Below are 72,089 nucleotides of genomic sequence, written 5' to 3' on the forward strand. Positions count from 1 at the left end.
AAAAATAAGTTAGTCGTAAGATTAGTCAGTGCACATGATTTACACTGACTTGCCAATCTACGATATGATCTAATTACACATTGTAGTGTTATGTTCTTACCAGAACATTAGCAAAGTAGATAAGATGAAATATATTTGTTACATCGGACTGGACCGATATTGACAATAGATAGGATAAGTAAACATACCGTTATTAGCTATTCTAGTCATATCATATAGTTGACCATAGGTCAATTCAATCTCAATTCCAAGTGGTTAGTATTCTAATTGATTGTATTATTTGAGTTATTTGACTTGTTCATTAGCAGCTTACCTTATGGACTCTCCCATACTTACATCTTGGTGATCTGTGAAATTTGTACGCAAGTATACATAGTCGTGTCAAGTAATAAAGTCTATAAGAACATAGATCGTCTCACAGAGACTATTAACTAATTACCAATAATCATTTTTCACTTTCTCTTTGGTGATTAAAAGAAAGATGAATAATTCTAAACTATGAACACAATTTAAATAACTGTAAACAGAATAATAAATCAACGAATTAATAATCAATAATAAAAATCTTAGGAATTAATTTCATCAACTTTTCATTCTATTAATTTTACTAATCAATTCTAAATATCTTCTTCCTATTCTAATAGCAGGTTAACATAATCGATTCCTATTATTTTTCAAGATATAAGATCTCAGTCTACATGCAGGTTTTCTACATTTCAGTGATAAACTTAAACATATAGATGACATTAAGCATGGAAACCTAATTACTACACAAGTCATATATGTACTTTCATCAAATATGCAACCTATGTCTATATAATGATAGCATATTCAATTCTCATCTTTTGAATTTTGAATCAAAACCATTAAATCAAGTAAATAGCGATCAAATATTTACTAGCATTAAGCAAACATCATATAATTAGAATAGAGAAGAAGTATCAATAGAACATCATGGTAAAATTAAATTGAAATTCAAGTGACTACATTAATCCCTAGATAAAAGATTTAGTTCATAGATGACATAATGAAAATAAAATTCAAATAATTGTTCATAGAAAATAACCTAAAGAATTCAGATGAAGAAGAAATCTAGAAAGTCATAAACCAGAAAAAGAAATCTAATTACAACTGTCTTTTCTAGATCTAGGGTTTATACAACTAAAATTGCCTGTTAAATTCAAAGAATAATGTCCCTTAAAATAGTTTTCCAATGCTCCCAAGTGAAAAGACCATTTTGTCCTTCTAAAAGTAGCTAGAAAATCTCAAAACCGCATTGATTGCGCTGTAGCGCTAGGTCTTGGGTGTTGTAGCGCCATTAACAAAGTCAAATTGCATAAAAATTTGAGGTACTAGCGCTGTAGCGCTAGTATTGTAGCGCTAGGGCACTACTCTTCAGAACCTTCAAGCGTTGTGGCGCTTGTTTTGTTGTGTTAGGGCACTATTGACAGAACAAAAGATTTAAAATCGCCTTTCTAGCGCTGTAGCGCCACTATGATAGCGTTGTAGTGCTATCCACAGAAACAATACTCGGACCTATTGCTCCCGAAAGACTCGATTTTCTTCAAAATAACTCCATTTTCTTCCACTTTCACTTCATTCCACTCTTTTCACCATCTTAGCATCAAAAACCTGAAACATGAACAAACAAGCATAATTTTGCAATAAAATAGTCCTAAACAAATGAAAACTTTCCTAAAAACTAGACAATAAACGAGCCTAAAACTCGTTTATCAAACTCCCCCAAACTAATCCTTTAATTGCCCTCGAGTAAAGAATCTAACCAGACTCAAACCTAAACAAACCAAGTTTACATAACCAACCAATTCCAACACTCAAGACTGCTATGCATATATAATTCTGAGGAAAAACAATCATGCTATTAAAAATATTAATCTAGATTTTTAGTCAAAATACTTCACCCCTTCACTGCAATATATTAACGCCAAAGCTCATTTACTCATAACTCGCAAATAAAATAATTGAACCACTTTATGCACATCAAACTCTCACCAACTAACCACATAACCAAGTTATTTCCATATGCGTGCACTACTTACTATTCTCCATTAATATAAAAAAATGCACAAATAAGAATCAATAGGGCTTTACAAAGGTTGTAATAGAAGGCTTAGGTACAGGTAGATAAAGAAACATTTTAAGCTTAATCATACCACAAGCATTCCAACTAACAAACTTTCCCATCAATTTCAAACCACTCATCCCTTGTTACCCCTTTTTCTGTGCAAGGATTGAGAAATTTTTCTTCTTTCTTTTCAACATTTGAGAAAACTATGCAAAACCAGCTCATTCTTATTTTTCTTTCTCATAATACACTCCCCCAAACTTTGATTTTTCAAGAGATAAATGTTAGGGAGTGTAATAATTTTGTACTTTTTTTTAAACTTTTCTCAATCACAAGGAATTTTCTGAATAACACATGATACATGCATCCCATTATACATTCACTCCCCTCATATAATAGTTTTCATGCTCACGGTATGGGTCAAAAAGATTAAATGGCAATCCAATTCACAACTAGGCTCAAACGAATGTGTTAACAAGAATATAGTTATAAGGCTAAAAAAGGGTTAACTAAGGATAAAATTTAATAGAGATAACTTGAAAGGCACAACCAATCCAAAAATTTCCTATATCCTTTTCCTAAATGTGCATTGTTTCAAATTTCATCTCAAATAGTAAGCAAACAAGTTCTAGAAATTTTTTCAATATTTTTCAATCCACAATCCAAATTTGACATGCATAAAAATGATCAATTATAACATTTGCAATTTATGAGCAATAGATCGCTAATATCAACAGATCATAGTGAAAAAACAAAGTAATCTAACCAAGCACACAGATTGTTTAATATGCACATCAACTTTTCTTTTGGATTATACTACATCAGAGTCAGTCATATTAAAATGGAAATTATCACCAACTTAATTCACACTCTAAAACACCACTCAATACAACTAACTAATAAAAACAAATAACAATAAAAATAAATATCTCCCCCAAACTTAAAACCTAACATTGTCCCAATGTTTAAAAGTGCATAAAGAATGAGAAAAGAGACTTACCTAAACTACGACATCAGTATGGCGGTTGTGGAGGCTGGGACGAAGGTCCCTCAAATGGTTGAGATGGCGGAGGTTGTGGTTGTTGAAATCCAGCAAATGGCGGAGGCGGAGGCAGAGAGAATAGCGGAGAATACGGTGGATATGGTGGTGGTGGTGGAGCAAAATAATTATGATCCGCACATTCAAAGACCATTAACTCGCTAAATTATTTAAGCGAGCCACATTGTTTACTTCGTACTCATACCGCTGTCCCATATACTGATTCATCATCTAATGTTGCTGAACCATGTATTGATTTTGTTGAACAAGATAATCCAACCTATCATTGACGTTCTGCATTCTAGGGTCAATACTACCCCCCATCTACACCAGTTCAACATCTTCTTCCACCTCAGTTTTGACACGGCGTTTACCTTTCTTTCCCATCTGCAGCACATAAAGAGTAGGTGCGAGATAATCCTTCATTAAAGAAATAGATAAAGGCTACTACAATGACTGATAAATATCTGTTACGAACTCGAGCACTCCAGCTTTGTAACATAACATAGTGATCATAGACCCATGACCAAATCCTCCAGTGGTATGGCATTTTTTGATGTACTCAATGTTCTCTTTAATCCACGAGCCCATGTTGCAGTCATACCCGTCATCAGAGCATACATCAAAAGTACTCAATCCTTAGTCATGTCAGACACATGACTCACTGGCATAAACCGAGCACATACAAAGAAAGCCCAGAACTTGGCCTCAATGTTCAACTAACATGAAGAAATACTCTTGGGTAAGGAACCAGATAAATTCCACGAAGCTCCCTCAAAACATAACTTCTCAGCCACAGCAGCATAGTCTATGTATCCTTCCAAAAATCTTGAATATTCCTCATCTTGCTCTTTGATATGTGGCACATTAAACACCTTATTAATTGATTCAGCGGTGAAAGGAACCCTCTTGCCTCTAACAAATACTTTATCATTGTGATTAACCTTCAAATTTGCATAAAATTCATACACCAATGATACATTCGCCTGGGCCAGTTTAGTAACAAATTTGTCCCACTTCCTAGCCGCTAGATTTGCTCTAACCAACTTACAAATTTGATGATCAAAGGGTTCAGATTGAAATTCCACCTCTCTTTTAGGAATCAAAGTCTTTCTCACAAACCTCTCATACTGTTCTTGAGCTGAAAAATCAATAAATCTTGTTTCATCAAACTCCTGCTCCGGTGTGTCCTCCCTTTGTTGAGATGCAGAAGCTTTGCCTTTACCTTTATCCTTAGACTTCCCATCATTACTCTTAGGAGCCATAGTATCTATACACTCAACACCACAAAACCCAAAAAAAAAAAAAAATTCGGCAACACCTCTCCTTAAATTATATACTTTCGTTCTTCTAAATCACCCTATAAATCCAATATCACAAAACAAAATACCCAAACACCACAGATCACAGCAGCAAAAACTAATTTCTACCCAAAGACAAGCAAAATTTGAACCCACCCCTGAATGTAGAAAGAATATTGAAATATAAAGGAGTGAAAACACTTACTAGCCTTTGAAATGGCCTTCCACGTACTTGAATGACCAAAGCCCCTTGAAAATTTGAAATTTCTTCAAGAAATTTGGAATTTTGATTTTTAGGGTTCAAAAATTTGATTTTTAAAATTGGTTTTGATGAAGAGGAATATATTAATGGGTAATAGGGCTGAGAAATGAGAAAGGATGAAGAAGGAAGATGGTAAAGTATGGTGGAATTTCTTGAAGGATGCTTTAATAAATATCCTATAAAATCCAGCGTGGCCAAGAAAACTCCGAACACCCTTAACTGAAATTGGAGGAGGAAAGTTCTCAATAGTTGAAACCTTCGCACGATCTACTTCTATGCCTTTGCTCGAAATCATATGGCCCAAAACAATTCCTTCATTCACTATAAAGTGACATTTTTACCAATTCAGGACCAAATTAGAGTCTTCGCATCTCTTTAACACCTTTTTCCAAATTCTGCAGACACATATCAAATGAAGGGCCAAAGACCGAGAAATCATCCATAAATATTTCAATGCTCTTCTCCACCATATCAGAAAATAATGACATCATGCATCTCTGAAAAGTAGCAGGAGCATTGCATAATCCAAATGACATTCTACGAAAAGCAAATGTACCATAAGGACAAGTAAAAGTCATTTTCTCTTGGTCTTCGGGAGCAATAGGTATTTGGTGATAACTAGAATACCCATCTAAGAAACAATAGAAGTGATGGTCTGACAGTCTATCAAGCATTTGATCAATAAAAGGCAATGGGAAGTGATCTTTTCTTGTTTCCTTGTTTCATTTCCTGTAGTCAATACAAATTCTCCACCCCGTCACTGTACGAGTTAGAACTAACTCATTATTCTCATTTTTTTACTACACTCAATCCCCCTTTTTTCGGAACCACTTGTACTGGGCTTACCCACGAACTATCCGAGATTAGATAAATAACACCAGCATCTAACCACTTCAAAATTTCTTTTCGAACAAACTCTTTCATTGCAGGATTTAGCCTACTTTGAGCATCAATGCTAGCCTTATTGTCCTCCTCCATGAGAATACGGTACATAACAGTAGAGGGGCTAATTCCCTTTATATCAGCTAAAGTCCAACCAATGGCAAATTTATGAGCTCGAAGTACTCTTAATAATTTTTCCTCTTCAACAGTAGATAATGAAGCAGAAATTATAATATGGTGTGTATCATTCTTACCCAAATAGGCATATTTAAGATGATCTGGTAAAGTTTTCAATTCAAGTACTGGTTGTTTCTTTATAGATGGTAGTGGTCTCTCGAGCCCTTGTCCAAGTTCCTCATATTTCTTCTTATAAATAGGTCCAGCAGAGTTTAGCCAATTCACATATTCAATAACCTCAATGCCATCACAGTCTTCCACTCCTTGTGAAATAAGGCTCATCTCAAGCGGATCTTCAACAAGTTTTCTCTTTGACAATTGTTCCTAAATTACATTCACACTAAAGCAACTATCACTTGCTCTAGGATACTTCAAAGCATTGAACACATTAAATACAACCTCATCACCCTGCACTCTTAGCCTCAATTCTCCTTTTTGAACATCTATTAAGGCTTGATCAGTGGCTAAAAATGGTCTTCCCAAAATAATTGGAACATCTTCATCTTCCTCCATATCAAGAACAATAAAAATCAGTGAGAAAGATGAATTTGTCCACTTTGACAAGAACATCTTCGATAATACCTCGAGGGTGTGTCAAGGAACAGTCGGCCAGTTGTAGAGTAACCGTAGTGGATCTAGCTTCCCCCAAACCGAGTCTTCTAAATATGGACAGTGGAATTAGATTAATGCTTGCACCTAGATCATATAAAGCCCTCTCACAATGAAAATTCCCAATGGTGCAAGGTATAGTGAAGCTGCCGAATCTCTCAAAATTTGAGGAAGTTTCTTTTGAATTATTGCACTACACTCTTCTGTCAAAGCCACAATTTCATAATCCTCTATTTTTCTCATATTAGACAATATCTCCTTCATAAACTTCACATAGCTAGGCATTTGTTCAAGGGTTTCCGCAAAGAGAATGTTAATGTGAAGTTTTTTAAATACTTCAAGAAATTAGGAGAATTGCTTGTCAAGATTTGCCTTTCGGAGCCGCTGAGGATAAGGAATCTTTGGTGTAGACTCAGTGTATTTTGGATTTTTTGTCTTTGGAAGGTCTTCAATAACCTCTTCTTGTGCTGGACTAATTACAGTAGTCTTTTCTAGATCTAGGGTTTGTACAGCTAAAACTGCCTCCTAAATTTGCATACTAATGTCCCTTAAATAGTTTTCCAATGCTCTCAAGTGAAAAGACCGTTTTGTCCTTCTAAAAGTGGCTAAAAAATCTCAAAACCGCATCGATAGCGTTGTAGCGCCATTAACAGAGTCAAATTGCATAAAAAATTGAGGTACTAGAGTTGTAGTGCTAGTATTGTAGCGCTAGGGCGCTACTCTTCAAAACCTTTAGGCATTGTGGTGGTTGTTTTGTAGCGCTGGGGCGCTATTGACAGAAACAAAAGATTTAAAATTACCTTTCTGGCATTGTAGCGCCACTATGATAGCGCTGTAGCTCTATCCACAGAAATCTATTGCTCCCGAAAGACTCGATTTTCTTCGAAATAACTCCATTTTCTTCCACTTTCACTTCATTCGACTATTTTTACAATCTTAGCATCAAAAACCTGAAACATGAACATACAAGCATAATTCTGCAATAAAATAGCCCTAAAATAATGAAAACTTTCCTAAAAACTAGACCATAAACGAGCCTAAAACTCGTTTATCACTTGGGAACTCAGTAGTATAATTGAGTGAGAGTGTTAATCATAGATATGAACATCTATAGTTTCTGATGACGAAGTGAAATGATAGTTTCCTTTTAGTTTGGTTCAAGGTGCTAAATGACAGAGATCTCATTTCAGTGATTAATATTAGTTTACTGAAATATCATTTACAAGGAACTAAGTGTTTTAAGTATAAAATACAATGAAGGGTAAAACAATATTTTAGTCTCATCTCATTGTAGACCGTCTATAGATGATTGAGTGACAAATTATGGTTGTAATAATGAATATTTAATAACGTATCTATATTTATTATAGAGTGTTCTATGAACTCAAGAATGCAATTCAAAGTCTTTAGTGAAGTCACGAGAAATTAATACGTTAGTAAATTTATTTGTTAAATTTTTGATAACTTATTGGAGCTTGATTTCATAGGCCCATGGTCCCCACTGTACCTTGGATAAAATCATATAGATAGTCTCAATTAATTGATTTAATTATCAATGAGAATTATCAAAGTTGAACAGGTCAATTTTGGATAGTTTCATAGAGTTATGTAATTTAGAGAAGAAAAGAGAAATTAGGACAGATTTATTAATTAAGATAAATTGGTATCAAAATTAATAAATAAGTTTAAATCAAGGTTCAAATTATAAATAATTAATTTGATGAAGGATCTAACTAATTATTTAATTAATTAAATCAATAAAAAATAATACAGGCATTGATTTTAAGTCCAACGGGCTTATAATTAAATGAGAAATTTCACGGGCTTAAAGCCCATGATAATTTTGACATAGGGTTGATAATTGGCTATTATTTTATTGATTTTTTTAATTATATAAATGACCTAATTGAGTCTATAAAAGGAATGCTAATTGAGAGTTGAAAATAGATTACAGAAAGACTATCTGATAGAAAATCAGAAGATCTATTCTTGATGCTCTAGGTTTTAGATTCTCTCTATAGCATAAGTCATTTTCTAAGCCTTAATATTGTTTTCTCTTCTTCTCTCTGTATCTATCTCATGTGTTGAGAATTGCCCACTCTAGTCTAGGTGATTCTAAGGATACTTTGGAAGGCTACGAAGAAAATTGAAGATTGGTTCAGTTTCTTGGTGATACCCCGCGACAGAAAGGATACAAGGGTTAGAGAAACTAAAGGAAGGACTCAATTATTCCGCTACGTATAATGTAAGTGTTCTTATCATTATTTCTATTTGGAATCAATTTTTGAAACATATTCTAGGTTGTCTCATATTAATTTGTTTAATATAAGATTTACATGAAAATAAACAAGATCCTAAATAAGTTTTCCCAATAAGTTAAGCTATGCCTTTTGGGATATACTGATTTATTAAAGTCTAAAAGGATAGAGAGTTTTCACATAGTGACATTGTTGTTTTTGTTGGGGGTTTAATGCCCTAATTAAAACTCAATTTCTTTATAATCTCATTTTATTATCAATAAAAGAATAGAAATAAATTTTTGACTTGGTCAATCACTTTGCTCACATGTTTTATTTTCATGATTATTTGTTTAATATAAACTTCTATTAATTCCCGAGCATATAGCTAATCATATTTATAGTGACGTAATCACAATGGAATGTAAATATGATTATATGTTCAAAACAAGTTAGTCCTAAGATTAGTTAGTGCACAAGATTTACACTGACTTGCCAATCTACGATATGATCTACTACACATCACAGTGTTATGTTCTTTCTAGAACATTAGAAAAGTAGATAAAATCGGATGTATTTGTTACATCGGACTGGACCGATATTCACAGTAGATAGGATAAGTAAACAAATCGTTATTATCTATTCTAGTCATATCATATAATTGATCATAGGTCAATTCAATCTCAATTCTTAGTGGTTAGTATTCTAACTGGTTGTATTATTTGAGTTCTTTGACTTTTTCGTTACTAGCTTACCCTATGGAGTAGCCCATACTTACATCTTGGGAACTCACTAGTATAATTGAGTGGGAATGTTAATCATAGATATGAACATCTATAGCTTTTAATGAAGAAGTGAAACGATGTTTTCCTTTTAGTTTGGTTCAAGGTGCTAAATGATAGAGATCTCATTTCAGTAATTAATATTAGTTTACTAAAATATCATTTACAAGGAACCAAGTGTTTTAAGGATACAGTATTTTAGTGCCATCTCATTGTGGATCGTCTATAGAGGATTGAGTGACAAAATAGTTGTAACAATGAATATTTAATAACGTGTCTATATTTGTTATAGAGTGTTCTATGAACTCAAGAGTGTAATTCGAAGTCTTTAGTGAAGTCACGAAAAATTAATAAGCTAATAGATTTATGATAACTTATTGGAGCTTGATTTCATAGGCCCATGGTCCCCACTGTACCTTGGACAAAATCATCTAGATAGTCTCAATTAATTGATTTAATTATCAACGAGAATTATCAAAGTTGACCAGTTCAATTTTGGGTAGTTTAACAGAGTTATGTAATTTAGAGAAGAAAAGAGAAATTAAGGTAGATTTATTAATAAAGATAAATTGGTATCTAAATTAATAAATAAGTTTAAATCAAGATTCAAATTATAAATAATTAATTTGATAAAGAATTTAAATAATTATTCAGTTAATTAAATCAATAGAAAAAAATACAAGGCTTGACTTTAAGTATAATGAGCTTATAATTAAATGAGAAATTTCACGTGTCTAAAGCTCATGAGAATTTCGACCATTAGGCTGATATTATCTATTATTTTATTGATTTTTTAATTAAAAATAAATGACCTAATTGAGCCTATAAAAGGAATGCTAAGTGAGAGTTGAAAATATGTCTTTTTTAGATTTTTGAATCACTAGTTTTTTTAGAAGATCTGAAGATCTAGTCTTAATGCTCTAGGTTTTAGATTCTCTCTACAGCATAAGTCCTTTTCTAAGCCTCAATTTTTCTCTTCTATTCTTCTTCTCTTTGTATCTATCTCATGTGTTGAGAATTGTCCACTCTAGTCTACGTGATTCTAATGATACTTTGGAAGGCTGTGAAGAAAATTGAAAGAATGATTCAGTTTCTTAATGATACCCTGCGACAGAAAGGATACAATGATTAGAGAAACTGAAGGAATGACTCAATCATTCCGCCGCACAATAATGTAAGTGTTCTTATCATTATCTTTGTATGAATTCAATTTTAGAAACATGTTCTAGGTTTTCTTATATTAATATGTTTGATATAAGATTTGCATGAAAATAAACAAGATCCTGATAAGTGATCATGAAAATATGATACGCAAGTACACGTAATCGATTCAAGCAATATAGATAGTAAATAAAGTATCGTTCCCACAAGGACTATCAACCAGTTGCCAATAAATACTTTTAAATTTTTATTTGGCTGTTGAAAATAGAGTGATTTTAAAACTAAGACTTAAAATTAAAATAAACTTTGCAAGAATAAAGATTAATTCAATAATTAAAAACCCCAGGTGTTAACTTCATCAACTTTTCATTCTATTAATTTTATTAATCAGTTCTAAATTTCTTTCTTCCTATTCTAATAGCAGGTTAGCCTAAATCGATTCCTATTCTTTTTCAAGATATAAGATCTCACCCTATATGCAGGTTTTCTACATCTTTGTGATAAACTTAAACATATAGCAGGCATTAAGCATAGAAACCTAATTACTACATAAGTCATACAGGTACTTTCGTCCAATATGTAACCTAGGTGTATATAAAGATAGCATATTCAATTCTCATCTTTCGAATTTTGAATCAAAATCATAACTCAAGCAAATATTGATCAGGTATTTACTAGCATTAATCAAACATTATATGTATTAGAATAAAGAAGAAGAATCAATAGAACATCATAATAAGATTATATGAAAATCTAAGTGACTACATTAAACCCTAGATAGAAGTGTTTAGTTCATATCAGACATGACTAAAACAACAAAATAATTATTCATAAACATAAAATTCAAAAACTTGAAGAAGAAATAAAAAATATGAAAGTGCAAAAAAACTAATCTCAGAATCAAATTTGATCTCTAAATTCGTAATTAAAATCTGACCTAAACCTAATTAAAACATAAGGTCTGAATTTATACTAAAGAAAACACGAATTCCTCTTTTTTTTATAGGCGGGTCACGACTTGACCTTTCCTAGGTCATGGCCCTTGTCATTTTTAAGGCCCTTCAAATTCTGATTCAGGTCTTCAAGCGTCTTGACTCTCTAAACCCCAGTCGCAGCCCGTTTGTTGATGCCCACCTGGGTTCGCCTTTAACTTCCACTAGCGCTGCGACTTATAATTGCAAGTCGCGGCTCTAATTCCCTCAGCAACCTTGAGCTTCTGACTTGACTAGAGTTGCAGCCCTTAAGCCCATGTCGCAACTCTAATTCCATTATTTTCAAATTTAAGCCTTTCAACATCCTTCCTTCATAAAAAATGTATTATAACTCATCCCTAGCACCATTTTGATTAAAGCAACCACTGAAAGCTCCTGTTTTCACCATTTCCTCTTCTTTTCACATTTATCTCATGATTCAACGCACCAACCTACAACAAAGACAAAAGCAAGCATAATCTTGCACAAAACAAACATAAATACTCAAGATTACCACAAAAACACATCCTAAAACAACACTAAAATTGAGTTATCAATAAGTTTTCCCAACAGTTTTAATCACAACTTTGGAGGAAAGGTGGAAAAGATTAGAGAGCATTAGACTTTGACTTATTCAAGGTTAGTACACATGTTGATTACAAAATGACCACCAATGGCTGTCAAAGTTAGTGATAATGGATTTGTTACTCGTTTATCCATAAAGATTGATCTATAATACCATATATGAGTTTTGAAAGAGATGCAAAATATGATTTTTTTTTTTATGAGATATCTCTAGCATGGCTATCTTTGGCATAATCTTCTCAAAGTTTTGACTCGTTAAGGTTTTTTTTTTAAAAAATAAAATAAAATGCTTTTGTGTCTTGGAAACTTTAAAGTGGAAAACACCTAAAGCGATTAATACAAACATGCATAATGTTATGCAGTCACTTCTTATATGTATTGTTTGACGAAGTGACAACTACAAAACGAGATGTATATATAGTCTCAATTGTTGTACTACATGCATGTTGTTTTAATGGTTGTTATTATATTTGAATATCTCCTAGGCCAAATCATATGTAATATATGTATTCTATCTGTATGATGTTATACATGATTTATATGATTGCCTATTGGATAATGGTGATTAGTATGGTGTTTGTTGATTATATTGGTCCAAGAAGGATATATATTGGAATTTTGTATGGACTAATATAATCACAAACATAATTCCATATTCACAACCAAGTTAGGTGCGTTGAAGAGACACTATGGGTCAAGCTCTCAAAAAGATTTAGATTAAGTCATTCATTCCTAATAGCCTTATGTAGGTTGCGATTGAATATGATTTCATTTTTTATGACTTTTTCGGGAGTTTTAGAGTTACGAGGCAACATAGGACCTTGTGTTTGGAAATCTCGAAGTTTAATCGTGTAAGAGAAAATGATTATTTCAAATGTTACTTTTGAGAGTGCTATTTTTTATACATTTGTCTATTCTAGCCACCATCGATAACAAGTAAATAAAATTGTCCAAGTTGGAGTTTTATGCTGGTGTTAGCGAGGGTTCAAAAGATTATGTTATTGTTCTTTATTTAGTTTCCGTTGTTACTATTGTTGACCCTTAGCTAGAATATGATAAGAAACTCCATATAAAGTATCAAAACAGTTTTACAAAGTTGCAATTCTAAGCAGGAAATAAGGTTGATGACATATACCTCTAAATTGTTAATCGAGAGCCATTAGTAGTTTTTAATCCTTATTGGGCAGATGATATAATAATATCACAACTTTCCAAGCTATGTTCAATCTTGAAAGCTTAGGCTTAATTACATGATAATTGGGAGTTTTTTTATTCTGATAAAAGTTCATGTTAAGATCAGACTATTTGAGGATCAAATTAAGGTGAATTAAAGCCTATAGTTAGCCACTATTCTGATAGAAGGGACTTGTTCATTTTGCACTATTATTTAAGGATGACTTGGAAAACAATGTTCAAGGATGTGAGAACCAAATTCTTATTTAAAAATATCATATGGCTCAATTAAGCCTTGAGATGGTGACCAACAAAGACACCCAAGTTCAAGGGATTGAATCCATTGCATGGAAAGACATCAAGACAATGACTATTAAATCTTAAGAGGGTCAATTCGAAACATTACCGTCAGTCAATATTATGTGATAGATCACTGGGAGTAATGATATTGATCTATTCAAGGGACAAATAAATCATTTTAGATAATCTCTACCAAATAAAGAATCCTTGGGAGACCTCACATAATCTAAGTATTTAGATTCTTCATGATGAGATCAACGGTAGGATGAATTGTCTCATAGTTTGCGTTGACTAACTTTTGTTGAGATTAATGCTTCAATTTCATTGTGAATTTTTGAATAGTCTAATGTCCTGAAGTCCATGTGTATTGATAATGATGAGAGATTAGATTTGAGATTGTCCCATATATGATTATTGAAGGCAGCCTCATGTTTACTCAAGTACACGCACCCTTGATATTTTGTTGTGGGCGTACTGGATTAGTACTTGAGTTACCATCCTTATGGTACCAAGTATGTGTTAGTAATCGACAAACCAACATCATGACATACAATAATTTTTATGTGACATCGATTAGACAGGATGCATGGATGATAAAGTCCATTAATAAGCATTCATGATCGTAGGAGAAACTATTTTGTGATTAAGTATCAAATCAAATGAACACCTACAACTTCCTCTCTCATACATAGAGGTATATTGGTAAGAGAAGTTATTTTGTGATCAGGTGTTTTATGGAAACTTACAACATCCTCATTCATAGAGGTAGAGTGAGTGGCGTGTTACGAGGACATTAATTATATAGTGTAACTGCCATATTTCGTTTCAGGATTAAGAGTTGCTAACTCTATTATGAATTTACTGAACGTATGTGATAAATATCGCATAATATCTTTCTCTCGAAACTTGAGAAGTCTTGTTACTCAGATAGTATTGATGATGTTCAACTTGTGATGAGAAAGTAGTGGAGTCCTCTATTAGCACTATGACACGCACTTATAGATCACATGTCAATGACTACACTAACAAGGCTTACCTAATTGTGTGTATTGAAAACACATTTTTTATGTGGATTGTTATGTGCCTAAAGTGTATTTAGTTAGCGGGAGTCATCGTTATCATGTATAATATAAATGAAAGGATTGCCATTTGTTGTTAAATACATGCATACTTTGGATCACTCTTTGATATTGTGTATGCACATTTGTTGATGCGAGCCTATGGCTTAGTCTCGATATTATGTTTCAAGTGGATCCATACTGGTAGTCATCTCCATGCTTTGTGAATCTTTGATATCTCGTTGTGTATTACATTTGTATCTTATCGATACAATATGATGCATAATTAGTTTTAAGACATTTATGATTCTTGAGATTCTTGTGTATAGATACTATTGTTCAATGAGCACTTATCAATGTAATTATGTATTCCAAGTGGGAGAATGTAAGAATATTTTATATGGACTAACATAATTAAGTGTTGCTCATGTAGTGTCATTATTAGTATATAAGGATGACTGCATAATTGGTATTGCATAATATTACTATCGGGCCATAATGAGATGGACATAACATACTAACACGCTAGGGGCCCATCTACACGCTCTAAAATGCCTTTGGTCAGCCATTGGGCCAAGACAAATAATTCTCTCTCATTGTGTATCTAGACCCAATAGGCCCATTTTGACTCATAAAAGGGCACATACCCTTTTCATTGTGGTGTGATGATAATACATAGGTGTTTAGAGAGAAGGAGAAGAGTAGTGTCCATAGACACTCCTTGCACCATTTTCTTGTTTTCTTTCTTCTCTTGGAAAATTTTCTTGAGGAGCAAGAGTCAATCATCATCTACAAGGTTAAAAGGTTGTATCTCTCCTATGTACTAGATTGGTATGTTTCAAGTTCTAATGAGGCTAAAGTTAAGATGATGGATGAGTTATTAATGGTTATTATGCTCATAATTATGTTGCAAATCTAACATGATCTTTCCAATAGATATGTTAAAATGAGCAGGTTCTAGTGATATGTTTGTTGTTGTGTTTATACAATGGGAGCATAAATATTCACAAGTACAATAAATAATAGCAATAATAAATAGCTGTCCAAAATATGACTCAATTTTTTTTTTGCATTATAAAATTTAGAAAAATGTCATTCTCTTGCCTTGTTGTCCAAAAATAAATAACATTGTGACATGAAATTATTTTAAGAGAATAATACATAAATACACTTTGTGTTAGCGAGATGATATTTGGACTAATCCAACCTTATCTTCTTCTCACGAATAGAATAAATAAGTAAAGAAAAAAAATCCAAAAATTAGGATGATAGTTTTTCTGATGTACTCAATTCAATTAATCAGCTTAGTCTTAGCCTTTAAATTGTATTTTAACTTTAGTGGCTGCTTTAGTTGCTTCTAGTTCTTACAATTGTATTTTAACTTTAGTGGCTGCTTAGTCATTAGTTAAGTCTTTGGTAAAAATGTATAAATAGATCTTTACGTGTAGTCAGAGGATGATTGAATAAATTTTGATTCTTTTTCTCAAACTTTCCTCTTGTTACGTTCCTTTTCCTTCGTACTTCCCTGTGAGTTCATCAAGTGGTATTAGAAGCCTACTCTCCTGGCACCGTTCCGATGACTAACTCCTGCAAGAAGGTTCCCGACGACGGCGCAAAGTCCTCCGTCGGTGATGATATGCCTCTTGCCATTGTGCACACAATCGAACAGCGACTCATTCTTGTCGAGACTCGTTTATCAGCCATGGAAGGATCCATTTCCAACCTTGAGCATACTCTTACGAGTTTCATCTAGAACTTTGGTGGATTGGGGATCGGCATACCCCAGTCCAATTCTCCATTGATGAAAGCTCATGCATCAATGGCTCCAAAAAATGTCAACACACTCACTTTCTCTGTCCGTTTCCAAGAAACCCAAGATCCCATTGTCCACCTACCTAGCATTACCCCCTCCCATAACTCCTCTGTATGCTTCCAAGATACCCAAGATTCTACCTCCCATCTCCCTACCTCTACCCCTACCACTCTTCCTACCAGACCTTCGTTAAAAATCCATGCCATTTTTGCGACATCCCGCTTTACTGCCTCCGCAACCATCACATCCGCACTTTGAGGATTCTGATGGTTCGGATGAGGAAAAAACTTTAGTCCAATAATGGAGACATCACCTAAGATATCAGACCTCACAACCAATTTTGAAGCTCAAAGTCGATCTCCCTCAATTTGATGGTCAGCTAGAGATGGAAGATTTTCTTGATTGGATCAGAAAAGTAGAAAATTATTTTGAATACGCAGAAGTGCTGGAAGAACAACGAGTTCAATTGGTTGCTTAAAAACTTTATGGAGGTGCTTCTGCTTGGTGGGATCAAATTCAGACCCAACGATTACGATGTGGCAAGAGAGTTGTTCAAACATGGCCTCGTATGCGAACGATGCTAAAAGATCGGTACCTTCCTTTCAATCATGAACAATTATTGTATGAACAATTCCATCAATGCACTCAAGGAAATTGAACAATATCGCAATGTACTAACGACTTTTATAGGCTCCAAGCAAGAACCAACCTTGTGGAATCTACCCATTACCAAATAGCTCGATATTTAACAGGTCTCAAGAAAAGTTTGAAAGAGGCAATTGAAATGTTTCCCATGAACACCCTCAATGATGCTGTTACTATGGCCTCTAAAGCTGAGGAGCACCAAGGTCTTCCCCATCAGTTTATATCCCAAAGAAATAGCTCTATGACTCCATCTACTTCCCAGCAAAGGTCTTCTACCCCTTTCCATACTTATAATTCTGATTCTAAACCATCTACTTCTTCCTCCCCATACATTAAAACTAACCATTTTTCCCCACCTGTTCCAACAACTAAACACGACACTTAACCATCCAGACACCCTCTTCGTCGACAACCACCATACAACAGTCAAACAACAAACCCTTATGCTAAGCCGATGCCTTTGAAATGTTACAGATGTGGAGGACCAGGCCATAGGTCGAATGAATGTCAAGAACGAATCAAACCACTCAGATATATTGGAGAACATGAAGAGAGTTGTTACCCAAACGACTATGCTCATTTGAATGTGTTTTCAAGTGAGGATAACGAAGAAGTTGGCCATGGTGTTGGTGACAATGTGGCCTTAATACTACAACACCTATTGCTCACCCCAAAGCAGGAACTACACCCCATGCAACATGCCATCTTTAAGACTAGATGCACTATAAAGGGCAAAGTATGTGAATTGATAATTGACACAAGTAGTAGTGACAATATTGTATCTTGGCATTTGGTTAAAGCTTTGAAATTACCTGTTGAAAATCATCCTACTCCCTACAAGATTACTTGGGTCATGGATGACACACTCAAGGAAGTTACTAAGACCAACACCTTTACCTTTAGCATTGGTAAGACTTATATTGACCAAGTGACTTGTGATGTCCTTGACATGAATGTGTGTCACATAATTTTAGGAAGACCTTGGCAGTATGATAATAAGGCCACCTATGATGGATTTCGCAATATTACTTGGGTCATGGATGACACACTCAAGGAAGTTACTAAGACCAGCACCTTTACCTTTAGCATTGGTAAGACTTATATTGACCAAGTGACTTGTGATGTCCTTGACATGAATGTGTGTCACATAATTTTAGGAAGACCTTGGCAGTATGATAATAAGGCCACCTATGATGGATTTTGCAATACTTATGAAGTGCAATGGGGTGATAAGAAGATCACTTTTCTGCCCGTCCAAACAACCTTTCATCATTTGAATCATACAAAGTTCAACGGGGTCATTGATACACCTTGCTTATTCTATACTAACATGCAATTGAACGCATGTAACTCGGTGCTTTTGAGCAAAGGTGTTGTGGAGAATCAATAATCGGTCAACAACCCATTATTGAGTGCTCTTTTGGAAGACTTCTCTGATATAACGCCGGATGAACTACCTAGTACTCTACCACCATTGTGGACATTCAACAAATAGACCTTATCCCGGGGGCTTCTCTTCCTAATCTTCCTCATTACCGCATGAGTCCTAAAGAATACATTGCTTTGCATGAACAAATAAGTGATTTATTACTTAAAGGAAGGATTAGGCCGAGCCTCTTCCCGTGCGCTGTACCATCCCTACTCACTCCGAAGAAAGACGGTAGCTGGCGCATGTGTGTCAACAGCCGCACTATCAAAAAAATCACAATCAAGTATAGGTTTCCCATTCCTAGAATGAGTGATTTAATCGATCCACTAGTTGGAGCATGTGCTTTTTCCAAGCTGGACTTGAGGAGTGGATTTCATCAAATCAGAATTAGACCCGGTGACGAATGGAAAACAACCTTTAAAACAAATGAAGGCTTATTCTTATGGCTAGTTATGCCATTTTGGTTGTCAAATGCCCCTGCCACATTTATGCGCATGATGACTCAAATGTTACAACCCTACATTGGTCACTTTGTTGTAGTTTATTTTGATGATATATTAGTATTTAGTGAAGACACCAATACACATCTCACTCATCTCACAACTATTTTTCAAGTTTTGAGGGATAACAATTTATTTCTCAATTTGAAGAAATGTATTTTCATGGTGACTAAGCTGCTCTTTCTTGGTTTTATTGTAGGCGTTGATGGACTACAAGTAGACTCTTCAAAGGTCCAAGCCATTGTTAATTGGCCATCTCCAACAACACTTAAGGAATTGCAAAGCTTTTATGGGTTAGCAACATTTTATAGAAGGTTTATAAGGGATTTTAGCATTATTACAGCCCCTCTAACAATTAGCATGAAAAAAGACTACTTTAAATGGGGTCTGGAACAACAAACCAGTTTTGATGCCATCAAATAGAAACTTTGCAGCGCTCCAGTCCTTGCTCTACCTGATTTTGACAAGCTCTTTGAGGTAGAAGTTGACACCTTAGGAGTAGGAGTTGGCGCAGTTTTGAGTCAAGCGGGACGACCAATCGAATATTTTTAGAAAATCTTTGTCCAAGCCGGCAAACATGGTCCACTTATCAACAAGAATCTTATGCTTTGGTTCGTGCTTTGAAGCAATGGGAACACTATCTACTCAGCTGAGACTTTGTCCTATACATTGGCCACCAAGCCCTCAAGTATTTGGATTCATAAAAGACTATCAATCGTATGCTAGCTCGCTGGTACTCCTTCATTCAGCAATTCAACTTCACCATTAAACATAAATCAGGTAGTACCAACAGAGTAGTCGATGCCCTCAGTCGTAAAGCCACCTTATTAACCACACTATCAACACAAATTATTGATTTTGATACGATCCAAGACTCTTATGCCAAAGATGAAGATTTTGCATCCATTTGGGCCAAATGCAACACACCATTAGGCTCTCCACCTTTCCTTATTGTAGATGGTTTTCTCTTCAAGGATAATAGATTGACTCTGCCACGCACATCCTTAAGAGAAAGTGTGTTACGTGAGACTCACAGTGGTGGGCTTAGTGGCCATTTGGGACAAGATAAGATGAAACAACAAATTGAAAGCAGGTTCTATTGGCCTCAACTAGTACGAGATGTCACTAACTTTGTCAAGCGTTGCCCTGTCTGCCAGGTAGCAAGAGGAAAATCTCAAAACACTGGCCTATACACACCTCTTCCAATACCGACTACCATATGGGAAGACCTCTCAATGGATTTTGTGCTCGGGTTCCCCAAAACACAGTGTGGTTTCGACTTCGTTTGTGTTGTAGTTGACAAATTTAGCAAAATGAGTCACTTTTTGGCTTGTAAAAAGACTTCAGACGCCATCGATATCGCAAACTTGTTCTTTCGGGAGATTGTACGACTTCATGGTATACCAAAGACTATAACATCTGATCGTGATGTTAAATTTCTGAGCCAATTTTGGCGTACTTTATGGAAGAAATTTACAATAGACCTTCGGCTAAGCACCACTAGTCATCCCCAAACGGATAGCCGAACTGAAGTAACCAATCGTACTCTTGGTAATTTGATCAGATGCATCAATGAATCTCATCCAAAACAATGGGATGTAGCTTTGGCTCAAGCTGAGTTTGCATTCAATAATAAGCAAAATAGGTCCACGGGCAAGGCACCCTTTGATGTTGTGTATCTTAGTCCTCCAAAAATGACATTGGACCTCGTTAAATTACCACCAACACCTGGTCTTCATGTAGAAGTTGAATTAGCTACCGAAAAAATCACTCGTATACATGAAGAAGTTATCAGGCACCTACAAGACTCCAACGACAAATACAAAGCCGTAGCTGATTCTAAGAGGCGATTTAAAGAGTTCAGAGAAGGAGACTTAGTCATGGTTTACTTGCAGAAAGGCTGCTTCCCTCCTGGTAGTTGCAGCAAGCTCCATAATAAGAAATTCGGTCCCTGTCAATTTCTCAAAAAAATTAATGACAATGCTTATTTACTCAACCTTCAACATCGCTGATCTTTCTGACTACCATCCACCCGATGAATTTAAACTCTCAAATACAACTCGAGGACGAGTTCCTTCTGTCGTGGAGGATAATTGATGTACTCAATTCAATTAATCAACTTAGTCTTAGCCTTTAAATTGTATTTTAACTTTAGTGGCTGCTTATTCATTAGTTAAGCCTTTGGTCAAAATGTATAAATAGACCTTTACGTGTAGTCAAAGGATGATTGAATAAAATTTGATTCTTTTTCTCAAACTTTCCTCTCGTTACGTTCCTTTTCCTTCTTCCTTCCCTGTGAGTTCATCATTTTCTCTCTAAAATAGCTTGATTTGAAGTTTGATAATTACACTATAACAGCGGTCAGAATGATATAAAAAAAGGAAAATTTGCGGCGAAAATTTATAAATAGTTTAAAAAACTGTACATAAATTAATAAATAGTTTTTCTAGTGGCGAAAAGTAGTAAGTAGTCTAATAGGTTACACTTAAATCACTAAGTAATTTTTTTTACGACATAAGTCATTAAATAATTTGAAATGTTGCACTTAAGTCACTAAGTAGTTTTTTGTTACAAAAGTTATATTTTATACCAATTTTGTCTTAATTAATAAATTTTTTTTAAAAAAATACATGTCTAACTTTGAAAAATTATTTGAAATCTATGTTAAAAATAAAAAATAAATTAAAACTTTTAACATGAAAAAATTATTTAATTTTACTTAAAGTAAGTTTTAAAAAAATTATACAACTTAAATTGAATTAAAACTTAGTTTAATTAAAATTAAATAATTTTTCAATGTAAAATTTTTTAAATTATTTTTGGAAATTTACTCATTTGATACCTTATTAAGTATAGTTTTATAAATTATACTAATAAGATAATCTGAATTTGCAAAATCAGAATAAAGATGGTACCAGCTCAAATTAGTTATAAATATTAAGGTAACAAATGAGTATATTCTGATGAATATCATTATTCAGATTTTCAGATTAGAAAGTACCCAACGACCCCAATCTTCCACAGAGAAGAACTCCTTGCATGATCACAAATGCCTGGGCCACTTGCGGTTCCATTGTGGAATTAAAATGTAGTGCAGACGAACCCAAGCATGTACCGTAGCTATCATGGAGCACAATCCCGTCCCCCATCTTCTTTTTGCTGCTACCCAAACTACATCAACATTCAATTGGATCACAGTATCCGCTGGGGTACAATTTTGGGCACCTGTTTGATGACTGTTTTGAGCACCCGTTTTGAAACCAGGCATATAACTTGACATCCGAGCTTGGGCATGTTGATACCGATCAAGAAAATCCAAAGCCCAGTTGCAACAAACGCCTCACTCACTTTCACCTTATCATGCATAATACAGTTGCATCGGAACCAAACTCTCCACATCAGAATTGCAAGCTTCTCCATTTTGTCCTTGGATAAAGTGACCATAGCTTCAAAGAAAAAATCATAGAAATCGTTGGAGTGATGAAACTTACCAAGATTCTTGATGGGGTATGTTTTAACAAGATACTTCAACACATCTCCAAAGTGCATGGTAGGTTGACTCAAAAGTTGCATGTCACACATGACACTCCCTACTCATAAGAACATTGTGCAATGCAAGGTTCACACCTGTAGGAAGCCAGTTTAGAAATGCTTTCCACATAAAGATTTTCACTTTCAGCGGTATATTCATGGACCACAAAAATTTCCACCACGTAGATGGACTTAGCTATGTAATAGTCTGACCCATTCCCTTAATTCTAATAGCTAGCCAATACCCATTATTGACTGTACACATTCTAGATTCCTCTTAGTGCCATATCAGACACTTAGTGGTAGGCTGAATAAGGCATGGAAAAGACAAAATTGCATTCGCCTTGTCAGTTCCAAAGGAATTACACGCCGAAAGGGCGTTCCACTCCCCCTGATACTTAAGGGTACAAACCTTATCATCCAAAGGAAGTACACGAGCCGAAAGAGCCACCCCAACCTAAATTTTTGGGATCCAACTATCATGATATATTGACACAAGCTTTCCATCACCAATACATCAATGGGACCCCACCTCAAAAAACTCACGACCTCAAAGAATACTTCGCCAAAGATACGAAGCCTTTAAAGCGAGTTTAGCCTACATAAAGACGAGTTAGGAAAATACAATTCTTTCATCACCTTTCGAGCTAGTGTCGTCAGACAGCAATGCATACGCCAGATTTGTTTTGTAAGAAGGACTTGGTTGAACAATTATTTTATTTTATTTTTTCTGAAAGTCGATACCCCTACTTAGCTTATGTTAGCATAACTTGTCCCAAATACTCCAATGCATTTTCCTTGTGTCCACGTCACCCACCACCAAAAAGAAGCACATAGACGATGTATCTCTCAAATCAATGCCGAAGGTAGTTTGAAAAAATTCATCGCATAAGTGGGAAGTGCTTGTACCACAGTTTTCAAGTGTGTCAATCTACCTTTCGCTGAATAAAGCTTAGACGTCCACCCAAAAAGTTTCTACCACACTCGGTCCTTTATCGATTCAAACAGATTATTTTTCTTGCGCCCCATACCTTTTATCAACTCAAACAAATAACTTTTCTTGCGCCCCACAAAATAAGGCAGGCCTAGATATTTCTCCTGGCACAGCACCATGGCCATGCCTAAGAGCTGAGTAAGACTAGTACACTCTACCCTTCCAATCTGAGGTGAGAAGCACATCGCAGACTTGGTTAAGTTCACCCGTTGGCCCGATGGAGGAAGAAAAAGCCATTGTCCGCAAAGAACAAGTGAGAAATAGAAGGCCTACCTCTACCATATTGTAATCCATGAAGCTGTCCCACCTTTCGCACAATTGAGAATGAGAAAGGGTGAAAGTGGGTCTCTCTGATACTTGGATCCTATGATTGCTATAGTTTGAGACAAGTACGTACTAAATTGCTACGAATTGTCTTGTAAGTATACGAGTTTTTCTAAAGAAAATGACGCTAAAATAAACCCATTAATAATCAATTACAGACAAAACAACTATAATATATTTATTTACAAAAGAACCCATAACCACCTTTTCAAAAACAAAACAAAAACCCATAACCACACAAATTGAGCAAAATGAACATTAACTTTCCTGAGGTGGAACAGGGCTAGATAATCGACATGGGATAGTCTCACTATCTTTATTATTAGCTCTGCATGGAAGATTTCTGGGTTCAAGGTTACAAATTTCCTTAACCACTCGAGCTTTGTCTGCTAGAAACTGCTCATCATACACTGTCAAACAAACAACTAAATAAGCATATAATTTCATGGTTTTTTTTTAATATTATCACAGTAATTGTAATAAAATATAATTAATTACATAAATAAATCTAATACCTTTATTATTCACATTGAAGTCTTCAAAAAAACGAAGCGCTTACTCTTATTTAAAAGAAGCACGAGTAATATGTCTTCAGGCTTATTTTGATTCGCTACAAAGAGCTTTTCATAATTTAAAAACCAAAATAAAAATATGAACTTAATTAGTCACTGAAAAAAGAAAGGAAATGTGGATATATTTAACTTTACAATACCTTGAACACATGAAAAGTTTTTAATTGAATTTTTCTTTTTGAATCCTGCAAATTAGTATTCAAAAAATTAATAAAGCTTAATTTAATAGGTTATTACTCTCATTTACATATTTGGTTATGTATTTATGTACCCTGAGAAGGTTCGTTAGGACTCTCATGTTATCGAATGAGCTCACATAACGAACCATCACAGCAGAGTTTGATCGCTCTAGTAACATTTCTGCTAAAAGCTTGAAATAGCATTGAGCAAAAAAAATAAAAGAAATGAAAAAGTTAGAGACAATACTTTACATCATAAAAACCTTCACGAATGATGAAAAATGAAATACCTTGGTAGCATGCCTTTTTGGTGATGTAATTACTTGAAGACAAGCAATTTAGAATTGTACTCTTGGAAAAACTGTAAACAATTCAAAACTTATATTTGAAGAAACTTATTAGGTAATTTTAATGTGTCATTAATTATATATGCAGAAGTTGAATTAAAAAAGAAAAAGAAAAAAAATAGTTAAATTGAACTCACCCACTCATAATGTTTAGCAAGAAAATCTGCTGAAGTAGATTTATGCCTGGTCAAAAGCTCCTTCATGCTTAAAGTAAAACTGCATCACACACACTGTAACTGAACAATTTGTATTATTGGTTGGCCACTCTTAAACTTGAGATATAATTGAGGAAAGCAAAAGCATGATCATAATTAATTAAGCATATATATTCACCTTAAACGTTAATGCAGCATCTGCTGCTATTTCGAAAATTGGAATTTGTGTGTAATCAAGAAACTTTTTCATGTGCTCTGATTCTAGAACATGCCTGTCATTTAAACAAGGCAAAAATCAAAATAAAGAGCGAAAACAATCACTATTAATGACTGGTTTATTCACATACTTATTTCAAGTTCATGGCATTATACAGCATATTTTTGTTTGTAACTTTTCTTTGAATTGCACTCTTCTTCCAACTATATATATACAAATATATATTTATATATATATATAAATTATACTCACTTGGCAACAACCTGGTATCGAATTCGCTCCCTTGCAATGGAGCCATAAGATAAAGCAACATCACTGGCGTCTTCATAACTGAAGAAATTAAAAATAGAAAATTAAGCAACAATCAATAACACTATAATATTAATGCTAGCTATGTTTATAGTGTTTATATATGTAAATTATCAATTAATTTGCAATTAAGACCAATGGAAAACACAAGAACGTACCCAGATATAAGAATATCCACAATATCTAAATTATTTTCCAGGTACTCGAAAGCAACCAACCGCGAATTCACTCGTTGCCTTTGTAAGTTAGCGATCACATGAGTAGCATCTTGACGTGACTGTAAAAAATTCACATAAAAATTGATAGAAAAGATGACAGATAATAACCATAATTACATAATAAATTTGGATGTATTTTAAAGCTTGAGTAGTTGAATTATAGTCACAAATTATTTGAAGATAAAGACAAGATAAAACAATTGAGTTGAAAATAATTAAATGAAGAGTTTTAAAGAAAATTAATGAAGTACGTATAGGATCATATTTAAAAGTAAATTTTTAATTAATTGTCAATATATACCCCTAAGTTAAGCATTGGAATGAAAAGTAAAAGAGTACGAAAAGTGTCTTCTGTGAAAAACTCTTGAGTGAGTTGTGAACATGCTTCTCGACCAGGCTCCGATCCTTCATTCCCATACAAAATTGTTCTAATCTCTGATATTCGTTTACAAAGTTCTTCCAACTGCCAAAAATTTAATGAAATAGAAAACCCACATGACTAAAACGTTGTACCATTACTGATGATGAGAGAAGAATTACATATATACATAAATATTGAAATTCCGTTTTTGATGATTCCCAACTTTATTATTCAAATTAAATAATTAATTGCTGAACTGTTACAGAAATGTTTAAACGAACACAGAGACTGTTTGAACAGAAACCAGATATGTTTAAACAGTTTATCACCAGAAGATAAAAACGAACATAAGGTAAAGAACACACGAAATTATACGTAGTATCAGCAATCTTTGCAGATTGCTACTAGTCCACGGGGCCACGTCAATATAATGAAATTTATTAGAAGAATATCTAAACGATTACAAAACCAAATTGACTTATACAAATAAAGACTCCCTCTTTAATTTGTCGCAACTGTTGTAATCTAAACTCCTAATCAAATTTCTGAAGTGCTAAGGTCTTGAACTCCCTTCAAATCATAACACTTGCACTTTTCCTCCCGAAAAGTGACTCACGAACAAGACTTCTCCCGAAGCTTGATGAACAATGTCCAAGTGTGTTCAACCTGCACAATTAACACAAAGAAAACAATACAAAAGTATACTGTAATAAACCACTAAGAACTTGCTGGACTCAAGTTCTTCACATAATAAAAACTCTCTCTAAAACTTGAAAAATATTTGGAAAATAATACAACAAGAGAGATGATCAAAAACCAACAACCTAAGAATGATTATATACCCTTTAGAATCCATTTAGGTCGTGGAAAACAAATCAGAAACCAATCAACCAATAAATGGAAAATCTTCCCAAAAAGAAAAGTCTGAATCTGTTCAAACAGACTGGCAATCCATTCAAACAGATTCATTGAACCTGGACAGTTTTTAAACCCAGTTTCCTTAAATAAATAAGGAAACAAAATATACATTATCTCTGCAACCTATACACGATTTCTAGACAAATAAATCAGATCAAAAAATAAAAATAAATACCAATAATTTCCATTTCAAGAAAAGATATTCTTTTATAAGAAATTATATATTTATTTTATTAACATATATATAATAATCTGATTATAGAAAACATATCACAAACAAAAACAGGAAACTACCCATTTCAAAATGTATTCTTTAATTAATTTTGTCAATATTGTCAAATATGCCAATAAAAGATTTTACAATCTCCCATTTTGGCAATTTGATAGACAAAATTAATTCAAAAAACCTGCAACACAAATGTTAGTTACAAGTAAAGAGAAACAACTCCCCCTGCAAACATGCATTAACTTACGTTATTAAAAAAATTAGCATTGATGACGTGGCAAGTGATCCTTGGACACGTGGCTGACACCTGAAAAAGTTCTGCTAGAGTATCGACCAGAAGACACATTAGAAGCAGTAAGCGGCCCAGTCTTACCTGCGACCAGTCTGGTCGATAGTTCCGCATACAAAGCAACATTTATGAGAAGATCTTTGTAAATCCCGAATTTATCTCACACAATCTCCTGAGTATCCGATGATTCAGGAAAGAATATCTGTAACAATCTTTTGTAATCCCCCTTGAGCCTATAAATTGCAAAAGATAGCTCAAGGAAGGGACTTTTGGCTTTTGAATCATTAGAGATATAGTAATTCTCCGAGTAATATTGTATTGTCCTTGAGAGGTTAGTGAAACTCATTGAACTCTTATTCTTTGATCACTCATTTGGTTCTCATATCAATAACAATCTAAGTGGACGTAGGTTATTACCAGATCCTGGGGCCGAACCACTATAAAAATATCGTGTTGTCATTGCTTTTTGTCATTACGTTCTTCTCTACACATTCATTTGTATCAAGCATATTTTGACTCCGTGTCAGTTGGCCAAATCTTGGGTCAACAACTTATAACAAACATATAAAGAAACTGGACCCTCAAAATAAGAAGGTCCAGAGTTAAACAAAAAAACAAACAAACAGGTTTTTGGAAGTATCTACTCTCCCCCTTTGTGTCTTTCAAATAAGCCAAAGAACCATAAAACAAAAAACAAAAGAGAGTATCAATGTTCTTAGGACAATAGAAATAAAAATAAGAAAAACTAAACGACTAGATCCTTGGACAGAGTTTGAACAACATCCAACACAGAACGTTGCAGTCCTTCAATCGACATCACTCGAGCAGCCAAAGAATCAACAGAGGCTCGAACAGCAGCTATTTCTGTAGCAACAAGTCCCGAATCTGTGGGAACAGAGGAGGATGCATGAGGAATGTGATCTGAGGCAAACTTCAGAGATTGGGGCTTGACTTTCTTGGTTGATGGAGCGTCAGTGACTTCAGTAGGAGGAGCTGCGGCCTTGTAGGAAGCAGCAATAGTGGGAGCCACCAAGTCTTCTTGATCACGTTGGAGATCCCTTTTCTGCATACTTAACACTTTATAAATAACTTGAGGAAAACGAAGATTCAAGTTTTTCCTATTACCTTTTCGAAACCCAATTATTTGATCATGGATGACCATAGCCAAATTTATACCAACACCGGTCCCCACCTTGTACAAAAACGAAGCCATGTCAAATGAGATAGTTGCGGTGTGAAAATTTGGCTTCCAATTCGTTGTGGCAAACTTATGGAGGACAGCATAAGTGTAGGTGAGATTAGAGACCGAGATGACTGTATTAGATGGCCATACCATTTTTTGCCCTACTAATTCAGTGATAACCATATCCTTGTCAAGAGAGGCTAGATCATCATCTTCCTCGACATCAAGAAGAAGATGCAAAGCATGGGCAATGTCTTGAGGAGAAAAAGAGAACCAATGGCCCCTAACAAACACTTTACAATACATAGGAGATTTAGGTTCAATAATTTCATTAGTAAGATTGGCATAGAATTCCTTGACTATTCTATCCACAAAACCAGTAAATTTAACCAAAGAACCTGTCCATTTTCGATCTTGAAGCATTGTTAGCACACCATAAGGTCGATGATCACACAAGACATAATTTCTCTCAATGATAAATTTCCTTTGAGCATAGAGAACCATATCACGAGCATTATCATTATAACAAAAATTTGAAGAATAGGGTTTGAAATTTACACCTGAACATTTTGGAGAAGGTGTAGAATCAGAAATAGGTCTCTTCCCTTTAGCCTTGGATGACAAAGGAGATCCAACTAGCTCTGAGTCAGATTCGACTTCTTGTTTAGAGGGGACAATGTCTTCTTGTTCTGGCTCATCAGACTCAACCTCTGATTCTGCATTGTCAGGAACAGTTTCATCAGATAAGGAGGTATCACGGGTTGCTTTAGATTCAGACTTTTCTTCCTCAGGGTCAGATTCGGAGGAAGACAGAGAAGGGGGATGAGTCTTCAATCTTTTCTTGGCAGCAGTCAAGGGTGAAGAAGACGTGTCCAACCCTAATTTCCTTTTGGGAGCCACATAATTTTTCTTGGACTAGCTCGGCTTCAAGGGCAGTTTGAGTAACCCAGTAGCAACAGCTTTGGAAGAAGATGAAACCGATTTTGATTTTGCTCTAGCCGTCAAAGACGAATCAATCGGAAGAGGAGATGGGTTCTTGGCTCGAGAGGGCACCACCACTTCAGATGGTGGTGCAACATCAACAATATCAGCTGTGATATCAGGAAACACCATGGGGTGTTCATTAGAGAGGGAGAACACCTTCTTGCGCGCCTTGGATTTGCAAGTCTTCCCAACAGAAGAGGTAGGTGCTGGAACAGATGGAGGCACCGTTGACACAGATGGAGGAGGCGATGGAGAGGGCACCTTTCTAGATTGAGAATCAGGGGTCTTCTTAGAGGAAGCTCCACGAGTTCTCACCATTGTTCCTTCTCTGAAAAACAACAAACACTTACAAAAATAATGAGAGAAAAAAAAAATAGAAGAAGAAGAGGTGACTTAGAGAGATCGTGGGTGAGAAGAAAAAGGGTAATGGCAAGCTTTTTAAGGACAAAACTTACCCAATTTGGACACCCACGACAATAAGAGGTTTCCCCCTTTTTTAAAAAAAAAATTATTTTAATTAAAAAATAAAAGGAAACAACCTTTAAGACACACGATCTACATAAAAATTTACCTTTTTTTATTTTATTTTATTTTATAAAAGGAAATAGAATAGATATAAAATGTCAATACAAAAAAGGTAACCAGAAAAATAACCCCACACGATCTTCCTATTGACCTTTTCCCCCTTTTTTTTAAAAAAAAATTATAAACAAGGTACAAGACAATAAAGATACAAATCATGGTATTCCAAATTGAGAAAGAAGACAAAATAAAATCCTTGGAAATAAAGAATATATTAAATCACACAAAATAAATGCATAATGTCACATAATTACCACAAAGATTCAGTCCACCATGAATTTCATTGTCAAACAATTTTTATTTTATATATATATATATAAATGCACAAAAATAAAACTCAACCAAAAATTTCTGCTTTGATCAATGTGAGTCATCCTGATAAGAATAAAATCAAGCAACTGAAAATAAGTGTTAGTGTATACCATGGATAAGAACACTTGTGAAAATAAAAAATTAGAAAGAATATTCGAGAGAAATAAACCACAATTCAGTCACAAGCACATATTATTAAGTGAATCAATCAACATGTATGTGTCTTACACACATTTATATATATATATTTTTTATATATAAACTGTGTACAATTTTTCTTGCATAGTTTCAAGCATAAGTGTGTGACAGTGTATGCAAGGGAACATTGCCCAATGACAAATAAGTCTTTTTCGAAATTATAAATAATTGTAACCCATGAAGACGCTGTCACACTACACCAGTGGTAGCCCTTTTCTATGGTAGCGTATCCTCTTCATAACTCTGAATTACAAAGTTCCAACTTACTCAAAAGACGGCTTTCACACACTAATGTAGGTAGCTCTATTCTTTCACAGGAGCTTGAAACAATGCTACACAAAAGGAAGCTCAAACATTAAACATTGATTGATTTACTCGAATATGCTTAGGAGGAATTGATTAAATTTCTCTCAAGAATATACAACCAAAGGCTCATAAACTCAAGCCAGATTATCCAGCTTGACACACAACAAAATTTTCAAATTAATTGACAATTTTCTTAGACTTAAATAACACACATTTGATCAAGAGGACAACACAATAACAAGGAAATTTAAAGAGAACAAACCCCCAAAGATCTTCGGAGGAAATCAAAGCGAACCGAATCAAGAGCTTTAGTGAAAATATCAGCAATCTGTTTATGTGTTTCAATATATTCCAAGACAAGAACTTTATTTTCAACTAATTCTCTTATGAAATGATGACGAATATCAATATGTTTAGTACGAGAATGTTGCACAAGATTTTTTTAAATATTAATTTCACTTGTATTATCACAAAAAATAGTTAAAATGTCAAGATTAAACCCATAATCCATCATCATTTGCTTCATCCACAATAGTTGAGCACAACAACTTCCTGCTGCAATGTATTCGGCCTCAACTATTGAAAGAGAGATAGAATTCTATTTCTTGTTGTGCCAAGAGACTAGATTATTTCCCAAGTAGAAACATCCTCCACTAGTGCTTTTTCTATCATCAGTGTTACCTGCCCAATCAGTATCACTAAAACACACTAGATTAGGGTTAGTTTCTTTTGAATACCAAATACCATAATCAACAGTCCCATGAACATATCGAATGATTCTTTTGACAGCTGCAACATGAGACTCCATGGGATTTCCTTGGTACCTAGCACACACACCAACACTATAACTCAAATCAGGTCTACTAGCAGTGAGATACAGGAGACTACCAATCATACTCCTATACAGTATAGGATCAACATTGACACCATTTTCATCTTTGGATAACTTCACAGTCGTTCCCATTGGTGTTTTGGTAATCTTTGAACTTTCAAGTCCAAACTTTCTGACCAAGTTCTTAGCATATTTGCTTTGAGAAACAAATGTGCCTTCATCTAACTGCTTGACTTGCAAACCTAAGAAATAAGTCAATTCTCCCACCATGCTCATTTCAAATTCCTCTTTCATTTGTTTCACAAATACCTGCACCTCATTGTCAGAAGTAGAACCAAACACAATATCATCAACATAATTTTGAGCAATAATTATGTTAGATTTAATATTTTTGATAAATAAAGTTTTATCTACTCCACCCCTTTTGTATCCATGAGAAACAAGAAATTGAGTGAGTCTCTCATACCAAGCTCGAGGGGCTTGCTTCAAACCATAAAGAGCTTTCTCCAATTTGTAAACATGATCAGGTGCATGGGGATCTTCAAACCCTTTGGGTTGTTCAACATATACCTCTTCATTCAAGATCCCATTGAGAAATGCGGATTTGACATCCATTTGGAACAACCTGAAACCAATCAAGCAAGCAATAGATAATAATAATCTAATTGATTCAAGTCTTGCAACAGGTGCAAATGTTTCATCAAAGTCTATTCCTTCCACTTGTGTGTACCCTTGTGCCACTAATCTTGCTTTATTTTGCACAATTGTACCAAATTCATTAGATTTATTCTTGAAAATCCATTTTGTGCCAATAATATTGGTATGCAACGGTCTTGGCACAAGGATCCACACTTTGTTTCTAAAAAATTGTTCTAATTCCTCCTGCATAGCTTTAATCCAATTTTCATCAGTTAAAGCTTCTTTCACATTTTTAGGCTCAATTAAAGATAAGAAACAAACAAATTGAACAACATTACTAAACCTTCTTCTTGTTACCATACTGTCTTTTGGATTTCCAAATATTAAATCTGCTAGATGATTTAATTTAACTCTGGTTGATGGCTCCTTTTGGACTTCATCTGAAATAATATCTGGAAATTTCTTTTCTGTCTGTCCAGAATCAATTTCATCGGATTCGTGATCTGTTGGAACAGATGAACCATACGTTGCAACAGTAGTATCACTGACAGAAGCTTCTTCGTGTTTTTTAGTAGTATCACTGACAGAAGCTTCTTTGTGTTTTTCAGTAGGTTCATCAACAAACCTATCAATTTCTTACCCAGTAGAAAACTCAGAAAAATCCCTGGCATCATCAATAACAACGTTAGCCGACTCCATTACAATTTGGGTTCTCATGTTATACACACGATAAGCCCTACTATTAGTGGAGTATCCAATAAAAATACCTTCATCACTCTTAGCATCAAACTTACCAAGATTTTCTCTATCTCTCAAAATGTAACAAACACATCCAAAAACATGAAAATAAGCCACACTTGGTTTCTTACCTTTCCAAATTTCATAAGATGTTTTAGATGTACCTGGACGGAGAAAAACACAGTTTATGATATAGCAAGCAGTGTTAATTGCTTCTGTCCATAACCGTTTGGTCAATTTTTTGCTATTTAGCATCACTCTAGCCATTTCTTGAAGAGTGCGGTTTTTCCTTTCTACAACTCCATTCTGTTGAGGAGTTTTGGGAGCTGAAAACTCATGAGAAATACCTGCAGACTTACAAAAATCATTATAGACAGAATTCTCAAACTCTTTACCATGATCACTTCTTATACAAACAATTTTTCCAATGTTGCAATCTTTTTCAACTTTTAATTTCAAGCAAAGAGTTTTAAATGCATCAAAAGTATCATATTTTTCTTTCAAGATATCCACCCAAGTATATCTAGAAAAATCATCCACACAAACAAAAATATACATTTTCCCATTTAAACTCTCTATTTGAATTGGACCCATAAGATCCATGTGAAGCAATTCTAAGACTTTCGAAGTGTATATGTCAGAAACACTTTTATGTGTAATTTTTAATTGCTTGCCAAGTTGACAACTCTTGCACTTACCATCAGATTCTTTACCTAGCTTAGGTAAACCACGAACAATCCCTGCATGTGACAATTTTTTCAAGGCTTTGAAATTTATGTGACCAAGTTTAGCATGCCACACATCAGTGTTATTTCTCACAATAGATTGACACATAATAGAGGGAAAAAGAGTATAGCAATTGTCATTAGATCTAAAACCTTCAAGAACATTCTTACCATTCTTGTTTAAAACAAAACAATTCTCTTTATCAAAGTTAACAGTATAACCTTGATCACAAATTTGACTTATGCTAAGCAAGTTAGCTTTAAGTTCTTCCACAAGTAACACTCTTTTGATTTTAGGTAACCCTTCAAAGTTAAGAGTACCCATTCCAAGAACATTACCTTCAATTCCATTCCCAAAAGTAACAGATCCACAATGCATAGGTTTTATGTTTGTAAGAATAGACCTGTCACCTGTCATATGTCTTGAACATCCATTGTCAAAATACCAAAAGTATGAATAAGCAGATCTATCATATTTACTAGTAAAACCAGCAAAACAATTATTCTTTTTTATCCATATTTTTCTTGATTGAATATTTTTCTTTTTTACTCTTTTGAAATTATCAAAATATTCATTTTTGGCAAAATTCATAAGAGTAAAACACTTAGGTCAAAGATGACCCTTCCTACCACAAAAATGACAGATTGGAATGAATTTTTTGAACTTACCATTGGATATACCTGCTGACTATGTCCTTTCTGTTGGAACAATCCGAGTATTGGATACAACAGATTTCAGTGAGGATGACACAGGAACATCAGACGATGGCATCCCAGCCGAGATAAAGACAGTTTTCTTTGATTTTTGAGAACTTGAAGCAGCAAGTCCCACATGACTTCTTTGACCTGCATTCTGTATATTCTCAAAAATAGTTGAACCGGTGTTAAGCATTCTAACATTTTTTGAAATTATTTCTTTTTCAAAATTTTCATTTAAGTCAGTAAGTTGTTTAATTTTAAAGGATAATTCTTTATTTTTGCTTACCAATGACCGATTTTCAGAACACACTTTCACCCATGAACCATACATCTTTTTGTAAGATTCACTCAAGGACTCATCATTCAATTCAACTTCATCACTATCAGAATTTTCTTCATCTTTTGAAACATTATTCAAGCAAACAATTTTTTCATTTTCAGGTAAAATAGAAGTGAAAGCGACATTACCTTCCTCATCTTCACTACTTTCTGAGTCATTATCACTCCAAGTAGTAATCATACATTTTTTGTTCTTTTTCAAGGTGTTTGCACATTCAGACTGAATGTGGCCAAATCCCTCACATTCCCTGCACTGAATACCCTTTTTATTAGTTTGAAAATGATTAAGAGAAGAATGATTACCTTCTGACGGCTTGCCATTGAACTTCTTATTTCCTATCTTTTTCATATATTTTTGAAAATTCTTTGCAAGCATTGCCATTTCATTATCACCATCTTCATCATCTGATGCTTCTTTTTCAGTACTTTTGAAAGCTATGGTCTTCTCTTTCTCTTTGGAAGTACTTGGCTTGTCTTTTTGACGAATATTTTGATTTAACTCAAAGGTACGAAGTGACCCCATCAATTCTTCTACTTTCATAGTACTGAAGTTTTTTGCCTCTTCCATAGCAGTGAGCTTAACATTGAACCTATCAGGAAGAACTCGAACGATTTTTCTAACAAGAACAGAATCATCAAGTTTCTCACCAAGTGCAAAATACTCATTAGAAATATCAGATAATCTCTCATAAAATTCATAAAGTGTTTCAGAATCAGACAACCTAAGGTCATCAAACATAGTTTGTAACATAATAAATCTAGATCTTTTGACATCTACAGTTCCTTCAAACTGAGTTTGAAGAATTGTCCAAGAATCTTTAGCCGAGACACATGTGGAAACAAGTTTAATAAAACTTTCTCCAACACCATTGAAAATGGCGTGAAGAGCTTTATTATTATAACTGGATAATTTTTCTTCTTCTGTATCCCAAACAAGTTCAGATTTTACCTTTGTGCCTCCATCTTCACCTTTTTCGGTAGGAGGTGACCATCCAGACAAAATTGCTCTCCATGCTTTCTCATCTTGAGCTTTTATGAAAGCTCTCATCCTAACTTTCCAATATGGATAGTTTGAGTCATTAAGCAATGGAGGTCGAGACATTTCACACAAAACAAATCAAACGGAAAATAACCACAAGATCTCACTAAGAGTTTAGTGAACTGCTCTGATACCAATTGAAATCCGTTTTTTATGATTACCAACTTTATTATTCAAATTAAATAATTAATTGCTGAACTGTTATAGAAATGTTTAAACGAACACAAAGATTGTTTGAACAGAAACCAGATATGTTTAAACAGTTTATCACTAGAAGATAAAAACGAACATAAGGTAAAGAACACACGAAATTATACGTGGTATCAGCAATCTTTGCAGATTGCTACTAGTCCACAGGGCCACGCCCAGATAATGAAATTTATTAGAAGAATATCTAAACGATTATAAAACCAAATTGACTTATACAAATAAAGATTCCCTCTTTAATTTGTCGCAACTATTGTAATCTAAACTCCTAATCAAATTTCTGAAGTGCTAAGATCTTGAACTCCCTTCAAATCATAACACTTGCACTTTTCCTCCCGAAAAGTGACTCACAAACAAGACTTCTCCCGAAGCTTGATGAACAATTTCCAAGTGTGTTCGACCTGCACAATTAACACAAAGAAAACAATACAGAAGTACACTGTAATAAACCATTAAGAACTTGCTGGACTCATGTTCTTCACATAATAAAAAGTCTCTCTAAAACTTGAAAAATATTTGGAAAATAATACACCAAGAGAGATTATAAAAAATCAACGACCTAAGGATGATTATATACCCTTTAGAATCCCTTTAGGTCGTGGAAAATAAATCAGAAACCAATAAGCCAATAAATGGAAAATCTTCCCAAAAAGGAAAGTCAGAATCTATTCAAACAGACTGGCAATCCGTTCAAACAGATTCATTGAACCTGGACAGTTTTTAAACCCAGTTTCCTTAAATAAATAAGGAAACAAAATATACATTATCTCTGCAACCTATACACGATTTCTAGACAAATAAATCAGATCAAAAAATAAAAATAAATACCAATAATTTCCATTTCAATAAAAGATATTCTTTTATAGGAAATTATATATTTATTTTATTAACATATATATAATAATCTGATTATAGAAAACATATCATAAACAAAAACAGCCCCTTTCGAAAAATATTCTTTAATTAATTTTGTCAATATTGTCAAATATGCCAATAAAGTATTTTACAAATATTCACAAATAAACAAAATTAAGAATGATCCAAATGATTTAACTAAATGTACAAAGGAATTATTAATTATAAATAAATATATAAACCTTCTCTCGACGTATGTGCTCTCGGGCCTCTGGCTTCCGGTGAAGAAGCTGAAGAAGGTCTCTAAAATGGCGAACCAGCTCTGGCGGGGTACGTGGCTTGGACTTGAAGAAGGTCAAACTCATTCTTATTAATCGTTTCTATAATATAATTGATTGTAGAATAATTAATAATGATGCATGAGGTGTTTTGTTGGAATTAATAATGAGTCTTAGCTAGGGTTAGAGCTTTTTTTGTTGGCTTCTATAAAGGCCATGAGAATATGACAGAGAAGTTGGACGAAGAAGACGAATGAAAATTAAAAATCGTAGAGAATGCGAGAAACGGTTTAATTGGAACGATGGGATATATCATTTTATTTATAGCATATTCAACCAGTCATCACAATCCGCTCTAAGTTATTATTATTTTTTTTTTGGAAATTTGATTTTATATGCATAATCGCGTACTAAGTTTAAAATATACCATTATTCCCATGACAAATTCATCCTAATGTTTTTTTTTTTGTTAATATACTCATTTCGTACCTTCTTATTTATTGAAATATAATTTTGATATGAAAAATTCATATCAGGCACTCTATATTTATAAAATCAGTCAAACATGTTACCTCATAGATTTTCGTCAATAAATTTTTTATAATACACAAAATACTCTTGTTATAATAAAAATATAGTTAAAAAATAAATTTAATACAAATGAAATATATTTAAGATTTTTTTTTTCTTTCTCTCAAATAAGTAATTAATTAAAATATATTATAATAAGAAATAAAAGTAAAACACACACTTTTCTTTTTCTTTTTCTTTTTCTTTTTCCCCTCTATCTCTACCTTTCTTTCTCCTTCTCTTTTCACGGAGACTCAAGAGCTTAGCCATGGAAGGTAGACTTCCAGATCTTGGTCAACGTCAGACTTTCATGTTGTGGCTCTGCGAAGGGCCATAGCCTTAACGGGAGGTGGTTTGGGTGGCCGATGAAGCTTGACTCTCCTGAAGTTGACGAGCGCTCACTCATCTCTCCCAGCGGTGGGGTTTGATAACCCAGGTTTTTTTTTGGGGGGGGGGGGGGGGGGTATGCCCTAATTAACACTCAAATTCTTTGTAATCTCATTTTATTATTAATCAAATAATAGAAATCATTTTTTGACTTGGTCAATCACTTTGCTCACATGTTTTATTTTCATGATTGTTATTTTAATATAAACTTCTATTAAATCCCGAGCATATAGCTAATCATATTTATAGTGACGTAATCACAGTGTAATATAAATATGATTATATGTTTAAAATAAGTTAGTCGTAAGATTAGTCAGTACACAGGATTTACACTGACTTGCCAATCTGCGATATGATCTACTTATACATTGTGGTGCTATGTTCTTTCCAGAACATTAGCAAAGTAGATAAGATCGGATGTATTTGTTACATCGGACATGACAGATATTGACAGTTGATTAGATAAGCAAACAAATTGTTATTATCTATTCTAGTCATATCATATAGTTGACCATAGGTCAATTCAATCTCAATTATGAGTGGTTAGTGTTCTAACTGATTGCATTATTTGAGTTCTTTGACTTGTTTGTTACCAGCTTACCCTACGGACTAGCTCATACTTACATCTTGGGAACTCGGTAGTATAATTGAGTGGGAGTGTTAATCATAGATATGAACATCTATAGCTTCTGATGAAGAAGTGAAATAATGGTTTCCTTTTAGTTTGGTTCAAAGTGTTAAATGATAGAGATCTCATTTCAGTAATTAAATTAGTTTACTGAAATATCATTTACAAGGAACTAAGTGTTTTAAGGATAAAATACAATGAGGGGTAAAACGGTATTTTAGTCCTATCTCATTGTAGACCATCTATAGAGGATTGAGTGACAATTGTGGTTGTAACAATGGATAATTAATAGCGTATCTATATTTGTTATAGATTGTTCTATGAATTCAAGAGTGCAATTCCGAGTCTATAGTGGAGTCACGAGGATTTAATAAGTTAGTAAATTTATTTGTTAAATTTATGATAACTTATGAGAGCTTGATTTCATAAGCCCATGGTCCCCATTGTACCTTGGATAAAATTATCTAGATAGTCTCAATTAATCGATTTAACTATCAATTATAATTATCAAAGTTGACCAGGTCAATTTTTGATAGTTTCACAAAGTTATGTAACTTTGAAAAGAAAATAAAATTTAGGGCAGATTTATTAATTAAGATAAATTGATATCGAAATTAATAAATAAGTTTAAATCAATGTTCAAATTATAAATATTTAATTTGATAAAGGATTTAAATGATTATTTAATTAATTAAATCAATAGAAAATAATATAGGTCTTGATTTTAAGTCTAATGGGCTTATAATCTAATGGGAAATTTCACAGGCCTAAAGCCCATGATAATTTTGACCTAGGGCTTCAAATTGGCTATTATTTTATTGATTTTTTAATTAAATTAAATGGTCTAATTGAGTCTATAAAAGGAGTGCTTAGAGAGAGTTGAAAAGATAAGTCTAGACAAATAAGTTTAATCACTAGTTTTCTTATAGTTTTAGATTCTCTCTAAACACAAGTCATTTTCTAAGCTTCTTTGTTATTTTCTCTTCTTCTCTCTGTATCTATCTTATGTGTTGAGAATTTCGCACACTAGTCTAGGTGATTCTAAGGATACATTGGAAGACTATGAAGAAATTAGAAGAACAGTTTAGTTTCTTGATAATACTCTGCGACAGAAATGATACAAGAGTTAGAGAAACTGAAGGAATGACTCTTTTATTCCGCTGCGTATACTGTAAGTATTCTTATCTTTGTTTCTCTTTGAATTCAATTCTAGAAACATGTTCTAGGTTATCTCATATTAATTTTTTTAATATTAGATCTACATGAAAATAAATAAAGATCATGTATAAGTTTTCCTAATAACTGGCATGAGAGCCTTTGGTAATCTTTATTTTCATGCATGAACATGTTATAAATTGGATTATTTTATGTGTTTGAATAATTGGATGGATTTTCATATTTTTATGAAGCATGTTGATTTTATGTGATTATTAGTAATTTTTAGGTTATTTTGTAGTATTTTCTATGTTATTAATTTTTATATATGCTTTATTTTGTGTAAAACATGTTAAAAATTAATTAGAAAATTGTTTTGGTTTGAAAAATTGCTCAAAAAAAATTTTAGAAATTTTTTGGCCTCGCTGCCCATGCGCGCTCGTGCACCAGCCACACAATGAACAGTGTTTGTGGTACTATTTATCCAAATTTAAAAAAAATTAAAGAAAAATAAAAAATTGTAAAAATAAATTATTTATAATCAAAACCAAAAATATCTTTTTTGTTTTACCATTTAAATTTTTTTTTAAATAAAATATTTTTGTTAGTTGAGATTTAAATAATTAGATATTTTCTGACAAGATTCAAATTCAAATTTAAAAATAGACTAACAATTTAATTTTAAATCTTTTAATATATAAAAATATTAGAATTAAGATATGAGATATTTAAGATATTTTCTTTTAAATTCTTGATATTTTTATTAAATCTTTATTTGAAAATATAAATATATTTTTATTCTATAGTTTTTAATATTTAAATTATTTGAAATTTGAATATTGTTAGTTAGATATTTTTATGGATATTTGAATTTGTTTAACTGTTTTAAGATATTTTAGGGTTGTTATAACTATTAATATTTTACTTTTTAAAAAAATGGTTAGAATATTTGCTTATAGTTGTAACAACACAAGATATTTTTGAAAAACTGTTTAGATACTGATTTTAAATTTTAAAATTGATTAAATTTTGAAAAATATCATTTTTTTCAGCCAATTAATAAAAAAAAAATTTAATAAATGAGATTTAAATTAACTTTAGTTAATTGTTGATAAATCCTATTTAAATTAAATTAATATTTTTTTTCAAATTAACCTAAAACCAAGTTGATTGTTGATAAATGAAATTTAAATTAACTATTGTTAATTGTTGATAATTTCATTTAAATTGACTTATTTTTTGTAAAAATTTAATTAATTTGAATATTTTTTTTATAAATTCTAGATAATTAATTATGTGTTTTTGCAAATGAAATAAATTGTGGTATTTTTGCATAAATTCATAGAATTGCTCATATAGTAATATGATTAGACCCATCCAATTATAACATGTTTGTTTGCACTATATGTGGTATTTTTGCAATTGGGCTTAGATGCATATAGTGGCTCATATGTTTGTTAGATATATAGTTTTTGCCAAATAATATATTCATAAAATGATAGGTTTTATTTGGGCCCATTATAAAATGTAAAGTTTAAATTCCTCTCTTGTGGGTGATTCCACTTGTGAATGCCCATTTTATTTGCATGACTATAATGGGCTAATCAATTAATAACAATTAATAAAACAAACGTTTAAATTCTTGTCTTTTGGACCTTGTATGGAAAATAAGAGGCATTTGTAGTGGGAACGACATAATAGACCCAGCCCTCCTCCATACAAGTTCAATTGTTAAGGCCCATTTACTTGAGTTGGACTTAATTGTATAGGTTCATTATATTAGTTAAACCTAAATATTGATTAGCAACAAATTAATTCTAAATTAATTGAATTTGTTTCAATGTGACACTTTAGAATTAATAGGAAATTATAGGACTTTGGTTTTAAAAAATTTAATCTGTTTATTTTTTTTTGGGAAAACCATAGTCATTAATTTTCTTAAAATAAATAATAAAAATACTATTTTTTTTAATTTAATAATGAGCTTATTTTAATAATTTTATTCGATCTCCACCGTTTGTTTAACATAAGTCAATAGCTTATTGGGGCCTCGATGCGCTTTGATTCGTCTCCCTATGGAAGGTGTCCATTAGCTATTTTGACAAGGTTAGATCTCGAAAGATAGATAATTATAGGTCAAATTCTACTAGACTCACCCCTACGGTGACTACTAGGACTAAATCTATGATTATCGAAACCATGGGTCTAGCTCGTAAAATAAGAGATTTTGTTTTCTTATTTTGATCGAATAGTAGGTTGTTAATAGTGGTGTCCATTATTAAATGAGTTTACAACTCTATTTAACTAGTGGTATTTTTTTGACTCTCGCCAACCGGGACAAGGATATCATAGATTAGTTAAAAACCTAAAGAAATAGAGATATGATTGTTTTTGGTATTTTTTCTCATATCTTACATATTTTGGTATATGTTGTGCTATTTCTTGAAATTTTTGTGAATAGAAGTTTTATTGAGCAAATGTGATTGATTTCTATTTTATTGATAATTTGTAGTTTTAAGTTAAGTAGTGTCTGTGTCTACTCCCATTCTTTCTCAACTTCCAATGGAGAGACTCACTGGAGAAAACTTCCTTAATTGGAAGCAGAATATCAACATAGAGTTGATTGGTGACAAGTCCGAGTTCATCATGATTGAGGAATGCCCAGAACGAGCACTGTGTCCGCACATTCGTGATGGCACCGTAAATTCTTGGATAGCACCGTCTCCGCACATTCGTGATGGCACCGTAAATTCTTGGATGGCACCGTGTCTGCACGTTCGTGATCAACTCAACTATGGTTTGACGCAACTCATGAACGAGCTTCAAATTTTTGAGCTTATCATGGGTGGACCTAGTAAAGGAGGAGAAAATAAGACTACTGTTGTTGCTACTGATCCAGCTAAGGCTAAAGCTAACCAAGCTTCGTCTTCAAAAGCTGGAAACAAGATGAAAGGTGGACAAAACAACAACCCCAAGCCTGCAAAGGCTGCAAAGACGAGTGCACAACCTAGTGACAAACGCCTAAGGGGAAGAACAAGAAAAATAAGAAAGGTAAAGATAAGTGCTTTCACTGCACAGAGAAGGGGCATTGGAAACGAGATTGCCTCAAGTTTCTATCAGCGAAAAACAAAGGTAATGATTATAGTTCATTTATCTTAGAAACATGTGTTTTAGAGAACGATAAATCCGTTTGGATTATTGATTCCGGATCTACCAATCATGTTTGCAACTCTTTACAGCTTCTTGAGTCGTGGGAGGAAGTGAACGAAGGCGGCTTAAAGCTTAGAGTTGGGAACGGAGCGTTCGTTAAGGTCCAAGCTAGAGGAATAACTTGTCTGAAGTTCGGAAATAAATACTTAATTTTAAATAATGTATTTTTTATTCTGAATTTTAGTAGAAATTTAATTTCAGTTTCCATTTGCAATTAGAACGATTTGTTATGACTTACACAAAGTATAATATATCTATTTCTTTCAATGGATCACAATTGTGTATTGCATGTTTGTAAAACGGGCTTTATATTCTGCGACCTAACGAACCCCTTGCTCTTAACAATGATTTATTCAAAGTAGTTAAACCTAGGACAAATAAACGTCAAAAGACCGATAACAATAATATGACGTATTTATGGCACTTGAGACTAGGTCACATTGGCTATGACAGGATTCAAAGACTTACAAAGGACGGACCATTGAGGGAACTCACCTTAGGTGAACTACCTGTTTGTGAACCTTGTCTAAAAGGCAAACTGACCAAGCGTCCATTCTCTGCAAAGGGAGATAGGGCCAAAGAACCACTTGGTCTTGTGCATTTAGATGTTTATGGACCTTTGAATGTACAAGCCAGGGATGGTTTGGAGTATTTCGTCACTTTCATTGACGATTACTCTAGATACTCATGTCTTTACCTAATGCATCAGAAATCAGAAACATTTTCAAAGTTTCATGAATTCCTAGCAATGGCTTAGAACAAATTAGGTAAAACATTAAAGATCTTGCGATCTGATAGGGGTGGAGAATATTTGGATATGTAGTTCCAAGATCATTTAACTGAACTTGAGATTTTATCACAACTTACTGCCCCAGGTACTCCACAACAAAATGGTGTAGTGGAACGCCATAACAGAACTTTATTGGAAATTGTTAGATGCATGCTTAGTTACTCAACTCTACCAACTTCCTTCTGGGACAGGCAATTGAAACCGCGAACGACATTCTCAATGTCGTATCATCTAAATCAATCCCCAAAACACCTTTAGAAAGCCGGAATGGTCGTGAACCTAGTTTACGCCATTATAGAATTTGGGGGTGTCCCGCCCACGTCCTAAGGAAAAAGGATGGAAAGCTAGAACTGCAAACTGAAGTTTGCATGTTTGTTGGCTATCCTAAAGGTACTCGGGGTGGACTTTTCTATAGTCATTCAGAAAAGAAAGTGTTTACTTCTACAAATGCTAAACACTTTCTTTTCTGGAAAGTGACTATGTCCAAAACTTCAAACCTCATAGCAAAGTAGTTTTAGAGGAGATTGTTAAAGAATTGACTCCAGCCAATGTTCCATCATCATCAATGCGAGTTGAAGATGAAATTTCCACTCTTCATGTCCAACCGAGGCAAGTCAATTCAAATGAAGAAAGTACCACTGTTCCTGAGCAAACTGTCACAGAGCCTCGTCGTAGTGGGAGGGTTTCTAGGAACCCAGTTCGCTATGGTTTGGATGGTGAAACCAATATGGTTATTGGTGACACTAGTGATGATGATCCGTTGTCTTTCAAACAGGCAATGGCTAGCCCTAAAAAGGAACTATGGTTTGCATGCATGAAACCAGAAATGGAGTCCATGTACTCAAATTCCTTCTGGGGTCTTAGGGCCATTGGGTGCAAGTGGATCTACAAGAAGAAACGAGGTGTTGATGGAAATATCGAGACTTATAAAGCTCGATTAGTGGCATAAGGTTATACCCAAAGAGAAGGCGTGGACTATGAGGAAACTTTTAGTCCGGTAGCCATGCTCAAGTCCATTCGCATCCTCCTATCAAAGCAACCGCTCTCGACTATGAGATTTGACAAATGGACGTCAAGACAACTTTTCTTAATGGAAAGCTTGATGAAGTCATGTATATGGATTAGCCAGAAGGATTAAAAGTAGCCGGACAAGAAAGAAAAGTTTGCAAGTTGAATAGGTCCACCCATGGACTTAAGAAAGCTTCTCGTTTCTGGAATCTTAGGTTTAATGGAATAATCAAAACCTATGCCTTTGAACAAAATATTGATGAGCCCTGTGTTTACCAACTGAAGGAAAATCAAATAGTGGTATTCCTGGTACTTTATGTAGATGATATCTTACTCATTGGAAACCATGTTAAGAAATTATCAGATATGAAGAATTGGCTGAGCACTCAATTCCAGATGAAGGATTTGGGTGAAGTAAGTAATGTTCTAGGCATCCAGATCATTATGGATTGAAAGAACAGACTCTTAGCTCTATCTTAAGCAGCTTACATAGATAAAGTGCTTCAATATTTTCAATGACAAATTTCAAGAAAGGGCGTCCACCGTCTTGCCATGGAATTCATCTTTCAAAGAAGCAGTCTCCCCAGACTCCTGAAGAGGGTGATGCAATGAGAAAAGTTCCTTACGCATCTACATTTGGAAGTCTGGTGTATGCTATGTTGTGTACTAGACCAGATATTTGCTATGCAGTGGGAGTAGTGTGCATGTATCAGTCAAACCTAGGACCGGAACATTGGATAGCAGTTAAGCATATCCTGAAGTATTTGAGATGGACTAGGGATTATATGTTAGTCTACAAGGGTGGTGTTCTGATCCCTGTAGGCTACACCGATTCATATATTCAAACTGATGTCGATGACACGAAGTCTACTTCTGGAATGGTTTTTACTCTTGGGGGTGGAGCTGTGATTTGGAGAAGCGTAAAGCAATCTGCAATCTCAAATTCCACCATGGAGGCTGAGCATATAGCCGCGTTAGAAGCAACTAAGGAAATAGTCTGGCTAAAGAAGTTTTATTCGGATCTTGGTGTTATTCCAGAAATGGATAAACCACTTGTGTTGTTTTGTGACAAAACAGGAGCGATAGCCAACTCGAAAGAACCTCGAAGTCAAAAGAGGAGTAAGCATATAGAAAGGAAGTATCACATTATTCGAGAATATGTGGCCAGGGGAGATGTGAATGTTATGAAGATTGCAACTGAAGACAATCTTGCAGATCTGTTTACAAAGACACTACTAGAAGCTACATTTGATAAGCATATCAAGGAAATGGGATTAGTATAATTAAGGCATTAGTTTCAATTAGTGCAAGTGGGAGTTTGTTGGGGTTGTATGCCCTAATTAAAACCCAAATTCTTTGTAATCTCATTTTATTATCAATCAAATAATAGAAATCATTTTTTGACTTGGGCAATCACTTTGCTCACATGTTTTATTTTCATGATTATTTGTTTAATAAAAACTTCTATTAAATCTCGAGCATATAGCTAATCGTATTTATAATGACGTAATCACAATGGAATATAAATATGATTATATGTTCAAAATAAGTTAGTCCTAAGATTAGTCACTGCATAGGATTTACACTGACTTGCAAATCTACGATATGATCTACTTACACATTGTGGTGTTACGTTCTTTACAGAACATTAGCAAAGTAGATAAGATCGGATGTATTTTTTACATTGGACAGGACCGATATTGATAGTTGATAAGATAAGTAAACATACTATTATTATCTATTCTAGTCATATCATATAGTTAACCATAGGTCAATTCAATCTCAATTCTGAGTGGTTAGTGTTCTAACTGATTGCGTTATTTGACTTCTTTGACTTGTTTGTTACCAGATTACCCTACGGACTAGCCCATACTTACATCTTGGGAACTCGGTAGTATAATTGAGTGGGAGTGTTAATCATAGATATGAACATCTATAGCTTCTGATGAAGAAGTGAAATGATGGTTTCCTTTTAGTTTGGTTCAAGGTGTTAAATGATAGAGATCTCATTTCAGTAATTAAATTAGTTTACTGAAATATCATTTACAAGGAACTAAGTGTTTTAAGGATAAAATACAATGAGGGGCAAAACAATATTTTAGTCCTATCTCATTGTAGACCATCTATAGAGGATTGAGTGACAATTGTGGTTGTAACAATGGATAATTAATAGCGTATCTATATTTTTTTATAGAGCGTTCTATGAATTCAAGAGTGCAATTCCGAGTCTATAGTGGAGTCACGAGGAATTAATAAGTTAGTAAATTTATTTGTTAGATTTATGATAACTTATTGGAGTTTGATTTCATAGGCCCATGGTCCCCATTGTACCTTGGATAAAATCATCTAGATAGTCTCAATTAATTGATTTAATTATCAATTAGAATTATCAAAGTTGACCAGGTCAATTTTGGATAGTTTCATAGAGTTATGTAATTTTAAGAAGAAAAGAAAAATTAGGGCAGATTTATTAATTAAGATAAATTAGTATCTAAATTAATAAATAAGTTTAAATCAAGGTTCAAATTATAAATAATTAATTTGATAAATGATTATTTAATTAATTAAATCAATAGAAAATAAAAGAGGCATTTATTTTAAGCCCAATGGGCTTATAATCAAATGGGAAATTTCACGGGCCTGAAGCCCATGATAATTTCGACCTAGGGCTTCAAATTGGATATTATTTTATTTATTTTTCATTAAATTAAATGGTCTAGTTGAGTCTATAAAATGAGTGCTTAGAGAGAGTTGAAAAGATAAGTCTAGACAGATAAGTTTAATCACTAGTTTTGTGATAGTTTTAGATTCTCTCTAAACACAGGTCATTTTCTAAGCCTCTTTGTTATTTTCTCTTCTTCTCTCTGTATCTATCTCATGTGTTGAGAATTGCCCACACTAGTCTAGGTGATTCTAAGGATACATTGGAAGAGTGTGAAGAAATTAGAAGAACGGTTCAGTTTCTTGATAATACTCTACGACAGAACGGATACAAGAGTTGCAGAAACTGAAGGAATGACTCTTTTATTCCGTTGTGTATACTGTAAGTATTCTTATCTTTGTTTCTCTTTGAATTCAATTTTAGAAACATGTTCTTGGTTATCTCATATTAATTTGTTTATTATTAGATCTATGTGAAAATAAATAAAGATCCTGTATAAGTTTTCCTAACATAGGTATGGGCGACGACCTACGACTTGCGACTGGGGGATCCGAGAGGAGGTACCATATTTGATTTGTACCGTGACTGTTGAATATTTCTCTTTTGTGTTTTGGAATTTTTTGTGGACTGGGATGGGCTTTTTATTTTATTTTTTATGTTTGATATATGGTTTTAATTTCTGATTTTGGGTGCAGCAATTTGGGGGTGACTATGATTTTGAGTTGTAAATGTATGGTTTTGAGATAAGTTATAATTTTTAAGATTGATCTTTCAGTATATTGGAGGTTGAATACGATGATATCTACTTTTCTTTGCAAAGAATACAAACAAAAATTGTCCATGTTTTAGTATCATAGTCAAACACCTATAACAATTACCCATGATTTGGAATGTAGTGTTGGTTAATGGTGGAAGGAAAAGATCATGTGTTGGAGTTAGAAAGAGTAGAGAGAAGCATAAGGGAACTTTTGAGGATGGTTACTTTGTGGTTCAATTGGCTCACTTACTAATTGCTTAATCTGATGGAATTTGCTTGATTATGTTATAAATTGTTGGAGCTCTGATTGTTCAAACGCCAGTGAGAGAGATGAAAGGAAGAGAGAGAAAGATAAATAATATCTATTTTAAATATATTTTATTTTTATTAAATATATTTGTAATTTATTTCTTACTATATTTTTATTACAAGAAGGATATTCTGAGTATTATAAAATTTTTACCAAAATATAGTAAAAGGTAACATTTTTATTGATTTTATAAATTGAGGGTACCTCATTGTAATTTTTTATTTTAGAGAGTACCAAAATTATATTTTAATAAAACACAGGATACTAACTGAGTATATTGCTTTCTTTTTTCTAAAATAGCTCCTAGCATATGTTGTACTCCCCTTAGTTTTCCTACTCATTTCCCTCTCCCTCTCCCTAGCCATTCTCCCTCACGATTCTCTCTCACCCTCAGCCACCAACATTGGAGGAGACGAAGCCAATCTTTAAAAGATTGTTCCAAAGTTCTTGTTTGCATTAGTAATCACTTGCCTCGATGAAAATTGATAAATTTTGATAGAACTATCTCGATAGTTTTTGATACACCTCAACTTGATAGAACTTGATATTGATTTCATATTACACTAGTGTACGTATTTTTACCTTGTGTTTGAATTGAGGGACCTCGTTAGGAAGTAGATAACAACATTTAAAGGGCTGAGGCCTATCGTCAAGTTGCAATTGTAGCATCTCATGGTCATCGAATAGCCAAGATTGATATAGCAAACTAAGGAAGAGCTTGCACGAACTCTTCATGATTTCCCCCAAAGCAGCGTCACTCAAGACCGAAATATTGGAATCATATACGGTCAAGGTCAATTTAATAATTGAGACCTCAATGGTGACTCAATGCTGTGCATGTGGGATGTGCAAGACAAAATATAAATAAAAAAACATCTTTCCATGATTCCAGAAACTGATCAAGGATGCATGTTGTGAAGCGCAATATGTCGTCATCCCACATAAACTTCTGGGTTTCCTTAAAATTCGCCCAACAACCAATGCACGCCTAGGGGAAGGTTGTATTTAGTATATTAGCGTCTTGGGGAAATGTTCCCCGCAAGAAGTGGCATCTGTAGGATATTGCATATAAGATGATCTTTATTTATTTTCATGAAATTTACATATTATCAAACAAACATGTATATTCCTAGAACATGCTCTTATGAAATTGATACAAAACAGAGTAAAGTAAAGAAACTTACATTACGTAGTGGAACTGGAACAACTCCTTCCTTCAATCTCTATAACCCTTTATTCATTTCTGTAGCGGAGTATTATCAAGATATTGAACTAGATTAGGAACACAATCTTCCTCACCAAGCCTCTGATCAACCTAGAACTAGAAGAGAAGAAGAAGAGAGTGAGTGGCCAAGAAAGGATTAGACTGTCTAGGTTTTCACTTACCCAATGAATCAACTGAGACTCACATCTGAAAACCCTAGATATTGTAACGTCCAAAATTTGCTAATAAGGCTTAGTGCCTGTATTAGCGTGCCAGAATGGCAATGAATGATTTAATCGCAAGATTAGGTGAATTAATTATGATATATGTGTATCATTATTTCATTGCTTGAGTTATGTTATAATATGACTAGAAATGCATGTTTAGGTGTATTAAATATACATATGGGCCCATTCTGGTTAATAAGGGCATGTTTGTAATTTTGGCCCATGGATGGAATAAATGTAATTATGTGTGCATTATGATTGAGACCACAATATTGTGGATATATGTTTGACATGTGTGGTCCGAAGTGATCCTAGTGAGCAGATCAACAGAATAGTCACAACGGGGTCAAATACCCGACTCGGGGTGAGCCTAGGGGTATTTCGGGAACGTAGTACGTATTCGGGGTTATCGGATAACATGTAATTATTTAGCAATTATTTGGGTATGCTGGGATTAAATAGGGATTTATAGGACTACTCAAGGAATTAGCGGGAATGTAGCAAGCCTCTGATCAACCTAGAACTAGAAGAGAAGAAGAAGAGAGTGAGTGGCCAAGAAAGGATTAGACTGTCTAGGTTTTCACTTACGTAATGAATCAACTGAGACTCACATCTGAAAACCCTAGATATTGTAACGTCCAAAATTTGCTAATAAGGCTTAGTGCCTTTATTAGCGTGCTAGAATGGCAATGAATGATTTAATCGCAGGATTAGGTGAATTAATTATGATATATGTGTATCATTATTTGATTGCTTGAGTTATGTTATAATATGACTAGAAATGCATGTTTAGGTGTATTAAATATACATATGGGCCCGTTCTGGTTAATAAGGGCATGTTTGTAATTTTGGCCCATGGATGGAATAAATGTAATTATGTGTGCATTATGATTGAGACCACAATATTGTGGATATATGTTTGACATGTGTGGTTCGAGGTAATCCTAGTGAGCAGATCAACGGAATAGTCACAACGGGGTCAAATACCCGACTCGGGGTGAGCCTAGGGGTATTTTGGGAACGTAGTACGTATTCGGGGTTATCAGATAACATGTAATTATTTAGCAATTATTTGGGTATGCTAGGATTAAATAGGGATTTATAGGACTACTCAAGGAATTAGCGGGAATGTAGCAAATGACGGATTTTCCCTTTATGGTATTAAAGGGCTAGGAATTGACCTAGGGGTATTCTAGTCATTTGAGTGCCAAATGATAGACTTGGTTAGGCTAGACTTCAGCATAACACTTAGGAAAAAAAAGAATCACTCCCAACTGCTGCTCTCCTTCCCTCTCTCATGCGCCTCTCTCTCCAAGGTCTTGGAATTTTGAAGGAGAAGCTCTAGAATTTGAAGCTTGAAGTGTTTGGGGATTTAGCTCAAGGTCGAAATCATCTCTAAGGTAAGGCTTTACTATGATATTTGGTGGATTCTGCTGTATTTTAAGGGTTGTTGACGCCGTTTTTCGTCAACAGATAAAATAATAGAGCACGTAAACAATTTAAGACAATGGCCAAAAATAAACAAACGAATCAAACACGGTTTTTTACGTGGTTCAGCAGTTAAATCTGCCTAGTCCACGAGTCTCTGTTATTAATCTCAAGATTATCTCTAAACAATTCTTTAGCAAGAATTCTCCAGAGTTTTCTCTCAAGGATTAGGATTTCCGTCCTTTACAATGGTGCATGTCTTCTCTATTTATAGAGAAGGATGCAGAATACTATCCCACATATTTTGGGTAGTTACTCTTTTGTGAATACAAATAAATGGCTTTAAATGCCAATAATCAGATATTAAAGGAAACGTCCCCCAAAGATCAGGGGGCGTATAACTGTATTAAATAATATCCCACAATTCTTGGGGATTTACATCAACTAATGAGGACTACCTCTCATAGTTATTACACTTGTAGATACTCAAGGTGGTTATGGCGTATCTTCTAGTCTCCAGCATTTCTGGTCTCATGTCATTGTGCGAGCCACTGACATCTCCCGAGCTAATGTTTCTTTCGAGATGGGATATCGAGCTCAAGAACCATGCTCTGAAGTTCCTGAAGATGAAAGTGTTCTCGGAGCTACCTTTCGAGATCGAGGTCATTTCGAGATCACCGCTTTCGAAATCATACATCATACTTTGCAGGCTCGACTTACAATCCTAGATCACTAATCCTCACGAGACCATTTGTTGCGGACTCAGCTTTCGAGGTCATATTTACTATGGCTCGAAATCTGGGTATAACATTTTGCCCCCTCAAAAGTATTTGTTCGAATCCTAAGAGAAGGAAACTTTTGAACTACTCTTTTCGGGAACCATACCGTCACACTCTTGAAAATGGACACGTGCCAGATGGGTATTGCTCACTTTAGGTACTTGAGTACCTTGGGAACACGCCCACGATCGTTCGTCTGACAACTTTTCGGCGCCATCATGTCACCGATTCCCATCCATTCGATCTGTTGAGGAAATTTAATCAACGCTCCTGATTAATTTAGTTTTCCCACCTATATATACAAGACTCCCTCTTCGTCTTCTTCACATTTGTTCATCACAAGCTAGAAAAAAGAAAAACACCCCCTAAACTTCTTTCCACAGTTTATTCTCATTGCATGTTTTCTAGGCCGAAAAAACAAAAGAATCCTGGTTTGTACGAGTCAGTGAGTTCTTTCTTGCAACCTCTTCTCCACTTGACGATTTCGCTGCAATCACCATCACTGTGTAAGTACGCCATTTTTGTTGTTCTTTTTATACTGTGTTTGCTGTGTATGTTAGTATATGTTCTTAGCATGATGCGATAGGAGGTTTTGAACCGATAGGTTTTTAGGCTTTCTGGACTTTCACTCTGGATGTTCGTCTCTGGTTTATACCCAGTTTCGACGTTTGAATGTGGTTCCCATTTTCTGGGTTTTGAAATTCTTAGGCAGCGTTTCTTGTACATTAAGCTTTCGGATAAAAACATGGGCTTTGACAAATACACGAAACCCAAAAACGCTTTTCTTGGCTAACCGCCATTCTCATTTCCCTTGAATTTCGGGACTTTCAAAAAAAATCATCCACGCCTCTTTTCCTTTCCTGTGGAACACGCGCTCTGATCCCTTAGTGAGGGTCTAAATACTTAGTTTCTTGTCCTTAGATCTCCGAGCTCATCCATCGAGCTCGTGATTCTTGCATGCATGGCCCTCACCATTTTTTCTTTCTCGTTAGATGTCACAGAATCCGGAAAGACGGTGGGGGTCATTACGAGCAATTCCTTACGAGCCCAAATCTCCGAGCCCGGAATCGATCTTTGCCCGGAACCAGCGTCGGATTAAAGAATACGAGATCGCACGCGAGCAAGAAGACATTCGAGCCCACTATCGTCGCCAGATAGACGAGGTCATCGAAAAGAAGAGAAAGGTTCTTCGGGAAGCCATCTATCCGGAGCCTAACCCAGGACCTAGGCCAGTTCCCCTCGACCCTGCGTTAAAAGTCACGGTAGCATACCACCCGGGGGAACTTCAGTTTTCCTTAATGGCGGAGCCTTCGTCTTCGTAGCCTAGGAGGGAGATGTTTGAAGCTGAATTCTACCAGAGCTCGGTTACCACCTCCGACCAGATAACTGACATCCTGGCCATCCATGGCCTTAGCTCGTTGGACACACTGAAGTGTCGAGCTCCGACAAGGCATGAACGGAGCTGTTTCACTCCTGGGGGCCGCGATTCCAGTGTGAAATACGCGGCCTGGAGCCAGGAACATATAAGGGCAGGAGCTTTGCTGCCCCTGAAGTCCTTTTTCAGAGACTTCATCGATTTCGTTGGGTTGGCTCCATTCCAACTCAACACCAACTCATACAGGGTGCTGTCTGCCCTGAGGTCCTTATTCCACGAGCTTGGGTGGATAGGACCTTCACCCCAAGAGATTTTATATCTCTTTTGTTTGAAGAGTAATCCCTCCCGAGCTCGGGGAGGAGATGGTTTCTACTATCTTTCGAGCTACCCCAAAGAGACAAAGATCTTTGAAGACCTTCCGAACCACCCCCCTGACTTCAAGAAGGCTTTTTTCTGGACAGACGGTCTGTTCCCGTCTCGAAATCGTTCGTTTAGGTGGATTCGTAAGTATTCTCGTTACTTTATATTTTTGAGCTCGAATTTTTAGCCCTTGAATCCATGTTTAGTTGAAGTGTATCTCGCCTTTCAGCTAACTTTCAGCGTCCCACCCCTGACGAGACAATGAAGGAGCACAGAGAGAGCCTGCTCTGACTCCCTTACGGCAGGAGATCTCTCTCATTTCTGCTACATGAGGACAAGCTGCGAGCTTGTGGGTTGTTGGGACAGGGCCAGTCAACCTCTGACTGGTCCAGTAAAAATATGAACGCTGGGAGGAAGTGCCTCTGCCCACAGGCATCCTTCCTCCGAGGAGAGAAAGGAAAGCATCTTTCCCAATTCGCTCGAGAAGTCCACGGTCGGGAAATGAGGCCAATGACGAAGCCTCGAGCTCGGACTCCGGAGGAGGTAAAACCCTTCCTACTTCGCGAATGTGGTCCCCCACTCTGTTAAAACACAGGCCCAATAGACTAGTCTCGTGCCCACAGGATAGATACCACTTCTACATATGGAGTTGGGTAGATGACTGTGTCCATAGGTTTGATAGTGGGCTCGGGAAATATGATACCATGTACACCACGGACGAGGTGTGGAATGGGATAGCGGTGCAGTATGGGACCAATGTCTATAGGGACCTCTCGAGGTTGTCACCAACTTATAGGGAAGGCACTCCCCCCGCCTCTTCTGAAGACGGGGGAATTTCATGGTCCCCAAGCTCGAGCTCGGGGAAGAGTCCCAGTTAGGTTTTTTCTTCAACTGGTTTACATCTTTTCCCAAAGTTATTATCATTGTTTAACTCACTGTCATTATGCAGGTGCCATGAATCCCGACCTCGACGCCGTGCTCTTTAGCGATGGGGGAGCTGGCGCCCAGAAGAGCAAGCGCCCGAGGATACCAAAGAGGTCCGACCGACAGTCCAAGGTACCTAAACGTCACGAGACGACCCCCACGGCCTAGATCACTGCGGACACCTCCAAGGAGCCGACTGCCCAGGTCGATCGGTCAGGCTCTACTGCATCCATCTCGCAGCTTCCCACCGAGACCCGGTTAATAGTTGCTCGGCCTCCGAAGAAACCTTCTACCTCAACGGTTCAGCTGCCAACGGCCCGAACTCATATTGAGGAATATGTACTTGATAGCGCCGCTGGGGTAGAAGGGGCGCTTCTCAGCTCGGACGTCCTTTCTCGGGTGGGTCAGAGCTTTTCTGGCTTTGGTGCCGACCACTGGGACCTCGTGCGCAAGGCCTCGGACTGCAACACTCTTTATGAGAAGAGTATCGAACTCTCCGCCGCGGTAGCCTTCTTAATTCTGTTTAGGGTATTTATGTCTTAGAGTATTTATGTCTCTGATTATAATTCTGATTCATTCTTTGTGTTTCAGGCCCTTGTTGTTTCAGCGCAACTCAACTACAAGCTGACCAACGAGGTGCAAACGAGCTTATCTCTGGCTCAAAAGTCGAAGGATCTCGAGCTGAAGATGGTTGACGAGCTCAAAGACTCGAAGTCTAAAATTGAAAGATTGAAGACCCGTCTCGAGGAGCTTGAAAAGTCAAACGCTGAGCTCGAGAAGGCCAAAGCCAAGCTCGAAGAGGAGAAGTCTGCCACCTTTGATTTCATGGAGAGCGAGAAGACCCGCCTCCTGAATGAGTCTAAGGAGCAGAGGGAGAAAGCGGTCGACCAGGCCATGTACAAACTTTGGGCCGACAATGACGATCTTGACACCAGCTTCCTGGGTCCTCTCGAAGCCACATATGTTGAGCGGTGGAATGCCCGTCTTTTGGCAAGTACAGCTGCTCGAGAGGTGGCCCAGCAGGATAGTCATGTTATTCGTCCTGGAGGGTCTGGTGATATTGATGCTGAGAAGGCCAAGGATACTCCTCTTCCTTAAATCTGATCTCGGAGAGATCAGTTATCGGGGCTGCGTCCCCTCATTCTTGTAACTATTTAAATTTGCGCCCACGGGGCTGACACAATTTCTTTAACTTTTTCTATTATATGCTTTACATTGATGAGTTATGTTTATTTAATTCATACAAACATAGTTTAGATTTAGGCTCGAAATTCGATGCATTCATGCATAGTTTATTCGAATTATCCGCTTCCAACCTCGTTATTTATCAAGGTCGGACGTTACTTTAACCATGAACTGAAAAGTACTTATATGGCATGTAATATGAATGATTTGGTTATATCTCTTTGTCACTTTTTCTCATCCTCAGTATCTTGGCTCTGAGGTTATGAGTTCGAAACTATTTTTCTAAGATATTCCAGCCTCGATTTCGACATATTTCGCAATAGGTTTAGGCTCCCATTTATCATTGATCGATAATTTGGCTGGTTTGTTCCAAATCTGTTGTTTGCACATCTGGTTAACTCCAAATATTTAGGTTTTTTGATGGTTCGGTTATGTCCGAACTATCTAAGCTCGCGTATTTGGTCATGTCCAAATACTTTATGTTTTGATGGTTCGGTTATGTCCGAACTATCTAAGATCGCGTACTTGGTTATGTCCAAATACTTTATATTTTTGATAATTCGGTTACGTCCGAACTATCTAAGATCGCGTACTTGGTTATGTCCAAATACTTTATATTTTTGATAATTCGGTTACGTCCGAACTATCTAAGATCGCGTACTTGGTTATGTCCAAATACTTTATATTTTTGATAATTCAGTTACGTCCGAACTATCTAAGATCGCGTACTTGGTTATGTCCAAATACTTTATATTTTTGATAACTCGGTTATGTCCGAACTATCTAAGATCGCGTACTTGGTTATGTCCAAACACTTTGTACGTTTTTGATAACTCGGTTATGTCCGAACTATCTAAGATCGCGTACTTGGTTATGTCCAAATACTTTGTACGTTTTATTTATTACTTTTTATTTTTTAAGCTGGTGGTATGTATGCCAATGATGCCCCCTTAATATCCTATGAGTGTGACCATAGGTTATTAACTTAAGAGAGATTGCAAAAATAAAAAATAAATTACATGCGGAACAAAGTAGACATGTCATTCAAAAATAAAGAAACATAGATAGAAAATCATGGTTACAGGCAACACTTTTCCTATACTATTGATAATAAGGTCTAAGGTGTTCGCCATTCCATGCTCGTGGTATCAGGCTCCCATCTAATCTTGCCAGTTTGTATACGCCAGGTCGGATGACTAATTCTATCTGGTACGGTCCTTCCCAGTTCGGCCCGAGTACTCCAGTCGATTGATCTCAGGTTGCTAAGAATACGCGTCTCAATATCAGATCTCCCACTCCGAACTTTCGATCTCGAACCCTTTTATTGAAATATCTTGTGGTTCGTTGCTGGTAAGCAACATTTCTTAGCTGAGCCTCTTCCCTTTTTTCTTCGATCAAGTCTAGGGTTTCTTCGAGCTGAGCGTGGTTTGAATCCTGATTGTAAATCTGAGTTCGAATCGTTGGAATTTCGACCTCAATGGGAAACATTGCCTCGCAGCCGTATGCTAGAGAAAATGGGGTATGTCCAGTTGATGTCCGAGCTGTAGTTCTATATCCCCAAAGGACTTGAGGTAACTCCTCAGGCCATCGTCCCTTTGCTTCTTCCAACTTTTTCTTCAAAGAACTTTTGAGAGTTTTATTAACGGCTTCGACCTGACCATTCGCCTGAGGGTGAGCCACTGACGAAAAGCTCTTTATTATACCGTTCTTGTTACAAAAGTTGGTAAATAAGTCGCAATCAAACTGGGTTCCGTTGTCAGACACAATATTTCTTGGCACTCCATATCGGCATACGATGTTCTTTATCACGAAATCTAGGATCTTCTTCGAAGTTATGGTCGCCAATGGTTCAGCCTCCGTCCATTTTGTGAAGTAATCAACCGCGACCACAGCATACTTTACTCCTCCTTTGCCAGTTGGGAGTGAGCCTATGAGGTCGATCCCCCACACTGCAAAAGGCCATGGGGATGTCAACATGGTCAGTTCGGAAGGTGGAGCTCGGGGTATCGTGGTGAATCTCCGGCATTTGTCGCACTTTTTCACGTACTCGAAAGAGTCCGTTTTAATGGTTGGCCAGAAATATCCTTGGCGTATAATCTTCCTGGATAGGCTATGCCCCCTGGTATGATCATGAATTTCTTCAATAATCTTCTTTGCTTCGGGGGGAGTCACACATCTGAGCAATGGCATGGAATACCCTCTTCTGTATAGCCTTCCATCCAGGATGGTGTAACGAGGAAGTTGATACATTAGTTTCCGAGCCTGATTTCGATCTTTTGGAAGAATTCCATTTTCGAGGTACTCAACGATCGGGCTCATCCAGGTCGGTTCTGTCTCGATCATACACACATCTTCCTTGTCTGGCTCAGTAATGCTGGGTGCTGACAGGTGTTCTACGGGTACAACATTCAGCTCCTCATTTTCGGCGGAAGTGGCGAGCTGAGCTAATGCATCTACATTTGAGTTTTGTTCTCGGGGAACCTGTTCGATCGCATAAAACTCGAAAAATTCCAATGCGGATTTTGCCTTCTCCAGATAAGCTGCCATTTTTGTGCCACAAGCCTGGTATTCTCCCAAGATTTGATTTACCACGAGCTGGGAGTCGCTGTAACAATGTATAGCTTTGGCCTTGAGCTCCTTTGCTATTCGCAGTCCCGCAAGTAAAGCCTCATACTCAGCTTCATTATTAGATGCTTTAAAGCCGAACCTTAAAGCAGAGTGAAATTTGCTCCCTGCAGGAGTGATCAGAATAACTCCTGCCCCTGCTCCATTTTCATTTGACGACCCGTCGACGTAAAGTTTCCACAGCTCGTGGGTCGTGGTTGTTACCTCGTCGTCGGCTGTACCGGTGCACTCCACTATAAAATCCGCCAACGCTTGTGCCTTAATGGTTGTTCTCGGATGGTAGGTGATCTCGAACTGTCCGAGCTCAACAGCCCATTTAAGGAGTCGACCAGACGCCTCTGGTTTGGACAAGACTTGCCTTAGTGGTTGATCTGTTAGTACATGGATAGGATGCGCTTGAAAGTAAGGGCGGAGCTTGCGAGATGAGTGGATTAGGCTGAGGGCGAGCTTCTCCATCAGTGGATATCTTGACTCTGCCCCCAGTAATCTTTTACTGATGTAGTAGACGGGTTTCTGTATTCTCTCTTCTTCTCGAACTAGCACCGCGCTTATCGCGTGTTCAGTTGTTGAGAGGTATAGGAACAGTACTTCTCCCGTCTCAGGCTTCGATAGGATGGGTGGTTCGGCTAAGTGCCTTTTGAGCTCCTGGAAGGCTAGTTCGCACTCATCTGTCCATTCGAACTTCTTACTTCCTTTCAATAAGTTGAAGAATGGGAGACCGCGGTCCGTTGACTTTGAAATGAACCTGCCCAGAGCTGCCATCCTGCCAGTCAAGCTTTGAACATCTTTACGCTTCCGAGGTGAAGGAATATCGATCAGGGCCTTTATTTTATCGGGATTAGCCTCGATTCCACGAGAGTTGACAATGAAACCCAGAAATTTCCCTGAAGACACCCCAAAAGTGCACTTCTGAGGATTCAACTTCATGTTGTACTTTCTGAGCACGCCAAAGCACTCTTCGAGGTCATCAACATGGTTTTTGTTAAGTTGAGACTTTACAAGCATGTCATCAACATAAACTTCCATGTTGTTCCCTATTTGCTCTGAGAACATCATGTTTACGAGCCGCTGGTACGTGGCTCCGGCATTCTTGAGTCCGAATGGCATGACATTGTAGCAGTAGAGCCCTTTATCTGTGATGAAGCTCGTATGCTCTTGGTCGAGGGCATGCATGGGAATCTGGTTATATCCAGAATAAGCATCCATGAACGACATCAGACCATGCCCCGCCGTGGCGTCTACGAGCTGGTCAATTCTCGGCAGGGGAAAACAGTCTTTCGGGCAGGCCTTGTTGAGGTCTGAGTAGTCAATGCACGTTCTCCACGTCTCATTGGGTTTCGGGACTAACACTGGATTGGCCACCCAGTCCGGGTAAAAAGCGTCCCTTATGAAATTATTTGCTTTCAGCCTGTCCACCTCCTCCTTTAGTGCTTTCTTTCTGTCTTCATCCAGCTGCCTTCGCTTTTGCTGCTTCGGGGGAAAGCTTTTGTCTATATTCAATGCGTGGCTCGCTACATTAGGGCTTATTCCCACCATGTCAGAGTGTGACCACGCGAAGACATCCTGGTTTTTCTTCAGAAAGCAAATTAATTGCTATTTTGATTCGTCTTGGAGGTGTTTCCCGACCTTCACTTTCTTTGAGGGATCAGCTTCCTCGAGCTGAACCTCTTCGAGCTCTTCTAAAGGTTGGAGGTCAACCTTCTCCTCAATCCTCGGATCGATCTCCTCATCAATTTCTAAAACTGTCCCATCTTTATTATGTATGACGACGAGTGCTTGCGCGCTCGTTTGTTTCTTTCCCCTTAAGGAAATGCTGTAGCACTCCCTTCCTGCCAATTGATCTCCTTTCAATGTTCCGACTCCGCCTGGAGTTGGGAACTTAAGGGATAGATGCCTTACAGATGAAACTGCCCCCAGCCCGACCAGGGCGGGTCTCCCGAGCAATACATTGTAGGCAGATGGTAACTCTACTACCACGAACTCCATCACCTTGGTCACCGAGACTGGATAGTCTCCCAAGGTCACAGGGAGTTCGATGGACCCCATACAGGCGGTTCCTTCTCCAGAAAAGCCGTACAACGTGGTTGCACAAGCCTTCAGGTCGCGAAAGGAGAGTCCCATTTTTTCTAGTGTTGCTTTATAAAGAATGTTAACTGAGCTCCCATTGTCTATGAGAACTCGGCACACTCTTTTGTTTGCAAGCTGTAGGGTGATGACAAGTGGATCATGATGAGGGAACTGGACATGGGAGGCATCCTCCTCGGTGAAGGTTATAGGCTGAGTTTCAACCCTTTGGCTTTTTGGTGCCCTTGGTTCGGGTTCATAAGGAGACCCGTCCCCTGTCTTCAGCTCATTCACATATCGCTTTTGAGCATTTCTGCCCCCTCCTGCGAGATGAGGACCTCCCGAGATGGTTATTACGTCCTCTCCATCTATCGGCGGAGGCCTGTCTTCATCCCGAGATCGGGAGTTATTATTCTGTGCTGCCGGAAGCGCGGCTACTCTCTGGCTGGCAGTAGCCTGTCCAGTATTCTGGTTTTTGACATACTGCCGGAAATAACCTCTCGAGATCAACCCTTCGATCTCGTCCTTCAGCTGTCGGCACTCATCAGTTGTGTGTCCGGTGTCCCTATGAAATCGACAATACTTGCTGGAATCCCTCTTGGACTTTTGATTCCTCATAGGGTCCGGACGCCTGAAGGGGACCTGGTTTTCATTAGCCAGGTATATGTTTTCCCGAGACTCGTTGAGCTCGGTGTGCACTTTATATACGGAGAAATACCTTTCTCCTTTTTTCTTCTTTCCTCCATCAGCCTCGGGGTTATTTCCCTCGCTCTTTTTCCTCTTGGAGGGATTCTCCGAGGTAGGCTGTGGGGCTGCTGGGTCAGCCGAGGTTGAGGCGGAGTTAATGTTTATCGTTGTAGTTTCGGTCTGCGAGGTCGCCTTGAGCGTTGACCTCGCCTCCTCTACATTGACAAATCTCTGCGCCCTTCTGTTAAACTCGGTTATCGACCTCACCGGTTTCCCTTGCATGTCATCCCAAAGGGCACTCCCGGGTAAAACACCAGCTCGGATGGCCATCAAGTGCCCACTGTCATCCACGTCACGAGCTTGGGCAACCTCTAGATTAAATCTTGTCAGGTAGCTCTTCAGTGTTTCGCCCGGTTGTTGTCGGACGTTAGTCAAAGTGGATGCTTCGGGTCTGACTCCCATCATAGCTCGGAACTGCTTCTTGAAGTCTCTAGACAATTGATCCCACGAAGTTATAGAATGTCTCTTGTACTTCTCGAACCAACTCTTGGCAGGTCCGGCCAATGATGTCGGAAACAACATGCATCTGAGCTCGTAACCCACGTTACTAGCTCTCATGATAGTGTTGAATGTACTCAAGTGGCTGCATGGGTCGGTTTTTCCTTCAAACGCTGGGACGTGAGGAATCCGGAACCCTTGAGGGAACTGAGTGTTAGAAATATTGGGAGCAAACGGCTCGAGCTCCTCATCAGAGTCCTCATATCGACCGTTCCCTCGTTCATTCTTCAAAAGCCTAAAGGCTTTTTCAAGCTGATCAATCCTTTCTTGGACTGGGTCCTTAGGCGGTGTCTGGAATTGCCGGTCATTAATCGCGATCCCAGGCTCGCGTCTCCGTGAGGGATCTCTACGCCCATTTAGGTGATTCCTTAGGTCCGGATTCGTCTGATCTCCCTTCCCCCTGCTCTGATTCAGATGATTCCGCAGGTCGGGATGGGTCTTGCGGCTTCCAGTATTTTTACGACCTCGGTCGTGTTTACTGACGGACCTGATTTCTCCGGACTCGTCACTGGTGAAACTTATTGATCGGTCATTTCGTGGTGAATCCTTTCTATGTCGCCTTGTCTCCGCAGTGCGAGACCGGGACGTCTGACTTCTCTCAGATTGTGCGCCTCTCCGCTCCTGGAAAGTCTCCCTGTGTCCTTGCCTATCCCCCGTACGCCCTTGACCCTGATTTTGAACAAGTTGAGCGTTTCTACGGGGAGGTGAAGGATATCTTATGGGAGACGGTGGGAACCGTATAGGTGACGGTGGTTGTCTTCCTTGCTTCGGCCTAGAGGGCCCAGAATTTCCCCGAGATGGGCCAGTTGCGTTCGGTGCACTACCAGGAACCTGAGTCCGAGCCTCGGTAGGAGCTCGGTTATTCTCAATTCCTGCAGGTGCTTCCGCAGGTGTATTAGGCGGGACCCGAGCCCGGGTACTCCTCTGAGGCCTAGAAGGGGCGGATGGCTCTGCTGGTGTTGGAGGTTGTGTCGGCCTCCTTGTGGCAGCATTTTTTCGTGGACGTCCACGGGGCCTCCGGGGAGGAACGTGCACATCCCTTGGAGGAGGGACTTGGTCTTCGAGCGGAGGCGGGGGCTGAGCCACCTGCGCCTCTGCGGCTATCCTAGTCAACTCCTCGTTACGTTTGTTGGCTTCTGCCAACAACTGTTTCAGCTGCCGATTCTCCAATTCTACAATAGGGACATAACGTTCAGGGTTATAGTACATGTCCTCATCCCTTGGTTGTGGAGGTGGCCCCCGGGAATCGGAGGACCCACTCCTCTCATCAGCGTCCGGGTTCTCCATTGGCTGTTTTCCAGGATGCCTCGGGTAATTTTCTTCAGGAGTGTTCTGATTGTTTGCAGCCATGAATCTCTCAGGGATGAATGCTTAAGGCTCTCAACGAAAGCACCAAACTGTTGACGCCGTTTTTCGTCAACAGATAAAAGAATAGAGCACGTAAACAATTTAAGACAATGGCCAAAAATAAACAAACGAATCAAACACGGTTTTTTACGTGGTTCAGCAGTTAAATCTGCCTAGTCCACGAGTCTCTGTTATTAATCTCAAGATTATCTCTAAACAATTCTTTAGCAAGAATTCTCCAGAGTTTTCTCTCAAGGATTAGGATTTCCGTCCTTTACAATGGTGCATGTCTTCTCTATTTATAGAGAAGGATGCAGAATACTATCCCACATATTTTGGGTAGTTACTCTTTTGTGAATACAAATAAATGGCTTTAAATGCCAATAATCAGATATTAAAGGAAACGTCCCCCAAAGATCAGGGGGCGTATAACTGTATTAAATAATATCCCACAATTCTTGGGGATTTACATCAACTAATGAGGACTACCTCTCATAGTTATTACACTTGTAGATACTCAAGGTGGTTATGGCGTATCTTCTAGTCTCCAGCATTTCTGGTCTCATGTCATTGTGCGAGCCACTGACATCTCCCGAGCTAACGTTTCTTTCGAGATGGGATATCGAGCTCAAGAACCATGCTCTGAAGTTCCTGAAGATGAAAGTGTTCTCGGAGCTACCTTTCGAGATCGAGGTCATTTCGAGATCATCGCTTTCGAAATCATACATCATACTTTGCAGGCTCGACTTACAATCCTAGATCACTAATCCTCACGAGACCATTTGTTGCGGACTCAGCTTTCGAGGTCATATTTACTATGGCTCGAAATCTGGGTATAACAAGGGTTTTCTTGAGGTTTAAACCTTAGGCTGATTTTTGATTTTGGTGAGAGTATGGAGTAGATTTTAGGGTAATTATAATGATTATGTTGTGTTAATATGAGTTCTAGACGTAATTCTGGGTTTGGGTATTGATTATTGATTAGGGTGAAATTTACTGAAATTGGCTCGAGAAAACGCAAGGGAATTCTGGGTTTTGGAGCTAGAGTCGCGGCGCTGTTCTTCAGGCACCACGACTCGTGTGCGTGGAAGGGGCCTGGCGATTCTCTGGAATCGCCCAGACGCTGCGGCGCAGGTTGGGGCACGTCACGCCCCGCATCCCCCAGGAGAGAGCCTTGGGCTCTCTGACTTGTAGCGCGCTATGGCCCTAGGGGCTAGGCCGCGACTCTAATTAAGGGAAATGACCAAAACATATTTTAAAGCTCGAGAACTCAAGCTTAAGGGCTCAGGAGGGATTCTACTACCCGATTTAGTAGAGTTCGATGTCCCAGAGGCTAGAATATTATTCTTAAGTTTTTAATTGGTTTAGGGTTTGCTAGATATTTATTATTATTACGTTGTGACTAGGTTTTACCGCTAAGGCTCGAGATTAGGGATCGTGCTTGGGATCACCCTATTCTGTCAATTCAGGATTCAGGTAAGAAAACTGTTTGTTCCCGTAGAACATGGCATGACCTAATTATCTGTGCTTAGTGTTATATGTGAATGTATGTAATTATTATGCCATGTATGTATGTTAAGATTGAACGATGAGGGCCGGGATAGATAAGGGGTCGGGATCGGAAAAGGGTCAGGATCGGTAAGGGCTGGGAATGGCGATAAGCATGCTGAATGCAAGCCACCATGGCATGGACATCTAGGGTGTTGTACTCACCCACTCGGTTAAGACCTTGAACCTAGTGCCTGGTAATGCACCTTCATCAACTTAGGTCGTTGTTGTGAGTTTTTTGTTATGTTTGCATTTAGTTATGCATTTAATGAAATAAATTGTTATATGCCATGTTTGTGGAGTTTTCTTGTTGGGCCTTGGCTCACAGATACTCTATGGTGCAGGTAAGGGCAAGGCAAAGGCCGACCAAGCATGAGTTGGAGGGCATGGAGCGGTGCGTACATGTTTGGCCTACCTGGCCGCCATGGCTGGGGTAGTTTTGAGGAACGTTCTATAAATGTTTTACTTTGTCGCCTAGGTCAACCGTATACTGACTTTTGAGTTGTAAATATGTTCTAAGCAATATTTTTGGGATCCCAATGTAACTATTTTATGACTATAATGAATGTCCAAACCTTTTTATACTTAAGTTTCATTATATGAGTCCTTACTTTAATTTAATCACACTTTTTGGTCTAATACCTCAATTAGCGAGTTAATTGCACATTTTAAATCACATGTTAACAGCTCTAGGGTAGTAGGGTGTTACAACTTGGTATTAGAGCGTTCCAAGATTTATGGTTCTTGGAGATTGACCAAACATGTACGCTCGCTGCCAAAGACAAGCTCGACTCAGGGTTGGTCGGTATTAAGTGGAATATATGTTTAACTATTTATCTAAATTGCCTATCTGCTTGTTGATATATGTAGAGCATGATGAGTATATATAATGCTAGGGCATGGCCCCTTTGATTGTTATATAATTTTTCTATGTGTGCATTGTGTTGGTTTGTTGTGTGCGATTGATCGTTTGAACTAGGAGGTGGTTTCTTTGGATGTTGTTATCATGCCTGATGTGCAGCGTCATTAATTGCAGACATATTGAAGTTATGACTCGGTGATCAAACAGATTCTGTGGCAATATGGCCGAAGATAACAACCAGGGTTAGGATCCTCCACCTGCCCCCACAGAATTGGCAACAGATGTTTGTAGAAATGCAAGCCAGACTTCAAGGAACTGAAGATGAACTCCGAGAGTTGAGATAGCAGGCTCCTCCTCGGGATTTTTGATTACAGGCCTCACAGGTTGTGGCACCAGTGCCAGCCTAGCCTGTGATGGAGAATAGGTGGGAGCCTCTATATAAGAGGTTCAGAAAGCAGTATCCTCCCACCTTTGAGGGATGGATGAACATGATTTCCTCTATATTGAATTTTATGTGGGTGGAAGGAAATGAGAGGGTTGCTTGTGATAGTTATATGTTGATGGAATATGCCCGCATCTGGTGGGAAGTTGTGTCTAAGAAAAGAGATATGACTGCTATGGATTGAGATGAATTCAGGGATGTTTTTAATGAGAAGTACTATAGTGTGACAATTCGAGCTTCAAAGGTGGGTGAATTCACCAATCTAACTCAGAACATAATGATTGTAATAGAATATGCCTTGAAGTTCGACCAGTTTGCTAAGTTCGCATCAGATTTGGTGCCCATTGACATGGCAAGGAGAGACTGCTTTGTATGGGGGTTGAATGTAATGATAGCCTGGGACGTTAAGATAACATTGGATCCGAGAATTACCACTTATGCTCAAGTAGTGGGAAAACCCTTACTGTTGAGGGTGCTGAAGATTATATATGGAAAGAAGGTGCTGCTAAGCGTGATGCTCGGAGGATGGTGCCTCCTTTCATGGGTTCTGGCCGAGGTAGTGGGCCCAGTGAGCAGAAGAGAAAGGCCTCAGATTCTTTTATTCCTCCTGGTCCAGATCGGAGGGCACAGGGTGCCTTTGGTGGTCGTCATGGTGGGGGTGAGAACTGGAGAAGTTTCTCAGAGTGTCCACGGTGCAGGCGACATCATCTGGGGGAGTGTAGAGTCAGAGCATGTTTTTTCTGTGGGAGTGTCAACCACTAGAGGAAATATTGTCCTCAAGTCAAGAAAGAGCAACCAAAGAGGAGTGACAGTCTCACTCCAGCTAGAGTGTACACCTGGACCCAGACCGAGGCTGAGGCTAGTCCCTCGGTCCTAACAACCCAGATTTCTAGTGTTGGTTCTCCGTTTACTGTATTGATTGATTCAAGAGCTACTCATTCATTTGTATCTGCTAGAGTGATATACCATTTGTGTAGACCTTATGATCTGTATGCTAGAGGATTTAGAACTTTGTTGCCAACTGGGGAACTGGTAGTCTCTAGGAGGTTGATTAGAGCATTACCAGTGGAGATAGACAGTAGGGAGTTGTCTATGGATCTGATTGAACTGGTGATGGATGACTTTGATATGATTCTAGGGACGGATTAATTGGCAAAGTATGAGGGACGATAGACTATAAGCGAAAGATGTTGACTTTTGAACCGGAAGGAGAGGAACCCTTCCTGTTTGTGGGGATAGTGAGTGGACCACGAGTACCTATGATCTCTGCATTGAGAGCTAGAGACCTGTTGCAAGAAGGTTGCGTAGGATTCCTAGAAAACGTAGTAGATGCCTCTAAGGTTGTTTCGGTTGGACCAGGTGAGACTAGGTTGGTATGTGAATTTCCTGATGTATTTCCAACAAACTTGCCAGGATTGCCACCACACTGAGAGATCGAATTTGTCATAGAGTTGGCACTAGGAGCAGAATCAGTATCGATGACACCTTATAGAATGGTGCCAGCATAGTTAAAGGAACTAAAGACTCAGTTGCAAGAATTATTGGATCTAGGATTCATTAAACCCAACTTTTCACCATGGGGTGCTCCAGTTCTGCTTGTCAAGAAGAAGGGTGGGTACTTAAGAATGTGCATTGAATATCGAGAGTTGAATAAGCTGACTATTAACAATAAGTATCCATTGCCCAAGATTGACGATTTGTTTGATCAACTATAGGGGAAGACAATGTTCTCTAAGACCGAACCTTCGGTCTGGCTACCATCAGCTAAGGATTAAGGAGGAGGACATACCAAAGACTGCGTTCCGTACGAGGTATGGACACTATGAATTCTTGGTCATGTCTTTTGGGATAACCAATGCCCCAGCAACCTTCGTGGATTTGATGAATAGGGTCTTTAGGGATTATTTGGATAAGTTTGTAATCATATTCATTAACGATATACTGGTGTACTCCCAATCAGAGACAAAACACGAGCAACATCTTCATTTGGTACTACAACGACTGAGAGAGCATAGGCTATATACTAAGTTCAGTAAATGTAAATTCTGGTTACCCTAAGTAACATTTCTAGGGCATGTCATGATTAAGGAAGAGATCCTGGTGGACTCAACCAAGATAGAGGCAGTGAGAGACCGAGTAGTGTACCAGAGGTTAGAAGCTTCTTAGGATTAGCAGGGTACTATTGACGATTCGTTGAGGAGTTTTCCAGAATAGCAACACCAGTGACTGAGCTGACACGTAAGAAAACCAAGTATGTCTGGACCGATAGATGTGAGAATAGTTTTAAGGAGTTGAAGCGGTGACTGATCACCGCTCTGGTATTGAGTCTTCCATCAGACAAGGAAAATTTTGTGGTCTACTACGATGATTTGAGGCAGGGTTTGGGTTGTGTATGTTGGGAATAGTGCCCTTAAAGCAATTGTAGTCGACAAATATTCTAAATGAAATAAATAATTAAATTGAATTATTATATATATAGACTATGTCTGATATTATGTTAATAATATTAAGTAAATATAAAAAAAAAATTAAAGTTGATCTATGTTGTCTTAATCTCATATTGGTATGAAATGATCGAGACTACGATAATAAACTTGAAATAGTTCGCAGTAAAATAAAGTTATGAAATCTTTAGATTAATTACTGGTAGTATTGTAACATCCCAAATTTGCTAATAAGGCTTAGTGCCTTGATTAGCATGTCGAGAGGACAATAATTTATTTAATTATGTTATTATGTTGATTAAATGATTATGTGATTAGAAATGCATGTTTAGGTGAATTAAATATGCATGTTGGCCCATTTTGGTTATTATGGGCATATTTGTAATTTTGGTCTATTGAGGGCATAAATGTGAATTATATGTGTGTTGTGCTTGAGACCACAAAATTGTGGTGATATATTTGTGATGTGTAATCCGAGACAGTCCTAGGAAACGAGTTAGCGAAATATTCACAACAGGGTCGAATACTCAGGTCGGGGTGAGCCAACGGGTATTTTGGGAATATAGCACGTGTTCGGGGTTATCGGGTACTGGGTAATTATTTAGTGATTGTTTAAGTATGTCGTGATTAATTGAGGATGTATAGGAATATTCGAGGAATTAGCGGGAATGGTGGGAATGACGAAATTGCCCTTAGTGGCATTAGAAGGGCTAGGCATTTATTTAGGGGCATTGTGGTCTTTTGGTGAGTAGGCTAGCCATGGGTAACCTAGAACCAACCAGAAACTAAATCAATCTCTCAGCTCACTCTCTCTCACATTTCGTTTTCACTCAATCCCTTTGGTGAGGTTTTGGAACTCTAAGGGAAAATCACTGTAATTTCAGGAATCAAGGCTAGGATTTGTTGAGGATTGAAGCTAGAAGTGTTGGGAATTGGCCCAGGGTCGAGATCATTATAGAGGTAAGGATTAGAACACGTTTTGTTCCTAAATTTCTCAGTTTTTTTTTAGAGTTTTGGGGTTTAGGACGTAGGTGATTGAATTTGGATTGTGATGAGGTTTTGTTTAGTTTTATTGGGTTTATGTACTGCTCTGAGTAAAGTGTAAGTGATTTGGGGCTTAATTCTGGCGTGGGAGTATGTTTGGATTGATTTGTAGGGGATTATAAATCTAAAAAAATGTTGGCAATTTTGGGTTTGTGGGGTCGCGTCGCGGCCCGCATGAACTCAAGAGGCCTTTGGGATTTGTAGAATCGCCTCAGCATCGTGGCCTTGGTAGGGCGCCCCACGGCACATGTCTAGGGAAATTGAGTGTTGGGCTCTCTGACTTAGAGAGGGCCACGACTCTAATTTTTGGGGCACCACGACTCTAATTGGGGGCAGTGCAGTGCAAATAGAGGATTATGGCCAATCTAGGGTTTTAAGCTTAGGAACCCAAATCTTAGGGTTCATGAAGGATCCTACTACTCGGTTTAGTAGGATTCAAGGTCGCGGAGGCTAACATGATATTTTGAAGTTCTTATTTGGTTTAGGGCATGATGGATTGTTATTATGGATGCACTGTGACTAGGTTTACGTCAAAGCTCGGGTTAGGGGATTGTGCTCGTGATTGCGTTAATCTATCAGCTCGAGACACAGGAAAGAAAACTGTTTGTGCTTATAGAGAAGGGTGTGGCCCCATTATTTTTGTTTCAGGTCATGACCCTATTATTTGTGTTTAATATATATGTGTGAATACTTGTAAATTCTATGTTTTGTGGTGCATGACTATGAATGAACGACAAGGGCCGAGAACGACGAACACTGAGAACGGCGAAGGTCGAGAACGACAAAGGCTAGGAACGATGAAAGCACACTGAGTGCAGGCTGCTAGGGTGAGACCCTCTAAGGGTGCTGTATTCACCTACTCGGTGATGACCGTGAGCCCAATGTCTAGTAAAGCACCTGGGTCGGCATAGGTCGCTATATGTTTAATCTGTTGTTTGTCTAAGCTGTGTATTATCATATTGAATTGTATTATGTTATGCGTTGAGTTTTCATGATGGGCCTCGGCTCACAGGTGCTCTATGGTGCAGGTAAGGGCAAGGGAAAGGTCGGCCAACCTTGAGTTGGAGAGCATGGAGCGGTGTGTAAATGTTTGGTGTACCTGGCTGCCACGGCTGGGGTTGTTTTGCGAGATATGTTGTAACACTTGATTTTGCCACTTAGGTCGACTGTGTCTACATTTTTTAGTTGTAATATATTTTTGAAACAATATTTTGGGATCCCAAATGTATAACTTTTATGATTTTATGAATGTTCAAATCTTTTACAACTAATGTTGTCAAATGAGTCTTTATTTCAATGTAATCACACTTTTAACCTATAACCTCGATTAGCGAGCTAATGGCACATTTATAAATCACTTGGTAATGACTCTAAGGTAGTAGGGCATTACAACTTGGTATCAGAACGTGCCAAGGTTTATGATTCCTGGAGATCGACTGAACATACACTCGCTGCTAGTGACAAGCTCAACTCAGGGTTGGTCGGTATTAAATGAATTATGTGCTTAACTGCTTGTTTAAGTTGCCTTGTTTGCCTGAATGTTATAGATAGAATATGATGAATGTGTTTATATGTGTATGATGTCAGGGCACGACCCCCTTGATTGTTGTATGCTTATGTTGTGTGTGATGTGTTGATATGTTGTTTGTGACTGATTGATGGGACTGGGAGGTGGTTTTGGATGTTGTTATCATGTCTGATGTGCGACGTCATTGATTGCAGGCATATTGTAGTTATGCCTCAGTGATCGATCAGACTTCGCGGCAATAGGGCTGAAGATGACAACCAGGATCAGGACCCTCCACCATCCCCACAAAATTGGCAGCAGTTGTTTGCCGAAATGGAAGCCAGACTTCAACGAATAGAAGATGAGCTCTAAGGTTGAGCAACGGGCCCCGCCTCAGGGTATTGGGTTACAAACTCCATAGGTTATGGCACCAGTG

At 37.0% G+C, this 72,089-nt stretch overlaps 1 pseudogene; it reads right to left on the reverse strand.

Moving 5' to 3' along the window:
* Positions 1-24,117: 24,117 nt before the first annotated feature.
* On the reverse strand, positions 24,118-37,653 carry LOC133814633 (putative MO25-like protein At5g47540; annotated as a pseudogene).
* Between the last annotated feature and the right edge of the window lie 34,436 nt (positions 37,654-72,089).

Source organism: Humulus lupulus, chromosome 2, assembly GCF_963169125.1.
Source record: "Humulus lupulus chromosome 2, drHumLupu1.1, whole genome shotgun sequence".
Classification (NCBI taxonomy): domain Eukaryota; kingdom Viridiplantae; phylum Streptophyta; class Magnoliopsida; order Rosales; family Cannabaceae; genus Humulus; species Humulus lupulus.